This window comes from Ranitomeya imitator, chromosome 2, assembly GCF_032444005.1.
Source record: "Ranitomeya imitator isolate aRanImi1 chromosome 2, aRanImi1.pri, whole genome shotgun sequence".
NCBI classification, from domain to species: Eukaryota; Metazoa; Chordata; class Amphibia; order Anura; family Dendrobatidae; genus Ranitomeya; species Ranitomeya imitator.
The window spans coordinates 40,043,792-40,104,739 of record NC_091283.1 but is presented as its reverse complement, the minus strand read 5'-3'; the positions used below and the strand labels follow the sequence as shown (position 1 = coordinate 40,104,739).

The 60,948-nt window shown below is 47.8% G+C and overlaps 1 protein-coding gene across 1 annotated transcript; it reads left to right on the top strand.

The window, feature by feature from the left end:
- Window positions 1-3,769: 3,769 nt before the first annotated feature.
- On the top strand, window positions 3,770-35,659 carry SUPT5H (SPT5 homolog, DSIF elongation factor subunit). The gene is made up of 30 exons (XM_069746515.1): window positions 3,770-3,855; window positions 6,876-6,972; window positions 11,562-11,730; window positions 11,813-11,878; window positions 14,287-14,301; window positions 15,466-15,535; window positions 15,629-15,697; window positions 15,779-15,844; window positions 16,038-16,068; window positions 16,937-17,005; window positions 17,114-17,365; window positions 17,971-18,060; window positions 18,282-18,352; window positions 18,427-18,532; window positions 18,632-18,725; window positions 19,302-19,438; window positions 19,608-19,763; window positions 19,863-20,009; window positions 20,158-20,304; window positions 20,953-21,078; window positions 21,155-21,239; window positions 21,332-21,439; window positions 21,522-21,624; window positions 22,172-22,299; window positions 22,390-22,495; window positions 22,710-22,868; window positions 33,812-33,980; window positions 34,065-34,268; window positions 34,835-34,930; window positions 35,162-35,659. Exons 2-30 carry the CDS (start codon window positions 6,892-6,894, stop codon window positions 35,300-35,302), a joined length of 3,261 nt encoding a protein of 1,086 aa, XP_069602616.1. The 5' UTR covers window positions 3,770-3,855; window positions 6,876-6,891; the 3' UTR covers window positions 35,303-35,659.
- Window positions 35,660-60,948: the final 25,289 nt, after the last annotated feature.

Genomic DNA, 60,948 nt, shown 5'->3' with positions numbered 1-60,948 from the left:
TTTAACAAGGAGAAATGCAAGATTCTATATCTCGGCGAGAAAAACGAAAATGACATCTACAGAATGGGAGGAATAGAACTAAGCAACAGCACGTGTGAAAAAGACGTGAGTATACTAATAGATCACAGACTACACGAGTCAACAATGTAATGCAGCAGCAAAAAAGGCAAACACAGTTCTAGGATTAATTAACCCATTAACGTCCGCCGATACGCCTTTTAACAGCGGTAGTTAAGGGTCCTTACACCACAGTGACGTTAAACCACAGCACCTGTGGAAAAAGTATATAGAGCCCCCCAGAGTCGGATTTTCTCCAGGGTCTCAGCTGCCGGGGGTAGCCAAGACCCCAGAGAACATGATTTGGGTCGTTTTTACCGACCCTCGGGTTGCGATCACCGGTATTAACTGGTCACCGGCGACCGCAAGAAAGAAAAATAAAGTCCGCTGTGCCATCTAATTTCTCTGTCCTCCTATGTGATCCATATCAGAGGACAGAGAAATAGGGTCCCCGATCCCCCCCGATGCGCCTCATGCTTCTCCCCGTGGGCGCCGCCATCTTCTTCCGGGAAGAAAATGGCGGGCCCGTCGAGATCTGCTGGCTGGCACCCGACAGATCTCGGCTGCTGGGGGTAACCGACACCCCAAAGAACATGATCAGGGTCGGTTTTTACCGACCCCTGGGTTGCGATCGCCGGTATTAACCATATACCGGTGACCGCAAAAAAAAAAAAATCCACTGTGCCATTTAATTTCTCTGTCCTCCGATGTGATCGCACATCAGAGGACAGAGAAATCGGGTCCCCGATCGCCGCCCGATACTTAGCAGTGTCTCCCGGTGCTCCTCGGCCCTCCTGCATTCCCCCATAGGCGCCACCATCTTTATCAGGGAAGAAAATGGCGGGCGCATGCGTAGTGCGCCCGCCAAGATCTGCCGGCCGGCACCCGGCAACAATAGGTAGATTTTTCCTATTGGTTCATTTTGGTCACTGTGATAGACCCTATCACAGTGATCAAAATAAAAAAATTGTAAACTCCCCCTTACTTAGGAAAAAATTATAAAATAAAGAAAATGTATTTATTTCCATTTTCCAATCAGGGTTTGAGTTGGGCTAAAGTTAGGGTTAGGGTTGGGGCTAAAGTCAGGGTTGTGGCTAAAGTTAGGGTTAGAGTTGGGATTAGGGTTTGGATTAGGGTTGGGTTTAGAGTTAGGCTTGAGATTAGGGTTATGGTTGGGTTAGGGGTGTACTGGGATTAGGATTAGGGATGGGATTAGGGTTGGGGGTGTATTGGGTTAGTGTTTTGATTAAAGGGAACCTGTCACCTGAATTTGGCGGGACAGGTTTGCGGTCATATGGGCGGGGTTTTCGGGTGTTTGATTCACCCTTTGCTTACCCTCTGGCTGCATGCTGGCCGCAATATTGGGTTGAAGTTCATGCTGTGTCCTACGTAGTACACGCCTGCGTAAGGCAAGATTGGTGTTTTAATCGCAGCAGGTCCATTACCCCTCCACAGAGAGAGAGAAATTTAGTCTCAGAAGAGGTTTCACAGGCACCCATTCAGATGGAGACGTTTATTCTCAGCGAGGTAAGGAAAGTGTAGGACCTGGTATACGAGAGATGCCCTAATGTGGCTACCAGGTACACATGAATTGGCCAATTTATGCGCTAAACGCTCTCATTTTTTCATATTTCTAGTGCAGTAATGCAGTTCAATTTTCATGTTTGCACGTTTTAGTGCCGCAGTGTGCTGCCTTATTTATTTGCTGATGTAAAGTAGACATGTGGGAAATGTTATTTATTAACTATTTTGTGTGACATATCTCTTGCAAAATTTTAAAAGTTTTCACCATATTTCCATTTTTTTCATAAACGCAAGTAATATTGAAGAAATGTTACCACTAACATGAAGTACAATATGTCACGAAAAAAGAATCTCGGGACCCGTTAAAGTGTTCCAGAGTTATAACCTCATAAAGGGACAGTGGTCAGAATTGTAAAAATTGGCCCGATCATTAATCTGCAAATTGGCTCCGTCACTAAGGGGTTAAGAGAAGCATAGAGGCTCATGCATTGAATACTATATGCTGGTCTGACTCCAGCCTTATACTCACCTCTGTTGGAAACGTCATTCCAGTGGTCTCAGCAGTGGCTTCTGTGGCATTATGTCACATGATCGGTGCGGCTGCCTTCACTCTCTCCCTCTTCAGAAAAAATAATGAAAACAAGGCACTGCTGGAAAAATAGTGGTGCAATAAGATAACTATATCCGTCAACTGTAATTTAGAAACACTGGGCACTCGTTTAGGTGTGTCCAACAAGGAAATGTATTAAGCGTAGTAAATAGTGATAAGCGAGTGTACTTGTTGTTCAGGTTTTCCTGTGATCTCCGATTATATGACTGCTTGGAGATTTAGTGTTTGTTGAGGCAGCTGCATGATTTGCGGCTGCTAGACAGCCTGAATACACGGGGTATTCCCTAACCAGGCAACCCCCACATGTATTCAGGCTGTCTTGCAGTCCAAATCATGCAGCTGCCTCGACAAACACTAAATCTCCGAGCACTTACAAATACTCGGAGACCACCCGAGCGTGCTCGGAGAAACTCGAGTAACGTGCATACTCGCTCATCACCAGTAGTAAATCCATAAAAAATAGAGACGTTGTAGTCAACACCAGACCTTCATCAGTCGTCTGGATAAAGGAAAACCGTGTATAGCGGCGCCATGGGGAGCTCTGCGGCGTCCGCCCGTAAGACTAGAAGCACAACAATTTCCTTGTTGAACACAACTAAACTATGGCCAGGAGTCTCTACATTTCAGACACATTCAGGCATCCGGAGGAAGAGAGCTGCGGCTGCTTTCTCACGTCCTCCAGATGTCAGTTCTCTCCATAGGAAAGTAAAGCCAAGGCTTATTTGCCTCAGGGATGGCGTAACATAATGTCACACGAGCCCTGGAGAGCGAGTAATGGCGCCGCTGCTCCGGAGGTGACTATGAGCGTTATTATATTACTGGGGAGTCAGAAGAGGATGACGGAGTAGGACAACCCCTTTAAGTAATAAAACAAACACTTCAGGCTACATATCACCGTAATGGCACTGACCCGAAGAATCGCGTCATCATGTCATTTTTTTTTACCAAAAAAATAAACTCTGTAAGAAAAAAAAAAAAAAAACAACAGCAGAATTTTTATTTTTTTTCGCCGCTGGATTTTCTGCCCTGTTCTTCAGCGCATTTTATGGTAAAACCACAGCTCGTTTACCGATCCCGTCCTCGTGGCCCAGAGCAACCAATAAGAACACAGCTTACATTTTTCCAAAGCATTTTAAAAGAAGAAAGTAACTCTGGGATTGGTTAATATCGGTAACACCCATCCGTTTACTGCTAAAATGTTTTCATCAATAAGTTCTGCGGTGACTGCACCGAAAATTGGTGCAAATCTATAGCAAATGCAGAAATGAAGCCTGGTGACACGGAAAACGTCTGATGGGGGCAGTTACACCTCTGCTAGTGAGTGTACAGGATGATAAGGAGACACCGGCAGATAAAATGTCCCCACTTGTGAGGACAGAATCGCAATGGCACAACCGGCCACTTGCACTTTCTCAAGCTCGACCCCAGTTAACTGAATCTGGTGACTACTTTGCTACAGGATGAATTTTTTCTCATCCGATTGGTAATCTCAGATCACGTGGTACAGAACGCTCCCCTAGCACTGTACGTCCCTTCCTGCGCGCCTCTTTCACATCTACTGTCCACTTCCGGCGCGCAGCCTCACACGTCACATCCGCGCTAGTCCGGAAGTAGCTGCAGCTGGTGAGCTCTCCGCTGAGCGGGCCGTCTGTCGGGGCTGCGCGGTGAGTCTTGTGTACGGCGCCGTTTACACAGCAGTGTTAGTGTCTGTGCTGGTGCACGGGGCCCGAGAGTGGACGGTGCTGTGTGCCTGTATCCTCACTGCCGCCTACTGCAGCCTGTCTGCTGGGCCTCACTGAGTATGGACGTGTGACAAGTCATATTGGAGAGCAGGAGAAGAGCCATGGGGAGCTGTACTGCTCCCGTGTCACCGTGCTGCCGTATACTGTACTGCTCCCCCCGTGCTGCCACACACTGTACTGCTCCCCCTGTGCTGCCACACACTGTACTGCTCACCCTGTGCTGCCACACACTGTACTGCTCCCCCTGTGCTGCCACACACTGTACTGCTCCCCCTGTGCTGCCACACACTGTACTGCTCCCCCTGTGCTGCCACACACTGTACTGCTCCCCCTGTGCTGCCACACACTGTACTGCTCCCCCTGTGCTGCCACACACTGTACTGCTCCCCCTGTGCTGCCACACACTGTACTGCTCCCCCTGTGCTGCCACACACTGTACTGCTCCCCCTGTGCTGCCACACACTGTACTGCTCCCCCCGTGCTGCCACACACTGTACTGCTCCCCCCGTGCTGCCGTATACTGTACTGCTCCCGTGTCACCGTGCTGCCACACACTGTACTGCTCCCCCTGTGCTGCCACACACTGTACTGCTCCCCCTGTGCTGCCACACACTGTACTGCTCCCCCTGTGCTGCCACACACTGTACTGCTCCCCCCGTGCTGCCACACACTGTACTGCTCCCCCCGTGCTGCCGTATACTGTACTGCTCCCGTGTCACCGTGCTGCCACACACTGTACTGCTCCCCCTGTGCTGCCACACACTGTACTGCTCCCCCTGTGCTGCCACACACTGTACTGCTCCCCCTGTGCTGCCACACACTGTACTGCTCCCCCTGTGCTGCCACACACTGTACTGCTCCCCCTGTGCTGCCACACACTGTACTGCTCCCCCTGTGCTGCCACACACTGTACTGCTCCCCCTGTCACCGTGCTGCCGTATACTGTACTGCTCCCCCTGTCACCGTGCTGCCGTATACTGTACTGCTCCCCCTGTCACCGTGCTGCCGTATACTGTACTGCTCCCCCTGTCACCGTGCTGCCGTATACTGTACTGCTCCCCCTGTCACCGTGCTGCCGTATACTGTACTGCTCCCCCTGTCACCGTGCTGCCGTATACTGTACTGCTCCCCCTGTCACCGTGCTGCCGTATACTGTACTGCTCCCCCTGTCACCGTGCTGCCGTATACTGTACTGCTCCCCCTGTCACCGTGCTGCCGTATACTGTACTGCTCCCCCTGTCACCGTGCTGCCGTATACTGTACTGCTCCCCCTGTCACCGTGCTGCCGTATACTGTACTGCTCCCCCTGTCACCGTGCTGCCGTATACTGTACTGCTCCCCCTGTCACCGTGCTGCCGTATACTGTACTGCTCCCCCTGTCACCGTGTCACCATGCTGCCATATACTGTACTGCTTCCCCCGTGTCACCGTGCTGCCGTATACTGTACTGCTCCCCCTGTGCTGCCGTATACTGTACTGCTCCCCCTGTGCTGCCGTATACTGTACTGCTCCCCCTGTGCTGCCACACACTGTACTGCTCCCCCTGTCACCGTGCTGCCGTATACTGTACTGCTCCCCATCACCGTGCTGCCGTATACTGTACTGCTCCCCCCGTGCTGCCGTATACTGTACTGCTCCCCCCGTGCTGCCGTATACTGTACTGCTCCCCTTGTCACCGTGCTGCCGTATAATGTACTGCTCCCCCTCGTGTCACCGTGCTGCCGTATACTGTACTGCTCCCCCCGTGTCACCGTGCTGCCATATACTGTACTGCTCCCCCTCGTGTTACCGTGCTGCCGTATACTGTACTGCTCCCCTTGTGCTGCCATGTACTGTACTGCTCCCCCGTGTGTCATTGTGCTGCCGTATACTATACTGCTCCCTTGTGTCACCGCGCTGCCTAACAATGTGTTCCTCCGTCGTGTTGCAGTGCTGCCATATACTGTGCTGCTCCCCCCTATCGCCGTGTTGCCATGTACTGTCCTGCTCCCCTCTGTCGCCGTGTTGATACTGTCCTGCTCCCCCCTGTCGCTGTGCTGCCATATACTGTGCTGCTCCCCCATGTCGCCGTGCTGCCATATACTGTGCTGCTCCCCCCTGTCGCCGTGTTGATACTGTTCTGCTCCCCCGTGTCACCATGCTGCCATATACTGTGCTGCCGTGTACTGTCCTGCTCCCCCATGTCGCCATGCCAGGGCTGTGGGGCCAAAGTCGGTGTCCATTTTGGTGGATTCGAAGTTAGTATAAAATGTAACGACTCCAAAAATATATAATATATTGGGTTCAGTAGTACAATGCAGCTTATGCTGAAAATGTCATAAGAATCTGGGAAAGCTCTAAAATGTCCTATAAATGTCGGTTCTGTTCCTGATGTAAGGATCTCTGCTTTTAGTTTAGATGAATCTGTGCTGCACTTTATGCACATGCTCAGTAGTGACCAGTGCTGTGGAGTCGGAGATTAGATAAATCTGTGCTGCACTTTATGCACATGCTCAGTAGTGACCAGTGCTGTGGAGTCGGAGATTAGATAAATCTGTGCTGCACTTTATGCACATGCTCAGTAGTGACCAGTGCTGTGGAGTCGGAGATTAGATAAATCTGTGCTGCACTTTATGCACATGCTCAGTAGTGACCAGTGCTGTGGAGTTGGAAATCAGGAAAACTGAGGAGTCTGAGTTGGAGGTTCAGCTTACCGACTCCACAGCCCTGCGCCATGCTGCTGTTTATATATGTTTTATGCTCCGTACAAGTAAAAAAGCGAAACTTATGTCAATAGAGCAGCGAATCCTCACAGAATGTACGAGCAGCCATGTTTCATGCTTGACGCTCTGCTTTCATCCATCACACGTTCTTTCCTGCAGTGTGTACGGAGTCTGGGACCGGCATGCAGCTGCATCTCATCATGCCATTGTTTGGTTGTTGTTTTTTTTTTGTCTCCTCAGCACATAACAGAATAAAATGTCAGACAGCGAGGACAGTAACTTCTCCGAGGAGGAGAGTGATAGGAGCAGCGAGGCTGAAGAGGTGGAGGACGTTGAGGTGAGATGTTCTGTCATCTTGACAATCCCTACGTAGAAGCGTCCCTTGAGACGCAGGTTCCTCTGCTGGGACCGACGGCGATGTACTGTAATCTGTGAGGAAATGTGGCAATTTTTGTTGAGCAAAAAGATTCACAGCCATGTTGTTAAGTCTGTGGCGACCGGGCCAGGGCCCTGTGATATTGATATGATATTGCCCTCGGCCTACAGATTAGAAGAGAACAGGCTGTGGTCCTGCAGCCACAGACTGCTAATATAGGGTCCTGCAAATCTTTTTTTTCTCAATTCTACTGGCAATAAATGTTAATTTACCGCAGCACCACCACCACCACCACATAGAACATAAAGTGTAACATTGTGCCCATTCACAATAGTGGGCTGCCTCTGTAATTCAGGACGCTATAGAGCTTGTAAAGGTACCGTCACATTAAGCGACGCTGCAGCGATATAGACAACGATGCCGATCGCTGCAGCGTCGCTGTTTAGTCGTTGTGTGGTCGCTGGAGAGCTGTCACACAGACAGCTCTCCAGCGACCAACGATGCCGAAGTCCCCAGGTAACCAGGGTAAACATCGGGTTACTAAGCGCAGGGCCATGCTTAGTAACCCGATGTTTACCCTGGTTACCATTGTAAATGTAAAAAAAAAAAAAACACTACATACTTACATTCCGGTGTCTGTCGCGTCCGCCGGCGTCAGCTTCCCTGCACTGTGTAAGCGCCGGCCGTAAAGCAGAGCGGTGACATCACCGCTGTGCTCTGCTTTACGGCCGACGCTGACACAGTGCAGGGAAGCTGACGCCGGGGGACGCGACAGACACCACAATGTAAGTATGTAGTGTTGTTTTGTTTTTTTTTTACATTTACAATGGTAACCAGGGTAAACATCGGGTTACTAAGCGCGGCCCTACGCTTAGTAACCCAATGTTTACCCTGGTTACCAGTGAAGACATCGCTGGATCGGCGTCACACACGCCGATTCAGCGATGTCAGCGGGAGATCCAGCGACGAAATAAATTTCTGGCCTTCTAGCTCCGAGCAGCGATCTCACAGCAGGATCCTGATCGCTGCTGCGTGTCAAACACAACGATATCGCTATCCAGGACGCTGCAACGTCACGGATCGCTATCGTTATCGTTCTAAAGTTGCTCAGTGTGAAGGTACCTTAAGCTCTGCACTTTTGCTGGCCAGACTGCCAGAGCTACAGTGGCCCTGCACTCCTCTAATGTTGAAAAAAAGATAAATTCAGCTCACCCTTTAGATGTATTTCCTTATGAGTCCAGGAAATCTGGAGCACGGATTCGCGTCTCTGCCAAATGCCTAGAGATGCACATGTGGGAAAAAATGGAATCCGGCTCCAAGAGATGAAATCACTTAACTTTAATAGTGATTTGACTGAGGCTAAGAGCACTCGTGTGTTACAGTTTACACAGGCACTCTCCTTCCGGTATATCTGGTTTTTGTCTGTCTTATAGCCTATTTTTATTTTAAATGAATACTATTAAAGTTAAGTGATTTTATCTCTTGGAGCCAGATTCCCCTTTTTTCCCCATGTGCTCCTCCAGTGTTGCATTGTGCTTTCAGCATGGTAAAGCGCAGAGTTTGGGACAGCTATTTTGGCACTATTAAAGAGAACCTATCAGCAGGATTTTGCTCAGTAAACTACAGGCACTGTGCTGTTGGCGTTGTTACACTAATTCAAATGATACCTGGGGTGAAGAAATCCGTTTTGTGGTTCTATTGTATTCTTTGTTTTGAAGTTTTCATTTGATGATATGCTCGAGCTTAGGGGGGACTATAGCCAAACAAATCAAGAAAGGACACGAGCATGGTCCTCATCATAGAGAAACTGACGAGTCTCTCATGTGCTCTGTGCTGCTGTGGTGGGTTCTCACGTTTTCTGTGTTGCTGTGGCGGGGTCTCACGTTGTTTGTGCTGCTGTTGCAGGGTCTCTCACGTACTCTGCTGCTGTGGCGGGGTCTTTCACGTACTCTGCTTCTGTGGCCGGATCTGTCACATATTCTGTGCTGCTGTGGCGGAGTCTCGCATACTCTTGTGTTGCTGTGGCGGGGTCTCACGTTTTCTGTGCTCCTGTGCCAGGGTCTCACTTTTTTGTGCTGCTGTAGCGGGGTCTCTCGCGTACTCTTGTGTTGCTGTGGTGGGGTCTCACGTATTCTGTGCTGCTGTGGTGGAGTCTCTCGTACTCTGTGCTGCTGTGGTGGGGTCTCGCGTACTCTGTGCTGCTGTGGTGGGGTCTCTCACGTACTCTGTGCTGCTGTGGTGGGGTCTCTCGCGTACTCTGTGCTGCTGTGGTAGGGTCTCTTGTGTACTCTGTGCTGCTGTGGTGGGGTCTCGCGTACTCTGTGCTGCTGTGGTGGGGTCTCTCACGTACTCTGTGCTGCTGTGGCGGGGTCTCTCACGTACTCTGTGCTGCTGTGGTGGGGTCTCTTGCGTACTCTGTGCTGCTGTGGTGGGGTCTCTCGCGTACTCTGTGCTGCTGTGGTGGGGTCTCTTGCGTACTCTGTGCTGCTGTGGTGGGGTCTCTCGCGTACTCTGTGCTGCTGTGGCGGGGTCTCTCGCGTACTCTGTGTTGCTGTGGTGGGGTCTCTCGCGTACTCTGTGCTGCTGTAGCGGGGTCTCGCGTGCTGCTGCGGTGGGGTCTCTCGCGTACTCTGTGCTGCTGTGGTGGGGTCTCTCGCGTACTCTGTGCTGCTGTGTTGGGGGTCTCTCGCTTACTCTGTGCTGCTGTGGTGGGGTCTCTCGCGTACTCTGTGCTGCTGTAGCGGGGTCTCGCGTGCTGCTGCGGTGGGGTCTCTCGCGTACTCTGTGCTGCTGCGGTGGGGTCTCTCGCGTACTCTGTGCTGCTGCGGTGGGGTCTCTCGCGTATTCTGTGCTGCTGTGGTGGGGTCTCTCGCGTACTCTGTGCTGCTGTGGTGGGGTCTCTCACGTACTCTGTGCTGCTGTAGCGGGGTCTCGCGTGCTGCTGCGGTGGGGTCTCTCGCGTACTCTGTGCTGCTGTGGTGGGGTCTCATGCATACTCTGCTGCTGTGGTGGGGTCTCTTGCGTACTCTGCTGCTGTGGCAGGGTCTCTCATGTACTCTGTGCTGCTGTGGCGGGGTCTCTTGTGTACTCTGCTGCTGTGGCGGGGTCTGTTATGTAGTCTGTGCTGCTGTAGCGGGGTCTCTCGTGTACTCTGTGCTGCTGTGGTGGGGTCTCTCGTGTACTCTGTGCTGCTGTAGCGGGGTCTCTTGCGTACTCTGCTGCTGTAGCGGGGTCTCGCGTATTCTGTGCTGCTGTGGTGGGGTCTCTCATGTACTCTGTGCTGCTGTGGCGGGGTCTCTCATGTACTCTGTGCTGCTGTGGCGGGGTCTCTTGTGTACTCTGTGCTACTGTGGCAGGGTCTTTCATGTACTCTGTGCTGCTGTGGCGGGGTCTCGCGTACTCTGTGCTGCTGTGGTGGGGTCTCTTGCGTACTCTGCTGTGGCGGGGTCTCTTGCGTACTCTGCTGCTGTGGCGGGGTCTCTTGCGTACTCTGTGCTGCTGTGGCGGGGTCTCTTGCGTACTCTGCTGCTGTGGTGGGGTCTCTCATGTACTCTGTGCTGCTGTGGCGGGGTCTCGCGTACTCTGTGCTGCTGTGGCGGGGTCTGTTATGTACTCTGTGCTGCTGTAGCGGGGTCTCTCATGTACTCTGTGCTGCTGTGGCGGGGTCTCTTGTGTACTCTGTGCTACTGTGGCAGGGTCTTTCATGTACTCTGTGCTGCTGTGGCGGCGTCTCGCGTACTCTGTGCTGCTGTGGCGGGGTCTCGCGTACTCTGTGCTGCTGTGGCGGGGTCTCGCGTACTCTGTGCTGCTGTGGCGGGGTCTCGCGTACTCTGTGCTACTGTGGCAGGGTCTCTCGCGTACTCTGTGCTGCTGTAGCGGGGTCTTGCGTACTCTGTGCTGCTGTAGCGGGGTCTTGCGTACTCTGTGCTGCTGTGGCGGGGTCTCGCGTACTCTGTGCTGCTGTCACTCTCCGCAAGGAGAAATGATAATTCTTGGATCCCGATCAGACGCCTCTCATTCAGCCAAACCAGATCTCGCACTTTGCACTGACGAGGGGCAGTACCCCGAAACAGTGTCTGTAAATTGAGATTCTGGTTTGGTTTTTGTCCTAGGCCATGTGACAAGGCTCGTTAAAGGGTCGACATTGACTGTTAGGATTGCTACTTCCAATAGGTGGCGCTAGAGTTCTAGTCCTCTTCCTCTGAAGAGACAATTTGCAAACTATACACAAGAATCACAAGACGTATTTCTTCACGCCAGGTATCGTTTTAATCAGTATAAGGGCGCCAACTGACAATGACAGTAGTTTACTGAGCAAAATCCTGCTGACAGGTTCTTTAAATTAAAAAAAATCACATTAGTCCCCCCGATAGCGTCAGGAGTCTGCTCACAAAAATTATAAGGCTATGTCATTCCCATGTAATTCTTTGCGATCCTTTGTGCCTTCATGCAGCTTTGCATTAAACATTACACTTAAAAAGTTCAGTAAGTGCACAGTTCAGTTTTGACATCAGTACTTAAGTATTTGGTTTTTTTTTGTATCTGTACAGGAAGTCGATGAAAGGGCTAGTCCGGTTGCAAGCGAGAAAGGCGAAGAAGCAGAGGAAGAAGAGGTAGAAGAAGACGAGGATGAGTACGATGAAGAGGAAGAAGAGGAGGATGACGACGACCGTCCAAGAAAGAAACCAAGACATGGGGGATTTATCCTGGATGAAGCCGGTATGATTGAATATGTACATGCAGTCCTTGCAGCCTGAGCTGTACTTGCAGGAGACTCACTAGATGCCTTCTTTCTGCACAGATGTTGACGATGAGTATGAAGATGAAGATCAGTGGGAAGATGGAGCAGAAGACATTCTGGAGAAAGGTACTTTCTGGGACGCTCTGACCAGGTCTTCTCTTAGCCGTGCACACAATCGACTGCATTGTGCACACTTGTGGACGCTGAATGTGGTGTATAAAGACTGTGTGTGAAGTCACAACTTAGTCCGGCTGCCACATGAGTGACTGGAGTGCTTGGTAAATGCCCCTGGGGGTGAGTGGGCCCTGGTCTGCGTGTGTCTGATGGGAACATGCGCTCAGTTTGGAGCCACTTTACAGATTATATTGGAGATTTTACACACTAATGTCAGGCTTAGCCCCGGTGTGAACCTATATAAGATTATGCGGAGTTGTCAGCTTCGTGCACACATTATGGCAGCCTGTACTAAAGGTGTCTCAACACAAGGCTATTCTCTAGAGCAGTGTTCCCCAACTCCGGTCCTCAAGAGCCACCAACAGGTCATGTTTTCAGGATTTCCTTAGTATTGCACAGGTAATAATTTCATCACCTGGACAGGCAAGAATTCCATCACCTGTGCAATACTAAGGAAATCCTGAGAACATGACCTGTTGGTGGCTCTTGAGGACCGGAGTTGGGGAACACTGCTCTAGCGAGTCTTCAATTTTAGCACGATTTTGGTTCCTCAAAGATCTTGTTCCGTAAAATCAAGTTGTCTATCCACGAGGTCTGAGCACTTGGCAGCTCATCGATCAGATGAACGAGGGAACTTTTATCCCCCTTCGAATGGAGCTGGTGATCATGACTTGACTGCCGCTCTATTCCTTTCTTGTGGGCTGCCGAGCGCTGTGCTCTGCTTTTCTGGAACAACGGTCGGGTTTGGAGAGCCGCTGGATGCCATGATCCGTGCCCATGTAATGCTGGTTTGCCTTCCTTGTATCACTGCCCGGTTTGTTACAGACCGACATTGTCGTCGCCCATTATGAGTTACAGTATGAGTTACAGTCTGTTGATGGCTGAATCCTGGTGGTGGGGAGTGTCTGACTTTCGGGGTCATGACTCGGTTGCTTTTTTTTATTTTACCTTTTATTTTCTGTATGTTAGGTCTTTTATCACTCAGTTTATCTTCTAATTCCTTGCATGCCTTCTCTCAGTGTCTGGTAATGATTCTCTCTTCTTGTTGTGTGTCGTGTTGTACAATGTAGTGTGTGCGCCCTTGTGATGTGTCCTCCCCGTCTTGTGTTCATGCTGGAAATCGGACGCCGTGGTAAAGTCTATTCATCCCTCCCAGGGGAGGGGACAGACCCCGGCTGTAGACTTTACCAGGCACCGTAAGAACGCAGCGCTCCACCAAACATCTGACTCTACAACTTCATTGCGGTTTCTCTTTCCCCTAAATTATTTTTTCTGACCTTCCCTCTTCTAGTGGCAAATGTGAGGGCGGGCGGCTCCAGCAATGACAGACATCCAGGGCAGAATAAGGATTATTCTCAAGCATTGCAATGTTCTTCTAAAAACGAGCCACTTTGCAATTTACTTGTTCGTGAAAATTCTCAATCTCCTTTTTTTTCCCCCATGATTAAAGTTGTTGTTCACTTAAAACAAGAACAGAAACTCGCTTACTAGATCCTACTACTGCCTGTGTTTCCCGCCGGTTCCCTCGCTGCTGCTTCTTCTTTTTTTTTTTTCTTTTTTTGGCAGCAACTGATTGGCTGCAGTCTGGATGTTTTGTTAAAGCCAGAAGAAGACTGACTTTTCTAACATGAAGGCTGCAGGCAATCACGTGACGTCCTCAGTCGGAAAAGGAAGCAAAGACACCGGCGGGGGACAGAGGCAACGGTTGGTGTCTGTTATCTAAATACCCCCTCCAATGGCGCCATTTTTAGTATAATATGTAGCGGACAGCCCTTTTAATGTAGATGTGACGTTGAGCCGCCATTTGGTCAGACTCCTGCTAACGTCCCTGGATGACTGAGAGCCGCACCCGAAGTTGCGTTTTCAGGTTTCGGTGAGGGTTCCCCTTTCCATCGGACACGTCTAATTCCTGTGTGTGAGATTAGTGACGTGCGCTGTCCTCTCACCCGTTGTGTGGCGTCCATTGAGCTGACCAGTGCTGGTCCCTGTGTGTCCTGTATGTGACAGCGCCGTGTGAGGTTTCCGTGTAGTCGGTGGGTGTCGTGGTCAGCACAGCTGCCTCCTTCCTCCACCACCCCCCCCTTAGTACAGGGCCATACAGCGGGGTCTCCTACGTTACAGCCCAGGCTTCAGCATTGTTTGCACGTGATATCTTTTGTTATAAATGTCTCCCATTGCTTTCGCTCCCACCCCTCACATTAGGTCCTGCTTCCGACACCCTTCCATGCTGCAGCTTTTGCCACACATTTTTAATTTTTCCCTTTCCCCTCCCCATTTTCCGGTCCTTCATCTCCGTCTCGTGGTTGATTTTGCCGCTATGTTTTGCACCATTAATGTCTTGGCTTCATCATCGATCACAGCGGAAGAAATTGAAGGTAAGCGTTCACATCATGGTCACCAAGCATTTTTGATGAGCTGCCCTAGGGGATGACTGTAGAGGGGGGTTAATGGATGGGGGTGCTATATATTACATTTTTAAAGGGGTTTTCGGGTCACAAGATATCCATGAGCTATCCTTGGGGATAGGTCATCAATATCATATCATTCGTGGTCCGACACCTGACACTGTCACTATTCAGAGGTGTGCGGTGTCCATGACATTAACGACCACCTCCCACCACTCACGTCCTATTCTAATAAACAGGACAGTTGCCAAATATCGGCTGACGGGTCCAGAACTTTGTGCTAATGTACATTTACATGTAGACGACAGATAGCAAAATGGCTGCAGGATCCGACCACGCAGAGTTTTTGTCTTTTACCATGGAGGCACGCAGATTTGCATAGAAGCTATAGAAACTTAAGAATCATTTTTTTATTTATATTATTTTTTTTACTAGTAGTAATTTTTTTTTTCTTGCAAAAAGCTTTTTTAAAATAACGTAACGTTTTCCTCCTTATAAAAGCCTGCTTATCCATTGTAACAGACAACAAGCTCTGAGCAGTCTGATCCCGCCGTCACATTCCCTCCCATCTGTCCTCTAAAGAAAGTATGTGACTGCAAAATTACACTGTGTTCTGTTACCGTGGAGACACATAGTCTGCGTAGGAGCTGCAGACAAAAAAAAAATAAAACATTTTTCAGGAACTTTTTAATGAAGACCTGATGTACATAGTTGCTTCACTTTAGATTTGTTGGGACAGCAGGAAAACAAAAGCATTGCTTTGGAAAGATGGGCTTAGCCTTTTATGGGGCATTACCGCATCACTACATTTTTTTTTTTACTTTTTGGACCTGTCAATGGGAAGAATCATGAAAGTAATTTAGGTTTCCGCAGCTTTGCTGGGAAGGAGGGGATCTCTAAATGTCTGTCCTCAGCTGAGGAGAGACTGAGCATGCTCATCCTGCTCTCTGGCTGAGAACGAGGATTTGTGGGGGGTCCATCGTTCTCGGTAACAGGAGGGGGGTCACCTTTTTAAGATTTGTCACATTGATGATTGATCTTAAAAGTACAAAATTAGTGTTTATTTCCTTGTAAAATGGCCGCTGTATGAGTTCATTATACTTTAATCTTACAGAAAATCTTCTCTTCCTGCAGCGTCCAACATTGACAATGTCGTCCTGGATGAGGATCGCTCCGGGGCCCGACGTCTCCAGAATCTGTGGCGGTGAGAGTCGCGGCGTCTCTACGCTTCTCCGGCAATACATGACATCTGGGGTGTTCTCATATGAAACTGTGCAAATATGTTCTCTCTCCACAGAGACCAGAGAGAAGAGGAGCTGGGGGAATATTACATGAAGAAATACGCCAAGTCCTCCATGGGGGAGCAGTGAGTTATTACTTCATTATAGTAGTGCAAAGGAATAGCCCTAATCCATGTGCAAATCTCTAATTCTCCATTTTCCCCCAGTATATATGGCGGCTCGGATGAACTTTCAGATGACATCACCCAACAGCAGCTTCTTCCTGGAGTCAAGTAAGTCATGTACAAGCCTCCTCCACAGTCCTGGAGGGTAGTTTGTTTGTTTGTGTATTCCCACATCTGTTATAATTTATACCAGTGTCTCCACTTTTGGTGACTTTGTCCTGGGAGTTGTAGTGCGGCCGGTTTGGAGGCCGGTAGTAGTTAGAAGATAATTACTAATGACACCTTCCTTTTCCTTTTCCAGAGATCCCAATTTGTGGACAGTGAAATGTAAGGTGAGTCTGGTGGAAGGTTTTGCTCGCAGTGATGACAGGACAGTCACATAGTTAAGAGTCAACTCTTTAAATCCTAGACAATAAAAGGGACCTGCAGATACAGTGTTAATCTGTAGGTTAATAGCGTTCATAGCGTTAATAGCTGCCGATGGCTGTACTGAATACCTGGCTGCCGGGATTAGCCAGTGAGTACACAGTGAGTGGCGACTGTAAGCACACACTGACACATTGAGGGACCTCCATCTTTGCCCAGAAAGCCGTCAGTCAATGCACCAGGGCATTACACAGATGCCGCTCACTGTATACTGAGTAGTCCCCTAACTTTTTATTTAGTTTTTGCGCTGGTAGAGGTTTGTGAATTGATTTGTAGGACACCGGTCCGGCTTTCATATCAGTAGTCCACATAATGTCTCGTCAGGCCTACTGATCAGAAGAGGCACCAGAGATGAGGCAGATCACAGGGCTTCCATCCTACAGCCGGGGACCACTCGCCTGGCCAGTGCACTTGCGAATCGATTCGTTTTTCTCTCTAGTTATTGGCTTTATTGCAACAGATATTCATGTTACATATTTATTGCACTTAGTTTAGGTCCAACTTTTAGTAGATGAAATGTGCTGTATGGTCCTAATTGCTGCCCAGTATGAAGGTGTCTGCATCAGCACTCCATGTCAGTGGATGGGACGGTTGCTTTTCCCTGCACAGTGGACGACCCAGGGTATCGCTGTGAAGAGGCCACAGCCCACTCATTGTAGTGATGGTGGGGATCCCAGAGAGATGCCATCAGATTTTATGGGAAGACTCCTGATTAGAGCATAAGATATATAGTATCATTGTATGTGACTTTCTGCTGAATATTTTTCTTTGCAGATTGGAGAAGAACGTGCCACCGCCATCGCTCTGATGAGGAAATTCATTGCTTACCAGTTCACAGACGCAGTAAGTGTGACCAGTTCATCACCGTGTACTCACCTCCACATTATCTTTATATGCCTTCTCATCTCTTAAAAAATTTCCTTTACTAATATTTACGTCACTTGTCTACAGCCACTTCAGATCAAATCTGTGGTTGCCCCGGAGCACGTGAAGGGTTACATCTACGTTGAGGCGTACAAGCAAACTCACGTCAAACAAGCCATTGAGGGAATAGGAAACCTGCGCATGGGCTACTGGAACCAGCAGATGGTGCCCATCAAAGAAATGACCGACGTCCTAAAGGTGGTAAAAGAAGTCACAAACCTCAAGCCCAAGTCTTGGGTCCGGCTCAAGAGGGGCATCTACAAGGATGATATTGCTCAGGTAAGAACAAACATATACCTAAGGCGGCGTGTCGAAAGGCAGACTCATGTTTGTGAGAGTTGACGTTCACCTTCAAACACCCTTTAGCCATTTGTAGCAATGTTCCTACAACCCCTTTCCTCAAACCCCATTAAAATAACATATAATTTTCCTTCTCTGTTTGCTAATGCAATTCAAGCGGTTCCATGGGCATTTCCAAATTGTGCTCAGACCCAATCTATGCCTACAGTTGGCACCTTCCACCTTTGATTGACGAGGATGATGTCTCCTACATTATCCATATATCTTGCCCGGTGCATGGGAGCAAGATCTATACAAGCTTCTGGGTAACACCCAGGAGGAGATTATGGGAACTGATGGGTGATGAGCAGAGCCTGGATTTGCCCTTCGGACCACTTGGAGGCCATTAATATACAATGTGGGACAATTATAAAAGACAATTTATGAGGTGTGCAGGGGAACTAGCTTTATATATAGCGGTCTGGACGTTGCCTAAGGGTAAGGTCGTTATTTAGAGAGTTCATTAAAAGGGTATTTGATCTCCTAATATTTATACCTCTGGATCTGTCCAGTGATGTAAAGCTGAATTATTCCTCTCTTTCTAGGTGGATTATGTGGAGCCCAGTCAGAATACAATCTCTCTCAAAATGATTCCCAGAATCGACTACGACCGGATCAAGGAACGAATGAGTCTGGTACGTGACCGACTTTTCTGACCACCTTCACCCAAATGATCTCTGATGTTATCGAATTGGCTTTTCTTTTATCATCCTTAAAAACTTAACACTATATATATATATATATATATATATATATATATATATATATATATATATATATATATATATATATATATATATATATATATATATATATATATATATATATATATATTTTGTATTTATCCAAAATATAGAAAGACTGGTTCGCCAAGAGGAAGAGGTTTCGCAGACCTCCGCAGAGGCTTTTTGATACGGAAAAGATCAGGTAGGAGCTTCCTATTTTATTTCTGTGCTTGTAATATTTCTCAGCGCTGACTGGTGATCCCCTCATCTGCACAGGTCTCTTGGGGGAGATGTCTCATCAGATGGAGATTTCCTCATTTTCGAGGGTAATCGCTACAGTCGCAAAGGTTTCCTCTTCAAGAGCTTTGCCATGTCCGCTGTGGTAAGTGGACGATCTCATACGTGAGGCATAAGACCATCTTTTAGTAATTTGCATAGGGGGTATAACTTAGACATTTCATTTTTTTTTTTTTTTTTATAGATCACAGATGGCGTGAAGCCGACTCTGTCCGAATTGGAAAAGTTTGAAGATCAACCAGAAGGGGTTGACCTGGAGGTGGTGACAGAGTCTACAGGTAAGAGTGGCTTAGAGATGTAAAATATTAAGAATTACGAAGATGTAGGTCCTGAGTACACAGCACAACTCTGCAGTTTGTCAGTTCCATATTATTTGATAGAAGGGGCATCGTGCTACTTGATCCCCTACGTCTTTCAAACTCGCTTTCTAGGGAAAGCTATCCTATCCTGTTGAGCCAGTGAACTGCAACTCCAGTCCTTGAGCCACCACAGATCAGGATTTCCTTGGAATGGTCACCTGAGTAATACCATTCCCAGTGCAATAATAAGGAAATTTTGGAAACGTCTGTTCGTGGCTTTTAATGACTGGAGATATGGATCACTGCTGTAGAACATGCCGTGGGGTACGGAGCTCTCCACATAGACTTGCATAGTTTGCTTTAGGACTTTTCCACATCTGTACAATTACTCCAGAACGGATGCTCTGCTCGTTAGGTCACCAGGGTCCTACAAACCCACAGAGAAATCATTAGAAAGTCTATATATCCTCCCTGATCTGCATATTGATTGTACGTTCCCGCAGACCACACCATAGTTACCTCCTTAAGAAACCGATGTGTCCCATTTTCTTACAGGGAAGGAACGAGAACACAGTCTGCAGCCTGGAGACAACGTGGAAGTTTGTGAGGGAGAGTTGATAAACCTGCAGGGTAAAATTCTCAGTGTGGATGGAAACAAGATTACGATCCTGCCCAAGCATGAGGATCTCAAGGTGACTTCTCCTTTAAGAGACCGTACAGTTTTATGTACAGGGCTTTCCTTTGGGGATTTGTGCTGCTGTTGGAGACCTAGTGACTAACATTGTGATTTGCACAACGCGCTCATTCCCTGATCCTCAGCGCCAAGGGGCGTTCATAACCGTAAATGTCTACTTCTAATAGGACATGTTGGAATTCCCGGCTAATGAGTTGAGGAAATACTTCAGAATGGGGGACCACGTCAAAGTGATCGCAGGACGCTATGAGGGGGACACGGGCCTGGTTGTTCGGGTTGAAGAAAACTTTGTCATCCTCTTCTCTGATCTCACTATGCACGAGGTGAGGACCATTTTACCCACGTTTGTCTGGATTCTAGTTTCGATCGCACAAAGTAACTTCGCTACTCCGTTTCCTAATTTTTCTTTCCTCCCATAACAGTTAAAGGTCCTTCCTCGAGACTTGCAGCTTTGTTCAGAAACCGCTTCAGGAGTCGATGTTGGTGGACAGCATGAATGGGGGGAGTTGGTGCAGCTAGACCCACAGACGGTGGGAGTTATTGTACGTCTGGAGAGGGAGACCTTTCAGGTGAGCGTCCCGAGATTGAAGCTTCTCCCATGACTCGGTATATAGTGCAAAACAAATAAATCAATAATCTCGTGTGACCTTGTGCCATTGTAGGGACACTCGTACCTCCCAGCCCTAGTTTAGTCTGGCCTTTTTTTGTTTTTGGAAGGTCTTGAACATGCACGGTAAAGTGATCACAGTCAAACACCAAACCGTCAACAGGAAGAAGGACAATCGCTTTGCTGTTGCTCTAGACTCTGAAGAGAACAACATTCATGTGAAAGACATAGTGAAGGTCATAGATGGCCCGCATTCGGTGAGGACAATTAATATTCTCTTACATGTGATGTGTATGTACGTCAGACATCGAAAGCTGATGTATAGCGCCAGCTGACGATCTGGTGCCAGCTGTGTTTTCCAGCCAGCACCTGCCTGTAACAGCAGCACCAGGAGCTCACTCCAATTGCAGCATTTAAGTGGTTAAATAGCAGCAATCGGTCCCTTTATAAGTGATGCAGTGTCAGTGGGGAGCTTTTTTTTTGCCATTATTTAGAAATCGCGGGGTGCCAATGGATTTCCATCACTGTCTAAGACCCCGTCACCACCATGTTTGTACCATATTTTTTACAACCCTATAGAACTTTGGTATCACTGTAATCGTACTGACCTGAGGAATCATGCTGACAAGTTATTTTTACCTTGTGCCTAAGAAAATAAAATCAAAGCACAAAAAACAACTTTCTTCTTCGCCTCATTGGGGGACACAGACCATCATCCCTCTTGGATTTACTACATTTTATGGCAAAGTGAATGATGTTTAATTAAAACTGTAACTTTTCCCACAATTAAAAAAGGCCCTCACACGGCGGCCATGTGTATGAAAAAGTAAAAAATTATATATATATTTTCAAAATATGCCAGTGTTTTACACATCCTTCATCTCTCTACTTGATTTTTATTTCAGGGCCGTGAGGGTGAGATCCGTCATTTATTCCGGAATTTCGCCTTCCTTCACTGTAAGAAGCTGGTGGAGAACGGGGGAATGTTCGTCTGTAAAGCGCGTTACCTGGTCCTGGCCGGGGGCTCCAAGGTAAGGTCCTTCAAATCTGCCGATCATTGTCTGATTTATTGTCTTGATTGGTCATTCTGCTTTTCTCCCTTCGTAGCCCAGAGATGTGACCAACTTCACTATTGGAGGATTTGCTCCAATGAGCCCGCGGATCAATAGCCCGGCTCACCCCAGTGGGGGAGGTAGGATGGCTTAGTGCTAGTCCCTTTCTGTAATGCTGCTCATTAGTACCCATAAAAATGATAATGTTTCACCCCTTCTGACTTCATCCCAGGACAGAGAGGGAATATGGCCGGTGGAGGAGGACCTGGCAGAGGAAGAGGCCGCAGGGACAACGATCTGATTGGTCAGACTGTGCGCATTTCCCAAGGTCCCTATAAGGGTGCGTCATAGCCTGCGTATATACCGCTACTAGTATGGATATATATATCACTGGATTTTCACCGCCATGTCTTTTCTTTCAGGTTACATTGGAGTTGTCAAAGATGCCACAGAATCCACGGCTCGCGTTGAACTTCATTCCACTTGTCAGACGATCTCTGTGGACAGACAGCGTCTCACCACCGTGTTAGTCATCGCCTGCGCTAATTGTTTCTTCCTTTCTAATATGGATCCAGTAGTCACAGTCCGAGCATGGGTCGCAATGTGTTTGTCTTCTGACCCGAGCTTGATAACCTCAAGGCTGTTGGGCTGGAGTGAGGAGACCCGCATGTGTCTGTACTCGAACCACGAATGCCAGTCCTGGGAAACTTGCCTTAGTCTTGAAGTACTCGCTCCTCGGTCGCCATGTAGGATGGGTGTCGAATTAGTATTTAGCACTCGGCCTGACCAGACTTTAAACATGCAAGCTCTTCTTTTGCAGTGCATGCATGTTTATCCAATAGGGAAGTGAGAAATGATCTCCAAGCGGAAAACTCTTAAAATGCTTCTGTCTGAAGGCCACTAAACACAGCCGATCCCACCAGGACTAAGCTACTGATTCTGGACGGCTTTTGTCTGTCATGGCAAAGTAAAGCCAAGTTGACTATTTTGCATTGGAACCAGAAATGAAGTACTTAGTTTTCTTTAGTGGAACAAACTTCTGGCTCTTTAACCTCCGTCCTTTTCTTTACAGCGGGGCCCGTCGCCCAGGAGGAATGACATCCACTCATGCCAGGACACCTATTTATGGCTCCCAGACCCCGATGTACGCTACTGGTTCCAGGACGCCAATGTACGGCTCCCAGACGCCGGTTCACGAGGGTATGTTTGTCCCCTGACTCTTGGTACCACGTGGTTTACGCTGATAAATCGCTCCTCACTCCCCGGTATCTTTTCTCTTCTGTTTTACAGGAAGCCGAACTCCTTACTATGGGTCTCAAACGCCTGTCCACGATGGAAGCCGAACTCCTGCTCAAAGTGGAGCCTGGGATCCCAACAACCCAAATACCCCTTCAAGGTGCAATTTTCTTTTGTTTTTGTTTAAAGGGGCAAAAAACGTGAAGAAATCTACCGGTATTTGTTTGCCCGATCAGATCCTATGGACATTAGAGGAAGGGGCTGCTCTATGAGCCAGAGCAGAAAACTACTCCAATACTTCAGACGTCATGGGCTACCTTGGCTGGCCGTAATAATTTTAGTAATATTGTTTATTGCTTTATTGATTTTTGCAGGGCGGATGAAGAATATGAGTTCAGATATGATGATGAGCCGTCTCCATCCCCACAAGGCTACGGAGGGACGCCAAATCCACAAACTCCAGGGTACCCTGATGTACCATCTCCTCCGGTCACTGCACCGTTCCATCCCCAGACACCGGGAACACCTGCAATGTGAGTCCTCAGTGCATTACTGCTAATCATTACATGGGTTCATTTCCCTTACCCCCCACCTGTGATTACAGGCTATATCGGTTGTATACCTGGTGTATTATGTAACGGCTTTTTAACCCCTCTGTGACCTTAGACGTACTATCCCGTCGAGGTGCCCTGGGCTTATCTGACCCTGGACGGGATAGTACGTCATAGCCGATCGGCTGCGCTCACGGGGGGAGCGCGGCCGATCGCGGCCGGGTGTCAGCTGCTTATCGCAGCTGACATCCGGCACTATGTGCCAGGAGCGGTCACGGACCGCCCCCGGCACATTAACCCCTGGCACACCGCGATCAAAGATGATCGCGATGTGCCGGCGGTGCAGGGAAGCACCGCGCAGGGAGGGGGCTCCCTGCGGGCTTCCCTGAGCCCCCCGCAGCAACGCGATGTGATCGCGTTGCTGCGAGGGTCTCCTCACCTCCCTCCCTGCTCGAGCCCCGGATCCAAGATGGCCGCGGATCCGGGTCCTGCAGGGAGGGAGGTGGCTTCACAGAGCCTGCTTAGAGCAGGCACTGTGAAGGCTGCAGCGCTGCATGTCAGATCAGTGATCTGACAGAGTGCTGTGCAAACTGTCAGATCACTGATCTGTGATGTCCCCCCCTGGGACAAAGTAAAAAAGTAAAAAAAAAAATTTCCAAATGTGTAAAAAAAATAAAAAAAAATATTCCAAAATAATGAAAAAAAAAAAAAAAATATTATTCCCATAAATACATTTCTTCATCTAAATAAAAAAAAAAAACCAATAAAAGTACACATATTTAGTATCGCCGCGTCCGTAACGACCCGACCTATAAAACTGTCCCACTAGTTAACCCCTTCAGTAAACACCGTAAGAAAAAAAAAAAAAAAACGAGGCAAAAAACAACGCTTTATTATCATACCGCCGAACAAAAAGTGGAATAACACGCGATCAAAAGGACAGATATAAATAACCATGGTACCGCTGAAAGCGTCATATTGTCCCGCAAAAAAAGAGCCGCCATACAGCATCATCAGCAAAAAAATAAAAAAGTTATAGTCCTGAGAATAAAGCGATGCAAAAATAATTATTTTTTCTGTAAAATAGTTTTTATCGTATAAAAGCACCAAACCATAAAAAAATGATATAAATGAGGTATCGCTGTAATCGTACTGACCCGAAGAATAAAACTGATTTATCAATTTTACCAAACGCGGAACGGTATAAACGCCTCCCCCAATAGAAATTCATGAATAGCTGGCTTTTGGTCATTCTTCCTCACAAAAATCGGAATAAAAAGCGATAAAAAAATGTCACGTGCCCAAAAATGTTTTCAATAAAAACGTCAACTCGTCCCGCAAAAAACAAGACCTCACATGACTCTGTGGACCAAAATATGGAAAAATTATAGCTCTCAAAATGTGGTATTGCAAAAAATATTTTTTGCAATAAAAAGGGTCTTTCAGTGTGTGACGGCTGCCAATCATAAAAATCCGCTAAAAAACTCGCTATAAAAGTAAATCAAACCCCCCTTCATCACCCCCTTAGTTAGGGAAAAATAAAAAAAAAATGTATTTATTTCCATTTTCCCATTAGGGTTAGGGCTAGGGTTAGGGCTAGGGTTAGGGCTAGGGTTAGGGCTAGGGCTAGGGCTAGGGTTAGGGCTAGGGTTAGGGCTAGGGTTAGGGCTAGGGTTAGGGCTAGGGTTAGGGTTAGGGTTGGGGCTACAGTTAGGGTTGGGGCTAAAGTTAGGGTTAGGGTTTAGATTACATTTACAGTTGGGAATAGGGTTGGGATTAGGGTTAGGGGTGTGTCAGGGTTAGAGGTGTGGTTAGGGTTACCGTTGGAATTAGGGTTAGGGGTGTGTTTAGATTAGGGTTTCAGTTATAATTGGGGGGTTTCCACTGTTTCGGCACATCAGGGGCTCTCCAAACACGACATGGCGTCCGATCTCAATTCCAGCCAATTCTGCATTGAAAAAGTAAAACAGTGCTCCTTCCCTTCCGAGCTCTCCTGTGTGCCCAAACAGGGGTTTACCCCAACATATGGGGTATCAGCGTACTCAGGACAAATTGGACAACAACTTTTGTGGACCAATTTCTCCTGTTACCCTTGGGAAAATACAAAACTGGGGGCTAAAAAATAATTTTTGTGGGAAAACAAAAAGATTTTTTATTTTCACGGCTCTGCGTTATAAACTGTAGTGAAACACTTGGGGGTTCAAAGTTCTCACAACACATCTAGATAAGTTCATTGAGGGGTCTAGTTTCCAATATGGGGTCACTTGTGGGGGGTTTCTACTGTTTAGGTACATTAGGGGCTCTGCAAACGCAATGTGACGCCTGCAGACCAATCCATCTAAGTCTGCATTCCAAATGATGCTCCTTCCCTTCCGAGCCCTCCCATGCGCCCAAACGGTGGTTCCCCCCCACATATGGGGTATCAGCGTACTCAGGACAAATTGGACAACAACATTTAGGGTCCAATTTCTCCTGCTAACCTTGGAAAAATACAAATCTGGGGGCAAAAATATAATTTTTGTGAAAAAATATGATTTTTTATTTTTACGGTTCTGCATTATAAACTTCTGTGAAGCACTTGGTGGGTCAAAGTGCTCACCACACCTCTAGATAAGTTCCTTAGGGGGTCTACTTTCCAAAATGGTGTCACTTGTGGGGGGTTTCAATGTTTAGGCACATCAGTGGCTCTCCAAACGCAACATGGCGTCCCATCTCAATTTCTGTCAATTTTGCATTGAAAAGTCAAACTGCGCTCCTTCCCTTCCGAGCTCTCCCATGCGCCCAAACAGTGGTTTACTGCCACATATGGGGTATCAGCGTACTCAGGACAAATTGGACAACAACTTTTGAGGTCCAATTTCTTCTCTTACCCTTGGAAAAATAAAAAATTGGGGGCAAAAATATAATTTTTGTGAAAAAATATGATTTTTTATTTTTACGGTTCTGCATTATAAACTTCTGTGAAGCACTTGGTGGGTCAAAGTGCTCACCACACATCCAGATAAGTTCCTTAGGGGGTCTACTTTCCAAAATGGTGTCACTTGTGGGGGGTTTCAATGTTTAGGCACATCAGTGGCTCTCCAAACGCAACATGGCGTCCCATCTCAATTCCTGTCAATTTTGCATTGAAAAGTCAAATAGCGCTCCTTCCCTTCCGAGCTCTCCCATGCGCCCAAACAGTGGTTTACTGCCACATATGGGGTATCAGCGTACTCGGGATAAATTGGACAACAACTTTTGAGGTCCAATTTCTTCTCTTACCCTTGGAAAAAAAAAAAATTGGGGGCAAAAATATAATTTTTGTGAAAAAATATGATTTTTTATTTCTTTATCGCCTCTCATTGGGGGACACAGGAACCATGGGTGTATGCTGCTGCCACTAGGAGGCTGACACTATGCAAATAAAAAAATTAGCTCCTCCTCTGCAGTGTACACCCCACCGACTGGCATTATACTCTTCAGTTTTAGCTTAGTGTCAGTAGGAGGTGGACACGGGTCTTTCATTAGACCCTTATCTACCTCAATGTGCGTCGTTTTCTTTCAGGTTTTTCGGAAGGGATACAGGGTGAGCAGTCACACCTGTAGTCCCACAAGCGGACTATGAGTACGGCGTGTACTGCCACCCCGTATCCTCATAGATCCCACACCAGGACCAAGATCCTAGCACACAAGCGTGCTTAGAAGTCCGGTCCTGGCTCCGTCCCCCACCCACTCGCCCACCAGAGCCTGTCGGTTGGAGGAGACGAGGACGTCCATCAGCCCTGGATGTCTCACCCTCTTTTAAGGTTAGTACGGCGTGGGATGTTTTTTAGGTGAGTATTTCCCCTATCCCATCCCAGATCCTTGTTAGGGGGGGGATTCTTGTTAAGGGCTCCCAGACGGTGACCCTCTCTTACCCGGTCATCGCCTGTATCCTTGCGGCGGTCGATTTTTTATCGGTTCCTGGAGTTCCAAGCATTCTCCCCATTCTGCAAGGGCCTTCTGCTCCAGTGCGGGGCCCTTTTCTGGCCGCAGCGCTCTCTCTTCTTTCTTGGCAGCTTTTGGCTGCTGTTCGCTCCTTTCCGCGGCGGTTTTTCTCTGGGCACAGTCCTCAGCGCAGCAGCCCCGCAGTCTATCGCGCTGCTTATCGCTGCAGCGCATTGCTCCGGCGCCGCAGGAGGTGGATCTGCGGCGCCCTTCAGCGGCGCAGCCTGGCAGGCTGCGGCGCCTGTGCCGCCAGCCTCCCGTCGCGGCGCACTGCTCCGGCGCCGCAGGAGGTGGATCTGCGGCGCCCTTCAGCGGCGCAGCCTAGCAGGCTGCGGCGCCTGTGCCGCCAGCCTCCCGTCGCGGCGCATAGTTCCGGCGCTCTATACCGGCGCCGCGGCTCGTTTCCCGGCCGCCGGTTCCTAATTTAGGCCCCGGCTTCGGCCGGGGCCTACTTCCGGTCTTCGGATCTGTCACTTCCGCCTCTGCGGGCGGGCTTTTTCCCGCCCGACATACTGTGACCTGCCCACCGGCGCCTCTGCGTCTAGCTCCGCCCCCTTCCTTGTGGGACACTCGTCTGGTGTGAGCATCGCTTCACACCACAGCAGCAGCCCTTGCAGTGCCTCACGCAGCGCTCCTTCGGCATCTTCTGTGAGCTCAGCACCTGGGGACTTCTCCACCAAGGACAAGTGGGACATCTTCCAGGACCGGGTCCGTGAGTAGCTGCACTGCAGTCTGACACCCCCCTCTGCCCTCTGTCCCCTAACCAACTGGCATCTTCAGGGTCCCTCAAAATGTCTTCCTCTAAAGGGGGCCGCTCTCGCCCCCCTACTTCTTCTTCATCTACTACCTTAGTCACGTACTTTGCATGTTCGTCCTGTAACAGCAAACTTCCCTCAGGTCAGTCCTCCCCGCTGTGTCAGTCCTGCAGCAACCCGATTGTTCCCACCGCCCAGGATCCCCCGGCTGTTCCGCCCGAGAGTGATCCCCCCATCCCAGGCTGGGCCGCTTCTCTGTCACAATCGGTGGCCGATTTAACGCGGGTGTCTCAAACCCTGGTGTCCGCGCTGGATCGGTTACCCCTGCAGACCCCTGCAGTGGCCAGCGGGTCGCAGGAACCGCCGCCCGAGCCCTCCTTGATTAGCCACAAAAGGTCCAGACAGGAACGTCGGTCTGAGTCCTCTTCGCGTTCCATCTCGCCGCACGGCCCTCCCCCGCGGTTGGTGTCGCACCGTTCCTCCTCCCCTGAGTCAGGCGAGGCTTTATCTGATGCGCCCTCAGAGGAGATGTCGGAGTTGGATCCTAGCCAAATCGCCACCATGAGTGAGTCGGTCCAGAACCTCATTCGGGCTATAAACCAAACCTGTGGCATTAAGGATCCCTCTACGGAACCCGCAGATCAGGCGGTTTCGTTTAGACGGGCCAAACCACCTTCAAGATTTTTTGCCCCTCATCCTGAATTCGAGGAAATCCTGGCCAGAGAGAGAGAGAATCCGACCAGACGTTTTCAGAGGGGAAAACGCCTGGGGGTGTTATATCCTTTTTCACCAGATCTTACCGCCAATTGGACGGTCTCTCCCTCGGTGGATCCACCTGTGTCCAGGCTGTCCACCAACACGGTGCTCCCACTGTCCGGCGGAGCGTCTCTGAAGGATTCTAACGACAGAGTTATAGAATCCTTCGCAAAATCTGCCTTCGAAGCGGCTTCAGCAGCGCTATGCCCGGCCTTTGCTTCCACTTGGGCCTCAAAATCCATCTCAAAATGGGCCAAGGATCTGCGGCGAGGTATCCTGGACGGGGCTCCTCCAGCGCAATTAGCGGAACTTGCCAACCAGATTTCCCACGCTGGTGAATACCTGGTTTCAGCCTCCCTGGATGTCGCCTCTTGTGCGGCTCAGGCTTCCAGCAATGCCGTTGCCATCCGCCGGACCGTTTGGCTCAAGGCCTGGCAGGCGGACTTGTCCTCCAAAAAGTCCCTCACTAGTCTGCCCTTCCAGGGCTCTCGTCTCTTTGGTTCCCAGCTGGACCAGATCATTAAGGACGCCACTGGGGGCACAAGTTCCCTTCTCCCCCAGGCTAAACCTCGTCGCCCTCCTCCTAGACGGCAGTTTCGCTCGTTCCGGCCTTTTCGTCGCTTCGCTGCGTCAAACTCCTTTTCCCAGCAGCAACAGAGGCCACAGGCACGTCAAGAGAAGAAGGCGGTGTCCTTCAGGCCCACTCCGTCCTGGCGTCCTCGCTATTCCCAGGGTAGATCGTCCAGGCCCAGGACTGGAAGATCCACTTCCGCATGACTCTCGGCAAGACTCCAGCCCGACTCCCAGGTTGGGGGGCCGTCTTCTCCGTTTCAGGGACGTCTGGATTTCCGCAGTAGAGGATGCATGGGTCAGGGAAGTTGTGTCTTCGGGATACAAAATAGAGTTCGCCTCCCGACCCAGAGATCGTTTCTTCCAATCTCGTCCTCCAAAAGATCCCGCTTTGGTTCCGGGCTTCTTCGCAGCCATCGCTTCTCTGCTCAAATCCGGGGTAATCGTTCCCGTCCCAGAAAAGGAACGGTACACGGGTTTCTACTCGAACCTCTTTGTGGTACCGAAAAAAGACGGCAAGGTTCGTCCCATTCTGGACCTCAAATTGTTGAACAGGAGGGTTCGCCTGAGACACTTCAGGATGGAATCCCTTCGTTCAGTAATTGCTTCCATGGAGGCTCAGGAATTTCTATGCTCTATAGATATCCAGGACGCCTACCTACATGTTCCAATATTTCCCGGACATCACCGTTTCCTGCGCTTCGCAGTGCAACAAGATCATTTTCAGTTCGTCGCCCTGCCGTTCGGTCTCGCAACCGCGCCAAGGGTGTTCACGAAAATCATGGCGGCGCTGATGGCCATTTTGAGAGTCAGAGGCTTGGTTCTGTTTCCATACCTCGACGACATCCTCATCAAGGCTCCGTCCTTTGCTCAGGCCCACGAAAGCTTGTCCATTGTTCTCGACACCTTATCCCGTTTCGGATGGCTGGTCAACCGGAAGAAGTCCTGCCTTATTCCTTCTCAGCGCATCATCTTTCTGGGCATGCTCTTCGACACTCGTCAGTCCAGAGTCTTCCTTCCCAAGGACAAGAGATCCACCCTTTGTCGGGACATTCTCTTGCTCCAGGGTCCTCGGCCTCCCTCCCTCCGATCGGCCATGAAGGTTCTGGGGAGGATGGTAGCTACCTTGGAAGCGATTCCCTTCGCCCAATTCCATTCTCGACCCCTTCAGCAAGCCATTCTGTCTCAGTGGGACAGGTCGGTCTTCTCCCTGGATCGGCCGATCAGACTCTCCTTTCGGGTCAAGCGGTCTCTCAACTGGTGGCTGACGTCTCCTCTCATCTCCCAGGGCAGGTCCTTCCTTCCGGTTCACTGGCAGGTGGTGACAACGGATGCCAGCCTGATCGGCTGGGGTGCGGTTTTTCGCCACCTGACGGTTCAGGGCCGTTGGTCGCTGCAGGAGTCCGCGCTGCCGATCAACGTCCTCGAAATTCGGGCCATCTTTCTGTCCCTCCGCCATTGGGAAAGGATTCTCAAGGGCCTTCCAGTCCGGATCCAGACGGACAATGCCACGGCTGTGGCATATGTCAACCATCAGGGGGGGACTCGGAGCTCCTTGGCCCTTGCCGAGGTGTCCAAGATCCTCCTTTGGGCAGAGGCAACGGTTCCGGTGATATCCGCGGTGCATATCCCCGGCGTAGAAAACTGGGCCGCCGACTTCCTCAGCCGCGAGGGTCTCGCGGCAGGGGAATGGTCCCTGCATCCGGAGGTCTTCCATCAGATTTGTCTTCGATGGGGAACTCCGGATGTGGATCTCACGGCGTCTCGGATCAACAGGAAGGTTCCACAATTCGTCTCCAGGTCACGCGATCCTCTTGCAGTGGGCGTCGATGCTCTGGCCATTCCTTGGTCACAGTTCGAGATGCCCTATCTGTTCCCACCCCTTCCATTACTTCCCAAACTGTTGAAGAAGATCAAAGCGGAAGGGGTGCCGGTCATCCTGATCGCCCCGGATTGGCCCAGGAGAGCTTGGTTCGCGGAGCTCGTCAACCTTCTCGCGGACGCTCCCTGGTGCCTTCCAGACAGGCCCGATCTGCTGTCCCAGGGTCCGATCTGCCACCCGAATTCTCGGTCGCTCAGTTTAACGGCGTGGCTGTTGAGACCGCGGTTCTAAGAGCGTCCGGCCTTTCGGACCGGGTGATTCACACCATGATTCAGGCTCGGAAGCCTTCGTCTTCCAGGATCTACTACCGCACCTGGAAGGCCTACTTCCGTTGGTGCGAGTCCAACCGCGTGCCGCCTATGGTTTTTTCCCTGCCTTCTCTTTTGGCCTTCCTTCAGGCAGGACTGGATTCGGGCCTGGCTCTTAGTTCCCTGAAGGGTCAGGTCTCTGCGCTTTCCATCCTCTTTCAGAAGACCTTGGCCTCTCGGCCACAGATTAAGACCTTCTTTCAGGGGGTAGCCCACGCCGTCCCGCCGTACAGGGCCCCTGTGGAGGCATGGGACCTAAACCTGGTACTGGACGTTTTGAAGGTTTCTCCCTTTGAACCTCTTAGGGAGATTCCTCTATCAGTTTTATCTTGGAAGGTGGCCTTTCTTGTGGCCATCACGTCCATTCGCCGCGTTTCCGAGCTGGCGGCACTGTCTTGCCGCCCTCCGTTTTTGGTCATTCACCAGGACAAGGTGGTCTTCCGACCTCCACCTTCTTTTCTTCCTAAGGTGGTTTCCACCTTCCACCTCAACGAGGACATCGTTCTACCTTCCTTTTGTCCAGCTCCGACTCATCCTCTGGAGCGATCATTGAACAAGCTGGACCTAGTCAGGGCAGTGAGGATTTATCTGGATAGAACATCCTCTTTCCGGAAGACGGATTCATTTTTCGTCATTCCTGAGGGCACGCGCAGAGGCCAGCCGGCTTCTAAAGCGACTATTGCTCGCTGGATCAGAACGGCAATTTTGGAGGCTTACCGGGTCAAGAACAGAGTGCCCCCTCCTGGGATTAAGGCTCACTCTACCCGGGCAGTCGGCGCCTCCTGGGCGGTGCACCACAGGGCTTCCGCCCTACAGCTTTGCAAAGCGGCAACTTGGTCTTCCATCCACACGTTCGCCAAATTTTACAAGGTCCATACCTACGCATCGGCGGACGCCAGCCTAGGCAGAAGGATCCTGCAGGCGGCAGTGGTGAGTCCTCTGACCTGATGGAAGTCTGTTTTCCCGCCCTTGGGACTGCTTTAGGACGTCCCATGGTTCCTGTGTCCCCCAATGAGAGGCGATAAAGAAAACAGGATTTTTGGTTGCTTACCGTAAAATCTGTTTCTTGAAGCCTCCATTGGGGGACACAGCTCCCTCCCAATGTTTTCTGTTGTTATCTGTTCTATGACTGTTCTCACGTTACAGTTCTCAAGTTTGTGGTTATGGTTTTTCAACCTTGTTTCATTATCTCCTACTGCTTTCTCACTAACTGAAGAGTATAATGCCAGTCGGTGGGGTGTACACTGCAGAGGAGGAGCTAATTTTTTTTATTTGCATAGTGTCAGCCTCCTAGTGGCAGCAGCATACACCCATGGTTCCTGTGTCCCCCAATGGAGGCTTCAAGAAACAGATTTTACGGTAAGCAACCAAAAATCCTGTTTTTTACGGTTCTGCATTATAAACTTCTGTGAAGCACTTGGTGGGTCAAAGTGCTCACCACACCTCTAGATAAGTTCCTTAGGGGGTCTACTTTCCAAAATGGTGTCACTTGTGGGGGGTTTCAATGTTTAGGCACATCAGTGGCTCTCCAAACGCAACATGGCGTCCCATCTCAATTCCTGTCAATTTTGCATTGAAAAGTCAAATAGCGCTCCTTCCCTTCCGAGCTCTCCCATGCGCCCAAACAGTGGTTTACTGCCACATATGGGGTATCAGCGTACTCAGGACAAATTGGACAACAACTTTTTGGGTCCAATTTCTCCTGTTACCCTTGGTAAAATAAAACAAATTGGAGCTGAAGTAAATTTTTTGTGTAAAAAAGTTAAATGTTCATTTTTATTTAAACATTCCAAAAATTCCTATTAAACACCTGAAGGGTTAATAAACTTCTTGAATGTGGTTTTGAGCACCTTGAGGGGTGCAGTTTTTAGAATGGTGTCACACTTGGGCATTTTCTATCATATAGACCCCTCAAAATGACTTTAAATGAGACGTGGTCCCTAAAAAAAAATGGTGTTGTAAAAATGAGAAATTGCTGGTCAACTTTTAACCCTTATAACTCCCTAACAAAAAAAAAAATTGGTTCCAAAATTATGCTGATGTAAAGGAGACATGTGGGAAATGTTACTTATTAAGTATTTTGTGTGACATATCTCTGTGATTTAATTGCATAAAAATTCAAAGTTTGAAAATTGCGAAATTTTCAAAATTTTCGCCAAATTTCCGTTTTTTTCACAAATAAACGCAGGTACTATCAAAGAAATTTTACCACTGTCATGAAGTACAATATGTCACGAGAAAACAATGTCAGAATCACCAGGATCCGTTGAAGCGTTTCGGAGTTATAACCTCATAAAGGGACAGTGGTCAGAATTGTAAAAATTGGCCTGGTCATTAACGTGCAAACCACCCTTGGGGGTAAAGGGGTTAAAGGGGTTTTTCGTAAGTTGTTATCTTCAGGAGTGCACCGTTCTACAGCCACCCAACTTTGTTTGCGGAGGCACCGGTGCGCTCCTGAAGATTGACAGATTGGACCAGCGGCATTTAAAGTAAGGGGTAACTCGCAAACTTGTTTTTTGCGATTCACGAGATTAGACTACCCCTTTAAGCTGTGACCTTATACATTCTCCAGACTGGAGCTGTGTAAACTCGGAGATGAATTATGTCAGTTCACATTTACCCTTTGGTGATTACTGCGGCATGTAATTCTGACATTATTCTCCATCTTCCTCTTGTCGTTCTTGACAGGTACAACACAGACCAGTTTTCGCCCTACACCGCTCCTTCTCCACAAGGCTCCTACCAGCCTAGCCCAAGTCCACAAAGTTACCATCAAGTGGCTCCAAGTCCTGTCGGTTATCAGAATACACACTCTCCAGCAAGTTACCATCCGACCCCATCACCCATGGCTTACCAGGTAAGTGCCTCTCTTGCATTTAGTTAGTACATACTTTACTGACAAAACAAATAGGTGACAGTGTTTTGATTTATTTTCCTCCAGGCCAGTCCAAGCCCCAGCCCGATGGGTTACAGTCCAATGACCCCCGGGGCACCTTCTCCTGGTGGGTACAATCCCCATACACCAGGCTCCTCTATAGAACAGACCACCAGTGACTGGGTGACCACCGACATTCAAGTGAAAGTGCGAGACACCTTCCAGGACAATCAGGTCGTGGGACAAATGGGAATCATCCGTAGCGTCACCGTAAGTGATATCAACCGTGGCGGCAATAATACTCTAATATCGCTGAATTATAATCGGCCGTCTACTGCACATTTCTTGTGTCGATCTGTTCTTCCGTAAATAGAAAATTTTCTCTATTTTCTTATGCAATAACTCAGTAATTGGTGGGGAATGACCTCTTGTAATTTTCCTATTCCTCAAAATTCTCTCTCTTCTCAAGAACTGAGGGGTTTAGAATTTTTTTAGTTTCCAGCTCATTGCCTAGGTTACTGGCCACTTCTGCTGTCTCAGTGGTGGCTGATGTCCAAGGCAAAGAGTGATGGTGCAGAATATAAAGGCTCTGAATCTGGACGAATCTATGGATTGAGCCTATGTGCTCCTTCAATGCTGCAGAGGTAAAACTTACGGCATGGCCCCCGGCGTGTGGGGAACGGTGCGCCCCTAAAGAACAAAGATGAGAAGGTTGTCTACATGGCATGGTCAAGGCGCAATCCCTTTGTTCTTCCAGTTTTCTAAGTATCCTACACATTATATAAATCATTACTCTTCTTAAATGTCTATTATCAGGTTGTCTTCTCTCCCTACAGGGTGGACTATGCTCGGTGTTGTTAAAAGACAGCGACAAAGTAATCAGTATTTCCGGAGACCACTTGGAAGCAGTCACACCCTCCAAAAATAATCGAGTAAGCAAAAATATTACCATCTGCAGTCTGATATTGATGACCTATCTCACAGTTTGGTGATGAATATCCTAGTCCTGGACAACCCCTCCATTATTTGAGTGCTCCAATTAAGGGGCATCAACGCTTATTTTCATGCTGTGAGGACAGTCCGTTTTATAGTTGGTGCATTGTTCTTCACCAGTCGCACAACTCCCATTCATGTCTGACTCGCGTCCTTCTCTTTTTTTACAGGTTAAAGTCATTTTAGGAGAAGATCGTGAAGCGATGGGCATCCTCCTCAGTATAGACAATGAAGACGGCATCGTGCGGATGGATCTGGATGAGCAACTTAAAATCCTCAACCTCCATTTCTTAGGAAAGCTCGAGTCCTGAATCTAGCAGTGATGTGTCCCACACCAGGGCCTCCATTTTATTTGAACAAATAACCCTTCATGTACGGGGCAGTGCTCGGGTCACACACTCGCTAGGGGATTTCTAACAACAGATCTGAAATATAGAAATAATGCAGATTCCTTTTATGACTGCGAACTGCAGTCAGGGCCCAAGTTACACCGCGCTCCATGTTAAATCATAGCGTTTGCATCAGTTGTCTTTATTTCTTCTCTTTCAGCAGATTCATTCGCAGAATTGTTTTTATTTTTAATGTTTGCAGATAGTGATATTTTTTTCTGGTGCAAGTTCCACTGTGTAATATTTATATGGTGCAGTCAATAAACCAGGAGAATGGTGTCCGTGTCGTCGTGAAGCAGTGAGAGATCACTCTGCAAGCAGCAAGTTGTCTTCTTATCTGTCCAATCTGCTGTGATGAGGCATGGCATTTGCTCAGGATGTGTATATGATGTTCTGCAGCAGCTATCGCCAGGCTTTTTAAAGTGAGAGGAAGTATCAACGAGAGCTTCGCAACACTGTCCACTATAGCGTCTGGCTCATTCCCCTGTAAATATGTTTTTTGACTGTATGTTAAAATTTGGATCACTTGAAACCACCTGTAGTAATGGTGAAGACATTTGTACACTTAAGAATTTGCAAGAATAATTTGAGGTATCTTGATTTGTATCGCAGAAATCCCCAAGAGAGGTTTCCATTTTGAGAGGTGGACTCGCTAGTCCCACACGATAAACACAAATTGCGTTGTCCATTATAATTTTGACTGTTGGGTAAGTTGTTAGAGAAATGGAGAAGGGCCAAAAAAAAAAAAAAAAGATTTTGGCTACTCACTGCAAGATGTTGCTTGAGTCCTTCATTGGGGGATGCAGGAAACCACAGGAATGTCCAAAAGCAGTCTCAAAGGTGGGCGAAAGGACGGTACTCTGAAGTCTGAGTTTGGGCCTCTGTGGCCTGCAGGACCATTCAACTGCGGCTCACATCCAACCCTGTAGAAATTAGCAAAGATATGAATAGAAGACCACATAGCAGCTTTACAAAGCTGCGAGGCTGATGCCTGGTTGTGGATGGCCCAGGAGGCCCCCACTGCACGAGAAGAGTGAGTTTTGACCCTGAGTGGATGCAGTCCCTCATAGGCTTGCAGAATGGACCCAACGGGCGATGGTAGACCTGCAAGCAGGGAGGCCTCCTTACGGACCTTTGGGAATTATGAGCGCAGTCTGCCCATCTTAAAGGGTCCTGTCTTGGAGAGGTAGAAAAAAAGTGCTCTCACTAGGTCCAGTTTGTTTAGTGACTGCTCCTGAGGATGAGAGTGAGACAGAAATAAGTAAGTAAGATGTCCTCCTTGATGTGAAATGAGGAAACCACCTTAGGAAGAACAGATGGGATTGGACGCAGGACCACCTTGTCCTGGAGGAGCAGCAAAGCAAGAGGAGAAGGCACTCGTCTGATGGAGGTGATTGCTGCCAAGTAGGCAACCTTCCTGGGGAGGAAGGAGAAAGCGATTACTCGTAGTGGTTCAAATGTTAACTCCTGAAGGACGTCCATCACTAAATTAAGGTCCCAAAATTCAACAGGCGGTTGGTAAGGGAGAACCGAGTGCGCAACCCCTTGAAGGAAGGTCCTGATCTGCAGCCAAGATGCCAGATTCTTCTGAAAGAGAAAAACGCCAAAACATGCCCCTCAAGGGAACAGAGGTAGACGCCAGATTCAAGGAACGCCTGCAAAAAATACTAAATGAATGCATAAGAGCGGCCTGATTGTTTTCACACTAACGGAAAAATGCCTTCCGCGTACGGTTGTGAATGTGAGAGGAAGGCGGCTTACTTGCTGTGATCTTAGTCTAAATATCCTGATCAGACAAACCGGTGGATTTCAGTACCGCTGCCTCAACAGCTATACTGTTAAATTGAGCAACTGAAAATTGTGGCGGAAGAGAAAGCCCTATGAGGGAAGATCCAGAAGGCACCACAGTGTGTCCACAAGGCGGTTGATTACTTCTGCGTACCAGGATCCTCTGCCTGTCCGGAGCAACGAGTATGATGGACATTCCATCCGTCTTAATCTTCTGGACCACCCTGGGTATCAGTGGTAGAGATGGAAACCAGTATGAGAGAGAGAACTGGAACCAGGGAATTGAAAGCGCCTTTAAGCCAATCGCTAGAGGATTTTGAGATCTGGATACAAACTGAGGAACCTTATCGTTAAGTCTAGATGCTATCAGATGGATCTGGATAAGTTGGAAACTTGGGCTGAAAGGTGGCAGATGAGGTTTAACAATGATAAATGTAAGGTTATACACATGGGAAGAAGGAATCAATATCACCATTACACACTGAATGGGAAACCACTGGGTAAATCTGACAGGGAGAAGGACTTGGGGATCCTAGTTAATGATAAACTTACCTGGAGCAGCCAGTGCCAGGCAGCAGCTGCCAAGGCAAACAGGATCATGGGGTGCATTAAAAGAGGTCTGGATACACATGATGAGAGCATTATACTGCCTCTGTACAAATCCCTAGTTAGACCGCACATGGAGTACTGTGTTCAGTTTTGGGCACCGGTGCTCAGGAAGGATATAATGGAACTAGAGAGAGTACAAAGGAGGGCAACAAAATTAATAAAGAGGATGGGAGAACTACAATACCCAGATAGATTAGCGAAATTAGGATTATTTAGTCTAGAAAAAAGACGACTGAGGGGCGATGTAATAACCATGTATAAGTATATAAGGGGACAATACAAATATCTCGCTGAGGATCTGTTTATACCAAGGAAGGTGACGGGCACAAGGGGGCATTCTTTGCGTCTGGAGGAGAGAAGGTTTTTCCACCAACATAGAAGAGGATTCTTTACTGTTAGGGCAGTGGGAATCTGGAATTGCTTGCCTGAGGAGGTGGTGATGGCGAACTCAGTTGAGGGGTTCAAGAGAGGCCTGGATGTCTTCCTGGAGCAGAACAATATTGTATCATACAATTAGGTTCTGTAGAAGGACGTAGATCTGGGGATTTATTATGATGGAATATAGGCTGAACTGGATGGACAAATGTCTTTTTTCGGCCTTACTAACTATGTTACTATGTTACTATCAGATCAACGTTGGGAGTTCCCTCACCTGAGGCAAATCTTGTAGGAAACAGATAGCTTCGGGGACCATTCGCCGGCGGCGAGACCTCGGATTAAAGTCAGTGGCCTAGTTGTCCAATCCCATGATGTGTACTGCTGAGATTGCTGATTATTTCCGCTCTGCTCACAACCGAAATAGAGCCACTTCAGACATAACTGCTCGACTTGATTTCCTCCTTGGTGCTTGATGTATGCCACTGCTGTGCTATTGTCAGTTTGGACTCATATCATAGTAACATAGTTAGTAAGGCCGAAAAAAGACATTTGTCCATCCAGACAAATCAGACAGCTGGGCAGTGGAGCACAGCAAGGAAGATTGCTCGGCGTTCCAGAATGTTGATGGGAAGGGACGATTCCTGAGCGTTCCATTGGCCCTGGACTGTTGAGTCTTGAAAAACTGTGGAGTAGACCGGCATGCGTTGATATGACTTTCCAAAGCATTGGCAGAAACTAGCTTCCATGATGGACGAAGTGAGTGCATCTCCACCATTCCAGGAACTTTTTGATATGGGAGGGGAGTGTGACAAGCTGATCCAGGGAGCAAGTCAACTTGTCCCTTCTTGCTTGAAGACAGAGCTGCAGAGGGCATGTGTGGAACTGAGCAAATGGAACTGCTTCCATTGAGTCTACTATCTTGCCCAATACGGACATACAGAACCGCAGAGTGCATGGGGAAAGGCCCCTGAGAGTGCAAATCCCACGTATTAGAGCTGAGTATTTTTCTTTGGGCAGGAAAACCGTTGCCCGCACAGTGTTGAACAGCATTCCCAGAAAAACAATGCCTTGGACCGGGATCAGAGGTGACTTTTGCGGTGTTGATGATCCAGTTGAGACAAGATTGGTGTCCAGAATGATCTGCATCCTCTCATGACCTGCTGAGGGGGATGGAGCCTTGATGAAAATGTCATCCAAATAAAGGATGACAAGAAAAGCTCTGCTCCGAAGAATGGCCATGACTGTTGCCATTATCGTTGTGGAAACCCTGGGTGCTGTGGCTTGGCCAAATGGCAGAGCTGTGAGCTGAAAGTGGGATTCCTGGACTGCGAAGGGGATAAACCTCAGGTGGGAAGGGAAAATGGGTAGGTGCAGATATGCATCTTGAATGTCCATTGACCAGGGGAATTTTTCGGGCTCCATACAGGCTATCGCCAACCGAAGGGACTCCATGTCTGGTCAATAAATTGAGGTCCAGGATGGGGCAAACAGCCATCCTTCTTTGAGACCTCAAACCGTTTTGAATATAAACTCAAAAAAACATTCCTACGGGGGAACAGGAATCATGATTCCTGCCTTGAAGTGCAAATTGATAGCCTTGAAAAAAATCAGGAGTGAGGGAAGGGTTCTTCATGGGAGTGGGACTCGAGAAAAAGAGAGTGAGGGAGTGTGGAAAATTCTATTTTGTAGGTGAAGGAAATCGCTTCCCGGACCAACGCATTGTCGACTACCGAGAGCCCCTCATCCCAGAACCGAAGATGGCCTCCCAACAAGAGAGGTTTACCAGGTGGAGTGCCCCAACATGCCAAAGAAGATCTGTTGGATGCGGGCCTGGAACACCAACGCTGGTGGATTCGTGGCCTGAAGCGAAGGGCCTGGAGTGAGAGGGCCTGAAGGGAAGGTCTTCTCTTTTCCTGGTAAACTGGAGACTTATCCTGATGGTTGCTGTTTCGGACCAGAAACTTCCAAAAGGTACAAAACTGTACCGGGCATCTCTTGGGAAGCAGGCACTTGACCCTCTGTTGTGAAATCAAAGTACTCATACCCCCTGTAGTGTCAGAAAATAGCTCTTCTCCGAAAAATAGGGAGGCTGGTAAGGCGTTCCATGCCTTCAGCCATAAGACTGCTGATGGTGACTATGTTGCTGGCTGCCATGACTGAGCAGGCGCCTGCGTCAAGGGAAGTTGACAGGAGATATTTCCCTGGTCCACTCGATCCAACAATTTGGAACAGGGAGAGCCGAACAAAATACTTTGGCGGAGGAGCATTACCCAGGACAAAACTGACATGGATATCCCTGGCCTCAAAGGCTGACTTGCGAGATCCTCGGTGTGTCTGCCGAAGGGCTCCTTTGGCGAGGCTCCATTAGGAAGGGGGCGGGCAAGAGCCAGGAGACAAAGGGAATCCACTGAGGGAGACTACCCATTTCTGAAGCAGGTCAGATAAAAGACCTCCATGTGTTTTCTTCTCTGAAAATTCTTTTCTGGGTGCCCCTATTCCCTGGTAAAGATTCCATTGAATCCTTTGTGGTTAGCGAAAACCCGGGGAAGGCGCTTTGTCTTTCTGAAGGATATGGTCTGCTCAGAGGCTGAGTCCATTTAGTTAAGGGTCTGATTAACAGAATTAAACTATCAATCACGTTCTGTAGTTTGTAGAGCTGTTGGGAGTCTAGATCAGAATCTGACTCAGAATGGGAATCTGATGGGAGCCGTCGGAGGAGGGGGAGAGAGAGAGTGATGGAATCCTGGAGGATGACTGGGAACTAGACGATGAGCTAGTGTTGACATTCTTTTTGGAACTCCTGCTTGTTGGGAAACCGGAGGATCTGGAATGCCCAGGGAGGCGGATGAGACCCTCGTGGCGGAGGCAAGATTGGGGAGCTGTTCTATAACGGAGACCAAGGTATGGGATACTTTGGTTAGGTCAGCAACTGATCGATAGTGCTCTCAGCCCACTCAGGGGGCACACTTGTGAGCTCTTGGGGGGCTGGTATGGCGAGTGATTTGCAGGGAGGAGCCCTGACCAGAGGGAAACCTTTTGTTACAGGAAAAATATGCAAAATGAAAGACAATAGGAGGAGGATGGAAGTTAGATTCCCTGGGGTTAGGCATGGAGAGAGAGAAATGTGCCAAAGGGAGCTATGCTGCGGATGGGACATGAAGCTTCCCAGAGCTTTCTAAGGCCCTAGATTCTGAGATCTTGGGGAAGCTAAAGGCGTCGGTGATGCAACAGAACCATGTGGTGAGGGAGCAAGAATCGTGTTAAGTGTATCGGTGAGTATGAGCCGACGACTGGAAGAGGCGGTGTCGGTGCATGCGGGGTTCCCGCATTTCAGAATGTGAGGAGCGCCTGTGACGGGGTGTACGGCAGAGCAAGAAGGGACAACAGGCCGAGGGATGATTCAACAGATTTATTATCAAGAACGCTGGAACAACACATGCAGGTAGATCTACAGAGTCCACAATTAGTCCAACAGAACAGGTTCGGGGGCACCTCCCGATAATCCTTGTGCCAGCTAACAAAGCAATAGTCCGCACGAGTCCAAGGGATCCCAAAACAATCCCACAAACGACGAGATATGTCCTCAGCTCAAGCCTCGCCCCGTTCGCTTCCGCAGTCACAGATGGACATGGGGTCTTGCCTCAGCTAAGAATCCCCACTCCTCCTTTAAGGATCAACTCACATCTGATCTCAAAATAAGAATGGATTGTCTGAGCTCCTGGGATCCGCCCATGAAGGGGGTAGGGGTTACACCTTCTATTCAATGTTTGGGTCCACCAGAAGATTCTAGACTAGTGGGCTCCAGGCAGTCTATGTAATATGTACATTTGACTAGCCACCTGCTGTGAGGAAGAATGGCTATTCCTCCACTAGTGATGTTGACAAAGCTTAATTACATTAGAGCTTAGGGCTGCAAGTATTGGGGGAAGGATACATATTGTTACAGGTTAACTCCCAGCCAAGAAAATACAAAAATTACAGCTAATAGAAACCAGAGAACAGTTACATACATCAAATGGCATATTATTCAAATACAGGACAGGGCAAAAGTAGATATCATGACAATCCCTTCCCCTCCCAATTTGTGTACGTACCAGGGACCTCTACAGGTCGCTGGTTAAGTACACACAGGCAGAGCGTAACTTATATGTGGTTTCATGCAGCCACGAATTGGCATCGTAGCTCTCCCACATCATTGCCCAGGAGAACATCTGCAGGCAGACCACCCATCACCCTAACCACACATCGCCTGACCCCAAAACCAAAGTTCAGATCCACAGTGGCTGTGGGAATAGTCCTCCATTGTCCACCAGCCAGTTCAATGACAATCCCAGGTCCTCGATGGATTGCCTCAGGCCGAACCACTCGGGGATAAGCCAGTGTGAGGAAAGCCCCTGAGTCACAAAATCCAATAAGTCTCTGTCCATCCAGCACGACCTCCTGCAAGTGCTTACCTCGATGAGCAGAAGTCGTCATAGCTGCGGGTCGCACACCATAAACTCCTAGTGGTGCAACATAGGTGGGTGAGGCACTAGGCCAGTCCTCACGTAGTGGCGACACGTCGTCCTCCATGGCACTTGGCTGTACATAATTAATAATACGACTGGGTACAGGATCAATCCTCATTTGAACAGCTGGGCAGGAGGCTTGCAGATGCCCCGGCTGTCCACATCGATAGCATCTGTGCTGGGTCTGACTCCATCCAAGGCGTCCTCTTGGGCGAGGGGTAAGGGAACCTGGAGGCCGGCTCCCACCTGAAGGTGCTGTAGGGGTTTGAGGACGACTTCTCCATGAGCTGGCTGGGCATGAGGCCTGCAGATGCCCCAGATGCCCATAACACTTGCGCTCTGCTACTTCCTCTCCTCGTCGTATTCCAGAAAACGCAGTAGAAGCAACTGGAGGCACATTTACACGGGTATCAGCATGAGGTGGTGGCTTAGAGGAACGGGGAACAATGGGGACAGAAGAACAGGGGGCCACCGGTGTTGTGGAGCTGGTAGGCCTCTCTCCATCCTCCAACAGAACCCTCCACTGAGGCTTGATGGTGAGAGCCTCATCAGCTAGAGCTGCAGCTTCCTCCACAGTGGCTGGTCTCCTCTCACGCACCCATTCCTTTATCTCAGCAGGGCACTTGAAGTAAAACTGCTCTTTTAGGATAACCTGGAGGAAGGTCTCCCAGGTTAAGGCCTCATCTGCCTCCAGCCAGCGATGACATACAGTGGGGCAAAAAAGTATTTAGTCAGTCAGCAATAGTGCAAGTTCCACCACTTAAAAAGATGAGAGGCGTCTGTAATTTACATCATAGGTAGACCTCAACTATGGGAGACAAACTGAGAAAAAAAAATCCAGAAAATCACATTGTCTGTTTTTTTAACATTTTATTTGCATATTATGGTGGAAAATAAGTATTTGGTCAGAAACAAAATTTCATCTCAATACTTTGTAATATATCCTTTGTTGGCAATGACAGAGGTCAAACGTTTTCTGTAAGTCTTCACAAGGTTGCCACACACTGTTGTTGGTATGTTGGCCCATTCCTCCATGCAGATCTCCTCTAGAGCAGTGATGTTTTTGGCTTTTCGCTTGGCAACACGGACTTTCAACTCCCTCCAAAGGTTTTCTATAGGGTTGAGATCTGGAGACTGGCTAGGCCACTCCAGGACCTTGAAATGCTTCTTACGAAGCCACTTTTTCGTTGCCCTGGCGGTGTGCTTTGGATCATTGTCATGTTGAAAGACCCAGCCACGTTTCATCTTCAATGCCCTTGCTGATGGAAGGAGGTTTGCACTCAAAATCTCACGATACATGGCCCCATTCATTCTTTCATGTACCCGGATCAGTCGTCCTGGCCCCTTTGCAGAGAAACAGCCCCAAAGCATGATGTTTCCACCACCATGCTTTACAGTAGGTATGGTGTTTGATGGATGCAACTCAGTATTCTTTTTCCTCCAAACACGACAAGTTGTGTTTCTACCAAACAGTTCCAGTTTGGTTTCATCAGACCATAGGACATTCTCCCAAAACTCCTCTGGATCATCCAAATGCTCTCTAGCAAACTTCAGACGGGCCCGGACATGTACTGGCTTAAGCAGTGGGACACGTCTGGCACTGCAGGATCTGAGTCCATGGTGGCGTAGTGTGTTACTTATGGTAGGCCTTGTTACATTGGTCCCAGCTCTCTGCAGTTCATTCACTAGGTCCCCCCGCGTGGTTCTGGGATTTTTGCTCACCGTTCTTGTGATCATTCTGACCCCACGGGGTGGGATTTTGCGTGGAGCCCCAGATCGAGGGAGATTATCAGTGGTCTTGTATGTCTTCCATTTTCTAATTATTGCTCCCACTGTTGATTTCTTCACTCCAAGCTGGTTGGCTATTGCAGATTCAGTCTTCCCAGCCTGGTTCAGGGCTACAATTTTGTTTCTGGTGTCCTTTGACAGCTCTTTGGTCTTCACCATAGTGGAGTTTGGAGTCAGACTGTTTGAGGGTGTGCACAGGTGTCTTTTTATACTGAAAACAAGTTTAAACATGTGCCATTACTACAGGTAATGAGTGGAGGAAAGAGGAGACTCTTAAAGAAGAAGTTACAGGTCTGTGAGAGCCAGAAATCTTGATTGTTTGTTTCTGACCAAATACTTATTTTCCACCATAATATGCAAATAAAATGTTAAAAAAACAGACAATGTGATTTTCTGGATTTTTTTTCTCAGTTTGTCTCCCATAGTTGAGGTCTACCTATGATGTAAATTACAGACGCCTCTCATCTTTTTAAGTGGTGGAACTTGCACTATTGCTGACTGACTAAATACTTTTTTGCCCCACTGTATCTGTTTGAGTCTGTGGGCATACATCTTGAAAGACACTTCCTCATCACAGGCTAAAGTACGGAACAGTCCTGTAAGTGTCTGGGGTAACAGCATAATGTTCTAGAATAGTCCGTTTAATCTCCGCATACTCACAGTTCCCCTGAGGGTCCATAGCTCTATAGGCTGCGGCAGCTCCACCCTCTAAGAGCCCCACCAGATGTCGGACTCGGTCCCTTTCCGGGACTTCCATTAATCGACACTGATGCTCAAAGTCCTGGAAGAAGCCCTCAATGTCGCCTGCAGCCTCATTAAAGGGCTTGAAGTCTTTGCGGGACACTCTGGGGAGTTCCCTCATGGTGGGTGCTGGGGTTAGAGTCTGTCTGGAGCTTCTAGCTGCTTCCAAAGTGATCTGCCTCTCCAGCAATGCCATCTCCTGAGCTCTGTCCTCGGCTCTGTGAATGGCCTCCCTCTCAGCTCTGTGAATGGCCTCCCTCTCCTGAGCTCTGTGAATGGCCTCCATCTTATAGTCTATGGTGGCCTCTTCTCTCAGCAATGCCAACTCCTCCTCATACCACACAACCCACTGACTTTTTTGGGTATTTACCTCCGGCTGCCTTCTTTCCTCCATTTGCTGTGAGGATCCTTCCTCAGCGTCATCTTGCAGGCGAACTCCTTCCAAAGCCTCAATAAGCTGCTCCTTGGAGAGTCCTTTAAAACGGACTCCTACTTCCCGGGCCTTTGATTGTAGGCTCCCCAAACTCCAGTTCTTGTACTCTGTGGTGCTGGTTCTCGATGTTGATGGGCCGTTGTCCTCCATTCCTTCTGCTCTGGTCCCACTGCTTGCCACCAGTTTGTGACGGGGTGTACGGCAGAGCAAGGAGGGACAACAGGCCGAGGGATGATTCAACAGATTTATTATCAAGAACGCTGGAACAACTCATGCAGGTAGATCTACAGAGTCCACAATTAGTCCAACGGAACAGATTCGGGGGCACCTCCCGATAATCCTTGTGCCAGCTAACAAAGCAATAGTCCGCACGAGTCCAAGGGATCCCAAAACAATCCCACAAACTACGAGATATGTCCTCAGCTCAAGTCTCGTCCCGTTCGCTTCCGCAGTCACAGATGGACATGGGGTCTTGCCTCAGCTAAGAATCCCCACTCCTCCTTTAAGGATCAACTCACATCTGATCTCAAAATAAGAATGGATTGTCTGAGCTCCTGGGATCCGCCCATAAAGGGGGTAGGGGTTACACCTTCTATTCAATGTTTGGGTCCACCAGAAGATTCTAGACTAGTGGGCTCCAGGCAGTCTATGTAATATGTACATTTGACTAGCCACCTGCTGTGAGGAAGAATGGCTATTCCTCCACTAGTGATGTTGACAAAGCTTAATTACATTAGAGCTTAGGGCTGCAAGTATTGGGGGAAGGAGACATATTGTTACAGGTGAACTCCCAGCCAAGAAAATACATAAATTACAGCTAATAGAAACCAGAGAACAGTTACATACATCAAATGGCATATTATTCAAATACAGGACAGGGCAAAAGTAGATATCATGACAATCCCTTCCCCTCCCAATTTGTGTACGTACCAGGGACCTCTACAGGTCGCTGGTTAAGTACACACAGGCAGAGCGTAACTTATATGTGGTTTCATGCAGCCACGAATTGGCATCGTAGCTCTCCCACATCATTGCCCAGGAGAACATCTGCAGGCAGACCACCCATCACCCTAACCACACATCGCCTGACCCCAAAACCAAAGTTCAGATCCACAGTGGCTGTGGGAATAGTCCTCCATTGTCCACCAGCCAGTTCAATGACAATCCCAGGTCCTCGATGGATTGCCTCAGGCCGAACCACTCGGGGATCAGCCAGTGTGAGGAAAGCCCCTGAGTCACAAAATCCAATAAGTCTCTGTCCATCCAGCACGACCTCCTGCAAGTGCTTACCTCGATGAGCAGAAGTCGTCATAGCTGCGGGTCGCACACCATAAACTCCTAGTGGTGCAACATAGGTGGGTGAGGCACTAGGCCAGTCCTCACGTAGTGGTGACATGTCGTCCTCCATGGCACTTGGCTGTACATAATTAATAATACGACTGGGTACAGGATCAATCCTCATTTGAACAGCTGGGCAGGAGGCTTGCAGATGCCCCGGCTGTCCACATCGATAGCATCTGTGCTGGGTCTCACTCCATCCAAGGCGTCCTCTTGGGTGAGGGGTAAGGGAACCTGGAGGCCGGCTCCCACCTGAAGGTGCTGTAGGGGTTTGAGGACGACTTCTCCATGAGCTGGCTGGGCATGAGGCCTGCAGATGCCCCAGATGCCCACAACCATAACACTTGCGCTCTGCTACTTCCTCTCCTCGTCGTATTCCAGAAAACGCAGTAGAAGCAACTGGAGGCACATTTACACGGGTATCAGCATGAGGTGGTGGCTTAGAGGAACGGGGAACAATGGGGACAGAAGAACAGGGGGCCACCGGTGTTGTGGAGCTGGTAGGCCTCTCTCCATCCTCCAACAGAACCCTCCACTGAGGCTTGATGGTGAGAGCCTCATCAGCTAGAGCTGCAGCTTCCTCCACAGTGGCTGGTCTCCTCTCACGCACCTATTCCCGGATCTCAGCAGGGCACTTGAAGTAAAACTGCTCTTTTAGGATAACCTGGAGGAAGGTCTCCCAGGTTAAGGCCTCATCTGCCTCCAGCCAGCGATGACATATCTGTTTGAGTCTGTGGGCATACATCTTGAAAGACACTTCCTCATCACAGGCTAAAGTACGGAACAGTCCTGTAAGTGTCTGGGGTAACAGCATAATGTTCTAGAATAGTCCGTTTAATCTCCGCATACTCACAGTTCCCCTGAGGGTCCATAGCTCTATAGGCTGCGGCAGCTCCACCCTCTAAGAGCCCCACCAGATGTCGGACTCGGTCCCTTTCCGGGACTTCCATTAATCGACACTGATGCTCAAAGTCCTGGAAGAAGCCCTCAATGTCGCCTGCAGCCTCATTAAAGGGCTTGAAGTCTTTGCGGGACACTCTGGGGAGTTCCCTCATGGTGGGTGCTGGGGTTAGAGTCTGTCTGGAGCTTCTAGCTGCTTCCAAAGCGATCTGCCTCTCCAGCAATGCCATCTCCTGAGCTCTGTCCTCGGCTCTGTGAATGGCCTCCCTCTCCCTCTCAGCTCTGTGAATGGCCTCCCTCTCCTGAGCTCTGTGAATGGCCTCCATCTTATAGTCTATGGTGGCCTCTTCTCTCAGCAATGCCAACTCCTCCTCATACCACACAACCCACTGACTTTTTTGGGTATTTACCTCCGGCTGCCTTCTTTCCTCCATTTGCTGTGAGGATCCTTCCTCAGCGTCATCTTGCAGGCGAACTCCTTCCAAAGCCTCAATAAGCTGCTCCTTGGAGAGTCCTTTAAAACGGACTCCTACTTCCCGGGCCTTTGATTGTAGGCTCCCCAAACTCCAGTTCTTGTACTCTGTGGTGCTGGTTCTCGATGTTGATGGGCCGTTGTCCTCCATTCCTTCTGCTCTGGTCCCACTGCTTGCCACCAGTTTGTGACGGGGTGTACGGCAGAGCAAGAAGGGACAACAGGCCGAGGGATGATTCAACAGATTTATTATCAAGAACGCTGGAACAACACATGCAGGTAGATCTACAGAGTCCACAATTAGTCCAACGGAACAGATTCGGGGGCACCTCCCGATAATCCTTGTGCCAGCTAACAAAGCAATAGTCCGCACGAGTCCAAGGGATCCCAAAACAATCCCACAAACGACGAGATATGTCCTCAGCTCAAGTCTCGCCCCGTTCGCTTCCGCAGTCACAGATGGACATGGGGTCTTGCCTCAGCTAAGAATCCCCACTCCTTCTCCTTTAAGGATCAACTCACATCTGATCTCAAAATAAGAATGGATTGTCTGAGCTCCTGGGATCCGCCCATGAAGGGGGTAGGGGTTGCACCTTCTATTCAATGTTTGGGTCCACCAGAAGATTCTAGACTAGTGGGCAGTCTATGTAATATGTACATTTGACTAGCCACCTGCTGTGAGGAAGAATGGCTATTCCTCCACTAGTGATGTTGACAAAGCTTAATTACATTAGAGCTTAGGGCTGCAAGTATTGGGGGAAGGAGACATTGTTACAGGTGAACTCCCAGCCAAGAAAATACATAAATTACAGCTAATAGAAACCAGAGAACAGTTACATACATCAAATGGCATATTATTCAAATACAGGACAGGGCAAAAGTACATATCATGACAGCGCCTTAATAGGCTGAGCGCGAAAGAGCCAGCGCACATGACTGGCCAGGCTACGCGGCGTGGCCCGGCCACTGGAGAAGGCCTAGGTCAAAGCCGGGAGCTAGATTTTTAAAAGAAAGCCAGAGAAAAGTACCTGGGTGTCACTACGTCCCCTTTCTTTTTTTTTTTTAAGTTTGGAGCCCCCTTCACTGCCACGCCTGTGTATATACCCTGTCCTGAAGATCCCGAATCCTTCGGAGACTAGTGATGGAAGACAGACATCAGATGTCCCAGGCACAGACTTTGAGGCGGCTGTCAGATAACGGATCCATCTTCCCTCCTTCTGGCTCTAGGGGTGAATGGGCAGGGTATTGGTGGCAAGGACCAGCCACCAGGAAGTCCCAAACACTCTTGATGTTGTAGAGGTTTAAGGTCCTTCCTTGTAGACCAGAGAGGATACAGTGGTGACACAACTCCACACTGTGCTCTCGGTTTGTAGGTGGAGATAAGAGTGATACATCTCTGTCGCCCTCACGAGCCGCATCTGAAAAAGAAAGGGAAATCATTAAAGGGAACCTGTCACCTGAATTTGGCGGGACCGGTTTTCGGTCATATGGGCGGAGTTTTCGGGTGTTTGATTCACCCTTTCCTTATCCGCTGGCTGCATGCTGGCCACAATATTGGATTGAAGTTCATTCTCTGTCCTCCGTAGTACACGCCTGCGCAAGGCAATCTTTAATAAATTTAAGCCGTGAAAATAAAATAAAAAAAAATCACATTTTCCCCACAAAAATGTTTTGTAGCCCCAGATTTTGCATTTTCACAAGGGTAAAAGGAAAAATGGACCCAAAATTTGTTGTGCAATTTCTCCAGAGTACAACTATACCCCATATGTGGTCAAAAACTACTTTTGAGGCACAGTGCAGAGCTCACAAGGGAAGGAGCGCCATATTACAGTGCAGATTTTGCTGTACTGGTTTGAGGGTGCCATGTCACATTGGCAAAGCCCCTGAGGTGTCAGAACAGCAGAACCCCCTTAAGTGACCACATTTCACAAACTACACCTCTCAATGAATTCATCTAGGGGCGCAGTGATCATATTGACTCCACAGGTGTGTCACAGAATTTTATATTATTGGGCTGTGAAGAAAAAATCATTTACATTTTTACCTGCAAAATTGTGTGTTGGCCCCAAATGTTACATTTTCATACGGTGAAATAGGTAAAAATGGCACCAAAATTTGTCCCACGATTTCAACTGAATGTGGCAGTACCCCATTTGTGGCTGTAGAGTACTGCTTAGCCACACGGACAGTCTCAGGAGGGACGAAGTGCTATTTTCCTCCTGAAGCGCAGATTTTCCTAGAATAGTTTTCGGATTCCATATAAAGATCCCCAGTGCTAGAAAAGCAGAATCCCCCTCAAGTGACCCCATTTTGTAAATTATACCCCTTTGGGAATTTATCTACAGGTGTAATGACGATTTTGACTCCATGGGTGTTTTCCAGAAACAAGCAGCAGTGAATGTTGCTGAGTGAAAACTGCAAACTGCTGCTGTAGTGACCAGTACGCTGTAGTGACCAGTACATTGTAGTGACCAGTACGTTGTAGTGACCAGTATGCTGTAGTGACCAGTACGTTGTAGTGACCAGTACGTTGTAGTGACCAGTATGCTGTAGTGACCAGTACACTGTAGTGACCAGTATGCTGTAGTGACCAGTACGTTGTAGTGACCAGTATGCTGTAGTGACCAGTACGTTGTAGTGACCAGTACGTTGTAGTGACCAGTATGCTGTAGTGACCAGTACACTGTAGTGACCAGTACGCTGTAGTGACCAGTACGTTGTAGTGACCAGTATTCTGTAGTGACCAGTACGTTGTAGTGACCAGTACGCTGTAGTGACCAGTACATTATGCCCAGCTCACGCTTCTGAAGACACGCACCTGTAAATTAGGCAGGCTCTCATCACTACAGAAATGCCAAACATGTGGACACTTAACTGCTGTTTAGGCACACTGGGGCTCAGAAGAGAGGGGGACATTTTGATTTGGGAGTGCAGAATTTGCTGAATTTCTTTTGAGGGATGTGGAGCCATTTCGCTTTTCCAGAGCCTTTGTGCTACCAGTAACATGGATGCCCCCTATACTTCCGTTAACAGATGACAGACCGAAGTGGGGACTTGCTTTTTTTGTGGATTGAGTTGAACTTTTCTATTGGGAACATTTTACATAACGTTTGGGATCACATTTATCCAGCGCTCTACGCTGAGCACTTACTTTGGGTTTCCATCTAAATCTGTGAGTGACATGACAGATGAAACCCATGAGGGATCCATTTACTATAATGAGGCAAAAGAGTTGCTCTGGAGTCCGTCTGGCCTCTGTTCAGCGGTGTCCTTCTTTTCAAAAGTGGACAAAACTGTGGTCGACTGCGCTTTTATGCTTGCCTAAAAAGATGGACACCACTGGAACATAGGTCCTATAGCGTCCACAATGCCTCCATCTGCCTCATTCTAGGGAAACTTCTGCTGGGGGTTCTGTCTGAATCAAGTATTTCAGAGATTTACATGGAAACCCTGGTATATTAGCGCTCAGCATAGGTGGCAGGATAAACGTGAACGAATCCTTACTGCCGTCTTTTGGGAAGCGGAATAAACAAATCAATAGCAGGTGAAGAATTGGTTTGATGTTTCACGCCGTTCCTCATGAGGTATACGTGATTAGGCGACTTTTTTTTTTTTTTAATTCGTTTATTAACAACAAAATAAACTTACATACACATTTGTATCCATTATTATTGAACATAATATAATGTACCTATAATTTTATGCATTGCTAAACATGCAATAAAATGCATATTTTTATTTAGAACAAGTGTTCTCTTGTAACTATAAATTGTGTATGTCGGGTCATCTGCACCATATATGTTATAACATAGTAACATAGTAACATAGTTAGTAAGGCCGAAAAAAGACATTTGTCCATCCAGTTCAGCCTATATTCCATCATAATAAATACCCAGATCTACGTCCTTCTACAGAACCTAATAATTGTATGATACAATATTGTTCTGCTCCAGGAAGACATCCAGGCCTCTCTTGAACCCCTCGACTGAGTTCGCCATCACCACCTCCTCAGGCAAGCAATTCCAGATTCTCACTGCCCTAACAGTAAAGAATCCTCTTCTATGTTGGTGGAAAAACCTTCTCTCCTCCAGACGCAAAGAATGCCCCCTTGTGCCCGTCACCTTCCTTGGTATAAACAGATCCTCAGCGAGATATTTGTATTGTCCCCTTATATACTTATACATGGTTATTAGATCGCCCCTCAGTCGTCTTTTTTCTAGACTAAATAATCCTAATTTCGCTAATCTATCTGGGTATTGTAGTTCTCCCATCCCCTTTATTAATTTTGTTGCCCTCCTTTGTACTCTCTCTAGTTCCATTATATCCTTCCTGAGCACCGGTGCCCAAAACTGGACACAGTACTCCATGTGCGGTCTAACTAGGGATTTGTACAGAGGCAGTATAATGCTCTCATCATGTGTATCCAGACCTCTTTTAATGCACCCCATGATCCTGTTTGCCTTGGCAGCTGCTGCCTGGCACTGGCTGCTCCAGGTAAGTTTATCATTAACTAGGATCCCCAAGTCCTTCTCCCTGTCAGATTTACCCAGTGGTTTCCCGTTCAGTGTGTAATGGTGATATTGATTCCCTCTTCCCATGTGTATAACCTTACATTTATCATTGTTAAACCTCATCTGCCACCTTTCAGCCCAAGTTTCCAACTTATCCAGATCCATCTGTAGCAGAATACTATCTTCTCTTGTATTAACTGCTTTACATAGTTTTGTATCATCTGCAAATATCGATATTTTACTATGTAAACCTTCTACCAGATCATTAATGAATATGTTGAAGAGAACAGGTCCCAATACTGACCCCTGCGGTACCCCACTGGTCACAGCGACCCAGTTAGAGACTATACCATTTATAACCACCCTCTGCTTTCTATCACTAAGCCAGTTACTAACCCATTTACACACATTTTCCCCCAGACCAAGCATTCTCATTTTGTGTACCAACCTCTTGTGCGGCACGGTATCAAACGCTTTGGAAAAATCGAGATATACCACGTCCAATGACTCACCGTGGTCCAGTCTATAGCTTACCTCTTCATAAAAACTGATTAGATTGGTTTGACAGGAGCGATTTCTCATAAACCCATGCTGATATGGAGTTAAACAGTTATTCTCATTGAGATAATCCAGAATAACATCCCTCAGAAACCCTTCAAATATTTTACCAACAATAGAGGTTAGACTTACTGGCCTATAATTTCCAGGTTCACTTTTAGAGCCCTTTTTGAATATTGGCACCACATTTGCTATGCGCCAGTCCTGCGGAACAGACCCTGTCGCTATAGAGTCACTAAAAATAAGAAATAATGGTTTATCTATTACATTACTTAGTTCTCTTAGTACTCGTGGGTGTATGCCATCCGGACCCGGAGATTTATCTATTTTAATCTTATTTAGCCGGTTTCGCACCTCTTCTTGGGTTAGATTGGTGACCCTTAATATAGGGTTTTCATTGTTTCTTGGGATTTCACCTAGCATTTCATTTTCCACCGTGAATACCGTGGAGAAGAAGGTGTTTAATATGTTAGCTTTTTCCTCGTCATCTACAACCATTCTTTCCTCACTATTTTTTAAGGGGCCTACATTTTCAGTTTTTATTCTTTTACTATTGATATAGTTGAAGAACAGTTTGGGATTAGTTTTACTCTCCTTAGCAATGTGCTTCTCTGTTTCCTTTTTGGCAGCTTTAATTAGTTTTTTAGATAAAGTATTTTTCTCCCTATAGTTTTTTAGAGCTTCAATGGTGCCATCCTGCTTTAGTAGTGCAAATGCTTTCTTTTTACTGTTAATTGCCTGTCTTACTTCTTTGTTTAGCCACATTGGGTTTTTCCTATTTCTAGTCCTTTTATTCCCACAAGGTATAAACCGCTTACACTGCCTATTTAGGATGTTCTTAAACATTTCCCATTTATTATCTGTATTCTCATTTCTGAGGATATTGTCCCAGTCTACCAGATTACATTTATTTATGTAAATAGAAACTTAAAAACATAAGTCTTGAATTATAACTGTAACTACAATAACTACTAATTTGCCGCGTTAGAAATACTGGAAAAGAAAGGAAACTTTACCTCGTGTCTGTCCCCCAACCAGCACCAAAGCCGATTATGACATATCTATAGAGTAAGATGGGAAGAATTCCATCTACCCCAGATTTTTTCAAATTCGCCCGGACGCCCTCTGTTCTGGTACAACGTACGTTCATATGGAATAACCAAATTTACCAGGTCGATCCAAGTTCTCAGAGATGGACATGAGCTCCCCATCCACCGCAGTGCCAACACCTTCCGTGCCATAAAGAGCGTCTCTCGTAAGAAAATATCAGTATAATGATCCCATGTCTCCAACCCCCCCATACTCCAAATATGCAAATCAATGGATCAAGGGGGACAGGAATTAATAGCAAAGATGTTAATAGTGACGTCGCCTCTTTCCAGTAATGAAGAATGATAGGGCACCTCCATACCATGTGAATAAAGTCTGCATCCATTGAGTGACATCGCAGACACTCTGGTGTTTGGAATCGACCCATTTTAAAAAGTCGTATCGGGGTTAAGTACGATTGATGTATTATGTATGGCTGGGTCATCCTATTATTAACTGATGGAGATACTTTAATTTCAGATTCAAGCATATCTTCCCATTCCTCCTCTTGTATATCGGAAAGAAGTCCCCCCCCATTTCCCCTTAATAGATCTTACGGTGGATACAGCTCCCGATGATAGCATATAGGTATATAGAGAGGAGATAACGCATTGGGGACCCTGCAAGTTGAGAATTCCTATCAAGGGTAGAGAGGATATAGCTCGACCTGCGCCTGTATGTCTCATATGCGATTGAATGGCTGACCTTAGTTGTAGATAATCGAAAAAACTGGGATCTCGGTACACCATGTTTAGTTTGCAATTGCTAACAAAGCATAAGTGGAAAAATTAAAACGTAACTTTTATTATGACTAAAGTCACACACAAAAAAAACTCAAACCAAACACCCAAGTAAATAAAAATACTGGGGCAGAGTCTCAGGCAATTGGTGTGGTGCCCACAGAGACTAATTATCCCCAGAAAGGACAAAATGATGTCCTCCACAGCATAGTGGAGATATCATAAGAACTAGAAATTGACATATGGAGGTGTTACACAGTCAGTGTTATCTTAGTATGCCTAAGTCCTATTTATTTCCACCCAATTTTGTTATGGGATTTTCATGATCAACAATGGTTTTACTCATTTATAATATACCGTAATTCATTCTCGGTATGGGTTTTCATATGGCAGTTATCATTCTTTTTGCTATCTGGTTAATCATACAAATTATATCCATTACTGTAGTATATCACACCCACTCTTACTCACGAGGCGCCCCTTTTCTCTGGATGATTATTCCATTGCTTTTGGCGCTCTGTCTGATTGTGGGTTATCTATACAGCGTGGTGGCCAATTTTTCCGTGGCCGTAGGTGCCTAGATATGTGTGTCTAGTTTGCGTTTTACATTATGTGACCGCTGTCTTGGGGGTTTTTTTTCGCCCGGGCATGCGGTGTACATATATATTTGTTCACGCAAGGGCACACAGTACGTAGCGTTGCATTCCCTTTCTTTTTTGGTACAGTGGGCATGTGGTTTTATGTGGGAGCTGCCCATCGCTCTTATATAGGGGTATATCTTCATAATCCTTGGTGTATTTTTAGCACCGTGATATATTCTTGTTAAGCTTTTAGGGTTTGCCTAAACTACACCTATTGCTGTCAGTCCCTTTTATTGGGATACTGCTACTTGGTGCTATTATTGCGCTTAGTGTCCATCTGTTGCTTACCAATTTTATCTATAGCCACTAATGTGCGCCCTTTTGTTGCTTAGTAACCCCTCCTTCCGATGCGCGCGCGTCGGTTATAGGAGCTATTGTTTGCTCTTTCTGGCGCGCGCGTACTCGTGGGGGGTGGGCTGTCAGTGTGGCGCCTGTTCCTCTATGTGCCGCCCAGTCATGCCGCTTCATTCCGGCTGATAGGGGCTACGGCTGGCGTCTTCGTTGCCCGGCAACGTCTACTTCCGGCGCTTGAACACGCAGGGATTATTGGCCTTAGTCACTGGCCAATCCCTGCGTTTAGCGTCTTGTGGGTTGCCGGGTAATTTTAACATCCGGGACGCCCGCTGCATTCCGACTTACAGGGGCTGCGGCTTGCGTCTCCGTTGCTCGGCAACGCCTACTTCCGGCGCTCGGATACGCTAGGTAGAATGGCCTGATTCCTGCGCCCAGCGTCCTGTGGGTTGCCCGGCGACCTTCATTTCTGGGGCGTTCCTTGCCACAGGATGTACTGGCGGCGCCACATTGTTTATGATGGCGTCTTACTTTTGAATTTACAGCGTGGTATCAGGCTTGCAGCACAAGCAGGGGCCCTCATGTATACAATATAGGGGCGCACTGTTAGGTACTTTTGCCGCATTTTAACTACACTTTTGTGGTCTGCAATGTACGTTTTTGGCACATTATATGATAAGATTTAGTGGGTTCCCCTATTTGGTTTACCCAGTCGTCATGGTTACCTTTAGCTGCCATATGATTCCCTATGGGAAGTGGTTATATTAACACATGATATCCGCCTCCCCTTTTTGCTATATAAGCATTAGCCCATTGCCGTGTTCACTCTCTGCAAGACAGCATTGAGGTTGGCAGGACTTAGTGTCCCTCCTTTTTAGCACTCTATCTCCATGCACAAGAAAGTCCCCTGAGGATTCTGCTTGGATGAAACGCGTCGGGACGGAATATACAGGGAGAGTGCAGGGCATGTTTGGACAGGGGTAGCTGTGGACTGCCCTTGTAAGGGCAGGAGCTTTGGGGATAGTCTATCGATAGCCCCATAGGGACTGACATAGGGACTGTCGTCTCCATCACTTTTCCGGACTTTCTTCTGACCAGAAAATTATCCGGTGCTCCTGGGCCCTCATCTTGGAACCGGTGAGATTGTTCCTTTTTTATATTAGTTATAGCCATCAGTGGCACTGTCTATAGGCGACTATTTGATGGTTTTTATTGCTTGTTAATGTAACTAGCTTGACGTTGTGTGCTGTTGACGTTATTTTACTCCAGCTCCATATGTCAATTTCTAGTTCTTATGATATCTCCACTATGCTGTGGAGGACATTATTTTGGGATAATTAGTCTCTGTGGGCACCACACCAATTGCCTGAGACTCTGCCCCAGTATTTTTATTTACTTGGGTGTTTGGTTTGAGTTTTTTTTGTGTGTGACTTTAGTCATAATAAAAGTTACGTTTTAATTTTTCCACTTATGCTTTGTTAGTTATATGATTTATAGTGGTATCGTCTATGTGACCTGCAGTCAATATATAGACTTCGCTTTGTTTTTAGTTTGCAATTGCTCAAAAGACACAAAGATCCCACCGCCATATAGGTCACGTATTGAGGAGACACCATGCACAATCCAAACGTCAGTGGACGGGTAATTCAACAGGGCTGGAAAATAGCCATTTTTCCACAGGGGCATTTCCGCTATAATATCTATGAATCCAATAGTTTTTTTAATTTGCCTCCAAACTGATCGTGCCAGACGAAGTAGGGGTAGTAAACGGGGGACGCTAATTTTCTCCAGTTCCAGGAAGTTTAGTGGACAGTCAATTTGGGCCGAATAAAGCAGGTGGCTTTCAGAGTTAGGGAGACAATTATTGGGCATCCATTTATTGATTGCTCTAGCCTGACCAGCCAAGTAATATAGATAAAAATCCGGCAACGCCGCTCCACCCCCCTGTTTTGGTCTCTGCAGCGTAGATAACTTGAGTTTGGGCCTAGACCTCCCCCATATGAAAGTTGTGATTTGGGAGTTCAAATTCACAAAAAAAGGATTTAGGGATTAGCACAGCACTGTGTTGAAGGCAATAACTGAGCTTGGGGAGCAGTATCATTTTAATTAGATTGATACGACCGGCTACAGATAGTGGGAGTTTATTCCAAGCTGCAAATTTAGATTTGACCAATTCTAACAATGGGAATATATTAAGTTGTAATTCAGATCTACTATATTGAGAAACGTGGATGCCTAGTGTTATGAACTGGTGATTCAGAAACACAATGGACCTGGTGGTTAAGAGCACACAAGTGACCTGATAGTTACAAATAACATAGGACAAGCTCTGAGACGTGGGAACTCTGCTGACCGCAATCCCTAATCCTATCATACCACACTAAAGGTAGCCGTGGAGCGCTCCTGACCAGACCTAGGCGCCTCGGGCACAGCCTGAGAAACTAGCTAGCCCTGAAGATAGAAAAATAAGCCTACCTTGCCTCAGAGAAATTCCCCAAAGGAAAAGGCAGCCCCCCACATATAATGACTGTGAGTAAAGATGAAAACACAAACACAGAGATGAAATAGGTTTTAGCAAAGTGAGGCCCGACTTACTGAATAGACCGAGGATAGGAAAGATAGCTTTGCGGTCAGCACAAAAACCTACAAACAACCACGCAGAGGGCGCAAAAAGACCCTCCGTACCGACTAACGGCACGGAGGTGCTCCCTCTGCGTCTCAGAGCTTCCAGCAAGCAAGAAAAACCAATATAGCAAGCTGGACAGAAAAAATAGCAAACAAAAGTAACACAAGCAGAACTTAGCTTATGCAGGGCAGACAGGCCACAAGAACGATCCAGGAGGCCAGGAACAAAGAACTAGGTGGAGTTAAATAGAGCAGCACCTAACGACTTAACCTCGTCACCTGAGGAAGGAAACTCAGAAGCCGCAGCCCCACTCACATCCACCAGAGGAAGCTCATAGACAGAACCAGCCGAAGTACCACTCATGACCACAGGAGGGAGCTTGACCACAGAATTCACAACAGCCTAGATACTTGAAACTGGGTACAATAAGGAGGGAGGAGTTTCAAGATGGGGCATTGGGATATGGGAGAGGGGCATCAACCCGGATTTGTCCCAATTTATGTACAAGCCTGAGTACTTACTAAATTTATCTATAGTGGCAATTACCTGCGGCAATGTTTCCTCCGCCTTATCCATAAATATCACCATATCATCAGCGTATAGACCGATGGTGTCCACACGACCAGCTATGTCTATACCTCTAATGTCTGGAGAGGACCTTATGCGTATCGCCAGTGCCTCTATCGCGAGGGCGAAAAGGGCCGGGGAAAGGGGACACCCCTGGCGGGTCCCTCTGTATAGTGAGAAGGGTTTAGAAATGGAGCCATTTACAAATATACGGGCTCTAGGCTTCATATATAATAGACCTAACCATTTTAAGAATTTATCACCGAAACCATATTTTTGCAGACATGTTGATAGAAAGGGCCACTCGAGGGAGTCAAAGGCTTTGGCCGCATCCAGCGATGCTAATGCCCAGCAGTTGTCTGGTACCAATGAGCTATATTGAACCACTGACTGGACTCGTCTAATGTTAATAGAAGTATTTTTACCCGGCATAAAGCCTGGCTGGTCTGGATGTGTAAGGTCCAATATAATCGAGTTTAGTAGCTAGAATTTTAGTAAAAATTTTATAATCTACATTTACCAACAATATAGGGTGGTAAGATCCACATTCCAAAGGGTCCTTCCCCTCCTTCCTAAGTATAATAATGTTTGCCTCGTAAAAGGTGTCGGGCATAGATCCTTCCTCCCACATCCCCCGAAACACTCAATAAAAGTGGTGCTAGTGTGTCACGATATTTCCTATATAGTTCAGTGGGAAACCCGTTTGGACCAGGAGCCTTCCCAGTGGCCATATCCGTTATAGCCCAATCTATCTCCTCCAAGGTGAACTCAGCATCCATGAAGGCTCGCTGGGCTGAACTCAGTGCGGGAAATGTTACATCCGATAAATAATCCAGGCTTTCCAGAATATCAAAGTCACACTTAGATGTATATAACGACTTGTAATAGTCGTGGAGACAGTGAAGTATTTCTTCAGTTGAGGATACCAGTGATCCGTCTGGTGTTTGAATCTGTAGTATAGTATTAGATATGTTGTGTTGGAGTACCAAAAAGGCGAAAAATTTGCTAGCTTGGTTCCCTAGTTCAAAATAGGATTGACGAGTGAAAAATAATTTACGTTTAGATTTAGTGTCTGTATGCTGAGCATATAACCTCTGGGAAGTTAGCCACTCGATTCTATTACCATTAGTTGGATCAGATATATATGTGGTCTCCGAGTCTTTCAGTCGTTGCTCCATCTCTTCATCTTCCCTTGAGGTCACCGTTTTTATATAAGAGATTGTAGAAGATAAACATCCCCTTAGATATCCTTAAGGGCGTCCCAAAATAGATTGGTGTTTTGGGGCTCCGGGTGGGACGAAATGAAGCAATTCAACTGGTCAACAGTCCTATCATTGGAGTCTATTAATTTCAGCCAGAATGGATTCAACTTCCAGACTATGCCATTATTTGATTGTCCATATTTAAGTTTAAGGATGACCGGGCTGTGGTCAGATATTCCCCTATTACCATGTTCAATGCCATCCACCCACATTGCCAATCCCTCGGATCCAAATATATAGTCTATATGAGAAAGAGAGCGTCTGGTGGATGAATGACAGGTATATTCTTTTATCTCAGGGTGGCGTATTCTCCACAGATCCAGCCATC

Excerpts from the sequence above, each read along its gene's own strand:
- SUPT5H (XM_069746515.1), top strand. The coding sequence starts at position 6,892 with ATGTCAGACAGCGAGGACAGTAACTTCTCCGAGGAGGAGAGTGATAGG. Across the intron at positions 18,726-19,301 it reads GGTGGTGACAGAGTCTACAG|GGAAGGAACGAGAACACAGT; the intron begins GTAAGAGTGGCT and ends ATTTTCTTACAG. Across the intron at positions 22,300-22,389 it reads CCAGACGCCGGTTCACGAGG|GAAGCCGAACTCCTTACTAT; the intron begins GTATGTTTGTCC and ends TCTGTTTTACAG.